Source organism: Centruroides vittatus, unplaced genomic scaffold (assembly GCF_030686945.1).
Source record: "Centruroides vittatus isolate TY-2023 unplaced genomic scaffold, ASM3068694v2 contig_1057, whole genome shotgun sequence".
NCBI classification, from domain to species: Eukaryota; Metazoa; Arthropoda; class Arachnida; order Scorpiones; family Buthidae; genus Centruroides; species Centruroides vittatus.
In genome coordinates this window covers 1387692-1448334 of record NW_027120684.1, presented here as the reverse complement: position 1 = coordinate 1448334, position 60643 = coordinate 1387692, and the positions used below count along the sequence as shown (strand labels likewise).

The 60643-nt window shown below is 31.5% G+C and overlaps 2 protein-coding genes and 1 pseudogene across 3 annotated transcripts; 1 reads left to right on the top strand and 2 right to left on the bottom strand.

Annotated features, from left to right (window-relative positions):
• Positions 1–4401: 4401 nt before the first annotated feature.
• Positions 4402–6201, bottom strand: LOC136972149 (la-related protein 6-like). The gene has a single exon (XM_067266707.1). It carries the CDS (start codon positions 6006–6008, stop codon positions 4605–4607), a length of 1404 nt encoding a protein of 467 aa, XP_067122808.1. The 5' UTR covers positions 6009–6201; the 3' UTR covers positions 4402–4604.
• Positions 6202–12319: 6118 nt separating this feature from the next.
• Las (lipoyl synthase, mitochondrial) lies at positions 12320–43224 on the bottom strand. 2 transcript variants are annotated; one of them, XM_067267019.1, is made up of 11 exons: positions 43164–43224; positions 42333–42526; positions 42030–42123; positions 36485–36565; positions 34638–34794; positions 32668–32725; positions 32311–32439; positions 28495–28640; positions 22730–22800; positions 20877–20988; positions 12320–12522 (listed from the first exon to the last, which is right to left on the bottom strand). In XM_067267019.1, the coding sequence occupies exons 2-11, from the start codon at positions 42512–42514 to the stop codon at positions 12458–12460; spliced, it is 1095 nt and encodes a 364-aa protein (XP_067123120.1). In that variant the 5' UTR covers positions 42515–42526; positions 43164–43224; the 3' UTR covers positions 12320–12457. The 2 variants fall into 2 exon arrangements, with proteins under 2 accessions (XP_067123120.1, XP_067123128.1); XM_067267027.1 differs by lacking the exon at positions 43164–43224 and having other exon boundaries at positions 42030–42133; positions 42333–42483.
• Positions 43225–53487: 10263 nt separating this feature from the next.
• Positions 53488–58783, top strand: LOC136972140 (Kruppel-like factor 3; annotated as a pseudogene).
• The last annotated feature ends 1860 nt before the right edge of the window (positions 58784–60643 follow it).

The following is a 60643-nucleotide window of genomic DNA, read 5'->3' as shown; positions in this document are numbered from 1 at the left end:
TTATAATAATAAAACTGCAATTGCAAAAACAAAGAAATTGCTTGGGCTCGCAGGATAATGATAAAAGATCATTTTCGTCCCATTGCATAACTTCGATGGTCCAAATTTCGCAAAAATATTACTGGTGTTTCAACCTTTAGCTCTAGGTTAAGGGATGTTAGTCCAGCTGGTTCCGAGCAGTTTAAAAGCTCCACCGGCTACGTAACTGCCCGACCTGCCTCAAGAACTGAATCAATGGACTTATACATCGTGTAAGTTGTTCTTGAATATGCAAATTCAGTTCGGCATCGCATTTGTTTTTAGATGCCAATATTGTTCTCTCGTTTATCCATTTGGTAAGTGTTATCAAATTAGTATCCGGATCTTCAGTGAATTTTGCGAAAAGTTATTTAGCAAAATTTTCTGCAGATCTGTCTCCCAATAGATGGACCCACATATTAGTTGAAAGGGAAAACTTAACGTGATTCCACAGTTATATACCTTTTATTATTTTGAGGGTAGGGGAGGGCTTAGCATTTACAATTTTTTTAAAGCCCTCCCCTACCCTCAAAATAATAAAAGGCATATAACTGTGGAATCACATTAAGTTTTCCCTTTCAACTAATATGTGGTCAACTAATTAATTTTAGTATTAATAATTGGCAAGCATTAATACATTGTAGAAAATAAACAAAGATGCATTTTTAAAAATTTTATATTAAGAGCTTCTACTAATTTAATTAAAGACACGAATTCGAAATTGATATCTCAAGGATACCAATTTGTTTGCTAGAATTAATTATAACATAAAAATTCTCCTTGAAATTTCTATTTAAATTTTATTTAGTAAAAGGAATGTTAATGATATTTACAGACTGGATAGAATGATCAGAATGATAGTAATTTACATGATGTATTCGCATTACGTGTTTGTAATATAAGTATCCCATTAAAAGTGCAAATATTTTCCTCCAAAGAAGTCTCTAATGAAGCTATCATACAAAAATTCTGTCAGCGTAAGCTTCACGATCAGTTAGACTCTTATCATTAATTTTCTAAGGACACGATGGAGCAGTTATGTTTAGTATGTTCATTGAGTCCGGTTATCTCGAGTGGCAAGGTATTCGGTTTGCATTTTACTTCCGATTGCCGTTGTTACAGTGCCGAGAGAACAAGATATAGAAAGACTCTCACTAAAATATATTTCACGGCTATGGAGATTTTGATGTGGTTCATATCTCTACAGTTCTTCTATCATCTGTCGAAGCCGAGATACTCGTGTTGGGAATGGATTTTAATTTTCGGGGATAGCGATATGATATTCTTGCAAGTAACTTATTCGTTGATTTTCTTTTATGCTGTTATCCAGTACAGTATTTTACGGAGGAAGCCATTACTGTTATCGGGTTATAGAAAATTCAATTGTGAAGACGAGAACGAAATTCATAGAATGATCGAAATTTTCTCGTTTCTTACGTTGATTATTTATTTTGCCATTATGGTCATCTGTAATACTTATTTTAGTATTATTTTATATCCAGTTTTAAAGTCGAAAGGGTATTCGGATAATTGGTCCGTATTTTGCATAATTCAGATTAAATTTAGTTTTATTCTATGTATAGGGCAAATATTCTGTTTTGGTAATTTTGGTGCTGCCGTTATTTTTATACTTTTTAAAAGATTAAAATATTTATCGGATTTTCTTCAAGAAATTCAACAGAATTTAAACAATTTAAGATCTCGTTTAGATGATTTGATAGCTCAGCACATGGAAATTTTAGATTTTTTTTTACATCTAAATCGACGTTTCGAATATTTATTCGCCGCGACTTACGCTTTTGCTACGTATATATCTTGCTTCTTTATATATTCAGTCGTATTAATTGACACTAACCTTCTTTTTAAAATAAGTTTAGCTTCATTAGGCATATTGTCGATTACTACGTTTATACTCGTTGCATTCGTAGTGTCCCGCTTAACATCAAAGGTAAGTTTTAAAGTTGTTCAGCGGTTAATGCAGATTTTAAAGCAAGATTAGTTTTGTGTTAGTTTAATTTATATTAAGAATTAATTACGTACCCATATGATTAAGCCTATACTTAAATTCTCATCCAAGTCCATTGTCAGCACGGCCGAACTCACGATGCTGGAAAAAGATCCTCTTAGTGCCCACAGGAACAAAAACGCCAAAAGAGCTAAAGAGCATTTCATTGGGGTATCTCGTGCATAGGCATTAGTACGCCTTTTAACAATTAGCCGGTTTAAATCATAAAATTGACTTATATCATTGTCAAATTCAACATGTAACCTACACATTAAATTCCACGAATAAATTGCGATAAATCTCTGGCTGTCTAGGAAACAAATCGTGGAATTTGCAGCAAAATTTCAACGCTCAAATCCTATACATTGATTCAATAGAAACAATCAATAAAATCTGCATTAACTGCAAATATCAGAAGATTCTCTTCTCGCCGATTAGTGAAGCTAGTTTTATTCATCAATTTTATTCTTATCTTACTTTTACAAAGATTTATGGAAACTTTATCGAAGTGGTCCAATATTCCTCAGCAGCCAATCTGTCACTTTCGTATAAACTTAAAGTAAGTTCAAATAGCGATTTATATAGGCCTATATATATAAAACAGAAATTTGTTAACTTGGCACCCTCTGATAATCCGAAATTGTCCGATAATAGTCCGGCATTCTAGTATTCCTTGAATCGAAATTTATTCGAACACGTGATGTACTAACGATCCCAAGTAATAAAGTTTTTGCAGTATAACACAGTATAATCGTACACTATAGCATTTAAGCAGACTGATTTAAGAGCGTGCATAAACAAATTGGAAACAAACGGTATGCAAGTGGTACAAAATGTACAGCAATCTCTGCAACGTTCAAATCCAAAAGATCTAATTTTGCAAAAATAAAAAAAAAAAAAAAAAAAAAAATTCCTGATAATATAGCACCACACTGGTCCAGAAGGTGCTGGGTTAACGACTTCCTTATATTTTAAAACCATATTTGACATTTCACACTTATTAAAAATCATTACAGATTCTAAACTTTATGAAAAGATTCGCAGGAATTCCTTTAGGAATATCGGTCGGAGATTTCTTTTATATCAAGAAGGACTTTATCATACGAGTATTTTTTACTTCAAATTTTTATAATATATATATATATATATATATATATATATGCACACACGTATAATTTATTGTTTGTTTTATTTTAGGCAATAAATGCATTATATTCCATTTTGTCCACGCTGCAAAAATTAAGCACGACGAATCAAGTATCTTGTACGGATAAAATAAATATAGAAAATATAATTTAATGGAAATTCAACAATCGAAAACAGAAAACAGTGAAAAGAACAAGAAAATTATTTAAAGAAGTTGATTATTTTTGCAACTAGATGACGCTACATTCTGTAAAGAGTCTGCTTTATGACGCTTCCTTATCTTTTCGTACATATCTTATCTAACAACTTATTTTACGAGAATAATTTATATTATAGTTCTATAATTGTAAATAGTGCACAAAGGTATTACTGAAGTTTAAAACTTTTTCGTCACTCCCTGGCGGTTTTAACTCCTAATTATACTGCCTCATATCAATATTTTCAAATAAAAATTTTTATTTTAATGCTGCAGCTTTGTTCTTTTAATACTTTGGGGAAACACAAAATGTCTAGAAATGTGTATAGTTTTTGATTATAAACAAACTTATTATATATATATATACGTAGTACTTTTTAAAATTATTTAACCCGTGCTGTTTCCAACTATTTAAAGTCTGAAATAATATCTCCAGTTTTCACACAACAGACAAAGCCAAACTCTCAGTGAATATCGGTAAGTAAACCTCTCTCGCCGTGGGTTAAAAATTCTTATTGCTGTGTTTTTAAAAATAGGAAAAAAGCCACTCTTTTGTGATAAAGTTTTCACCAAATCGCCAGTCGTGCAAACACTCCTCTACGAAATCATTGGGCTCGTTGCCCGATAAAGCCACTTTAACGTGGCTGGATAAGCAACCACGTTGCCGGGTATTAAACGCGCCCATTGTATAATCCGTTGCACAAGATCACGTAATATTCTTATTAGCGTAAAGCAAACCGTATCTTCGTATACGAGAAATTCATCCATGCAGATTACGTGGTTTCAAAGATGACTTATGTATAAAAACCCGTAGTGTATCGCTCCGCAAGGAATTGTTAAATATATAAAATAGTTAGTTACGGTAAATTGTAGTGAAAAATAATAAGGTTTGTAACGAAAATTTTATAACTTTCTTGTTATTAGGAGGAAAAATAAGGTGAAGTTTACGATAAGAGATTTGTGTAATTACCGTTGTGACATCACACACGCAGATAACTAATCTACATATATTTATAAATAAGCAGAGAACAACGGGTAGATTTTTCAAAATAAACGCCAAAAGAAAATAATTGCCGCTATTTGATTAATTTATTGGAAAAGAAAAACAGATCACGAGAACTACGTAACATGAATTTTAGCAAAAAGTATGGGAAGAATCGAACTATTTACACATTTGCCGAAGACCGATTAAAGTAAACGATAGCGACGTATTTACAATTGGATTCGGACCTTCGACAGCTAGTAATTGGCAATGGCGAACTGATGAGTGCGGTTGGAGTTGAATCCTTTGGTTCCGTCGGGTCCTCTCGGAAGACGAATGACGCCTTCGGGAATGAGAAGTCGCGAATTGATGCAGCTGTTATTAAAATGTCCATTGGCGGTTACGGGTCGCTTCTGTATCCAGGAACCCGACGTCGACAGGGAGGCCATCAGATCACCTTCGCAATAACTGTGTGATTTAGGTCTGTACGACGTGTTAGTAAAACACCTGCGAATCACAACCGGGCTGTTTACTGGCGATTTGGTGTTTCCGAAGCTTCCGCGTCGATAGCCGTTGCATTCGTTTCTATATTGAGCTAGATAACAGGATCCGACAGAACCGCTAGAACGTTTCCTGGGTTTGGGCGAATTTTCGGCTTCCGAACAACTGCTGACGAACGGAGATTCGCTTTCTTCCCCCCTGATCTCTTCCAGTCTGTCCGGTTTCTTGCCACGTTTCTTCTTCGTGCCTCCTTCGCCGTTCTTATCCGATTTCGAGAGATTAGGAGATTGAGAACCGACGTGACAACCCTTCTGCGTCGAGTTTTCTTTCTTCGGTACCTTCTGAACTATGGGTAGAACTTGCAGGTCGACGAAATCGGGTATAGGTTTGACGGCCTTGAGCGCCGATTCGTACGTCTCGAACTCTATCAACGCGCAAACGTCCGAACTTATCTCCGGATGTTTGTTACTTAATCTCTTGACTTCCGGAGGGACGGAAGCGCCCGGACGGAGGATGCGGATCAGGGAGATTTCTCCAAATTTGGAAAAGATCTCTCCCACGTTCTCTACCGTAGGCTTTACGAAGGGTAGGTTGTAAGCCACCACCGTACGCGATACGGTGGTCTCGTCGTGTGCGGGAAGTGGTTCCTTGCGTCGGACTTTGGTCTCCTCTTCGTTAACTTCCAGTTTGAGCGACTGCTTCAGGCTGTGGGCCACCACCCTCCAGTCTTTTGTCAAGGATTTCACCTTCCGAAACGATGCGATCAACTTCAAACTCACGTATCCCTCCTTGTTTCTCCTGACGTGTTTTAGGAGAAAAGGATCTTTTAAAATATTTTCGTCGGAAAAGTACTGTTCGATCTGTCCGTTGATCTTGTCGACTAGTTCTTTATCGGGAACCACAAAGGCATTCTGACCTTCCGCAGTCGCGTCTTTGCATCTGTAACTATCGATGTTGTGTTTATGACCCGATAGATCCAGGTTATCGCTGTCGCTACTTTGATTACCGGAGGAATCTTCTTGTTCTTTCCTCCGAACGACTGGAGACGACGAGACTTTATCCATAGAACGGTTAATCGAACAAGTCACACTTACTGTTGGATTTTCTTTCTTATCCGTGCCCGGTACAGACGGGACTCTAACCTCACAGGTGTTATCCATGAGCCAAAGAAATTATCTAACATTAACGAGAACTAGCTGCAACGGTCGAAGGTCGAAATCGTTCTCTCGAACAGAACGCACGAAATAAAAATCAACGATACGCCTCTTTGTGACGTCACAAAAAGCCATTGGTTACGTCGACACGATCTCGTTTTGTTGGATACATCAATAGGAATCCGTTTCGTCAGTCGTTGATTTTCGAATAATTTCTATTTAAAAATTAATAATAATAATAATAACGAAATATAAAATATTCTAATCCGTTAGAATTTTTTTAAAAAATAAATTTGGCTATTAAAAAAAATTCTCTCTCGAGATGGCTAAATTTATATACACAATAATAACATTTTAATTAATTAATTTAGTAGAAAACATATTTAAAATAAGGAAAGTTTTTACAATTTATTTTCCATTTTGTAACATCACGAATATCACTTAAACGACAGTCTTACCCGTTTGCCGGACATTTAGGATGTAAGAACGTCCCTCCTTATCATCTAGTAGCGGGAAAATTAGGAAAATAAGAATGAATAAACGGCAGGCGAAACGTAACAGAGTATTGCACGAGCGTAGTTGTGACGTACAATACCTTTCTAGTGCATCCATCCATCAAAGCCTGTTGCGAGATCATAGCCCCGAGTATCGTCTATCTCACACTTACCTTACTGTTACGAAAGATTTCGCATTTCGTACGGTTAAAAAAATAAAGATAAACACTTTAAACAACTTTTACGGTAATTCTAAAACCATACATTTTTACATTGCTAAGTTTTCTCGACCATCATCAAATTTTCGGCTCGTACTGTTAATATTACATATAATTAGGCTAAACTAGATTTCATCTATTATCGTTTAAAATTAAGTTAAGTTTTTTAATTTATAAATTTCTGTCGATATAAATTAATGATATACGCGTAAAATTTCCTAATAAACTCGCGACAACCTACATCAATGATAAACTATTAATTTGTAAGGCTAGTATCTGGGTTAAGTGCGTAACTTATTAGTAAAATTTGTAATTAAATATAGAAATTACGCTAGCGACGGTAAACGAATTAAACGATAAACAGAAGGAAAATAAGTTAAATAAGGATTAACGATGTGTCCTTTCTACACAAGTACACACGTCGCATCTCTATTTTTGTTTTATCGCATTGAAAAACATTCGACGGTTACAAAACAAAAAACCGGATACGACGTAGCGATATTAAATATTTACGCCAAGAATTTAATCGATTTTAATTTCTACCATTGAATTATTTAATAATATAATTCACAAAAATACCAAGTGAATTTTCCGTTTTCGCAAACGAGTTCTTCTTTCTAAGAAGATTGCGTCAAGAAACCAACAATAAATAATTGGTAAAATGTGCCTTTTTACTTTAATCACCATTAACGTTTCACAAAGACGTATAAACAAGAATTATTTAAAAATTATACTAATTATAATTAAATCGATACGCGGTTTAATTACTAATTTATACAATTAAATGTCTTTTTGCCAATTTGAAACCGTATCGTTGTACCCTTTCATCCTTTTATTTGTTCTTTTAGTTAACAACTAAAAGATCAAATAAAAGGACGAAAGGATCGAAACAATTAAACGTATTGCATTATTAAAACTAGAATTGTGTACTGTGTAAAAAGATAAAAGTTAAAATTCCTTTTAATCGAGTTATCTGTAAATTAAATTTTGTAAGTGTATTCTCCCTTTCTTTTAGGCTTTCTAGTGTAGAAAATTCTGCTTCTGCTTCCGTGATCGAGTTTATATTTGAGTATAAAAGAAGGCCGATTGACCGAAATAAACAAAAAAGATTAAAAAATACGATTCGGCGATCGATGAGAAGAATATGTTAATACTCCTACGCGAGAAAAACACTCGATAGAATTAGTAGATGGACCGGAATGGCGACCTAAAGCAACCTTGACAGAAAGACGAAGCAAACGAAGATGAACGATGTTTGGAAATGTTTAAATTAAGACGTCGTGTCTTCACCGATCATAATTACACACCGTCGAGTCTTATTCGATGTCTTTACGACGATCTTTATCGATTTGCATCTAAACAGTGGCAAGAATACAAAATTCATTCTCGAAATTAAATTAGGATGAACCCAGACTCGAATTTTTAATTAATTCGGAAAAAGCTTATCGTGCAAATCATTATCTTAGTCCGATAACCATTTCATGGTCACATACGACCTTGTTTATCTTAATCGTTTCGTTCCCGTAACACTGCAGAAGGTTATTAATACCGGCTGTCCTTTCCATAGCTGGTCTTTCGAGAGTCTCAAACAGTAAATCAAACGAAAAACAGTAAATCATACGGTAAAAATAAAATTGCATATTAACTGGCGATGAGTCAATGCAATTTCGCAACAACAGGATGTTAACGAGAAGAGAATACGGAGAGCGATTTTTATTATTTTTTCTAATTATTATGTTCAAGTATGAACTATTCGATGCCTCGATTAGTATTAAAACGATGGGTTTTTTTAGCTGTAATAAATTCTATAAAAGATAAAAGAATTAAGAACATTACACGAAAACAAGCTTTGTTTACCGTTACTTCAAACGTTGATGAGTGATGTGTTTTGTTTCGTCTTTTTTTGCACGTTTCTTGACGTCACGCATGCCTGTTTTTTCAATGATGACCCAGTGATTGATAAACGCGTTTGACCCGTGATCCCGCTCCGTGGCTCCTATAATTCGATTATGAAAGAAACGTGCATTATAAATTGCAAAGTTGTAAATGAACTTATTGCAATTTATAAGGTTTTGTATAAGAAATACCATGTTCGATATTTAGATTAATTGTGTGTGCTAACACTGGCGATCTGCTGAGGAGATCCTGTCGGGAGGACTTTCTACGGGAAATTGGCTCCTATTTAAGTGTTTAAAATGTGAAGAAAACCCGGAAAACTCTACGTGACAAGGCGCTAACTCACGACCAATTGACTACTAACAGTCAGTGGCTCATCCAGATGGAGACAAGAGCCCCTGGCACCCCAAAGTAAAAGGAGAACAACACTAGTAAATTCTGGATTCTATGATCTGGATTCCAGTCCAGCGCTTTGCTTCGATCATGCTAATAATGTAAAATAACACTTAGTTAAAGGTTATAAATATGAATTCTTTACGTAATATACGTATTCGGATTTTCTTAACTGCGAACGGATTTGTATTGACACGTACAAACAACATTCGCCATTTTGTAGCCTTTGGCTATACGAGTAAAGCGCGTAACTGCTACAACTTCATTTACTTTCGAACCTATAAAAAATACGAGGTAGTTGTGACAGGGATATTTACTTTCTGACAGCATACAAAACCGGCAAAGGAAGCTTTCCTGTTTAAAATGCAAACTGTGAAGCATGTGTTACCCAAACAGACGAGAAAAAGAAAAAAGAATGATTTTGGAAGGATAGTTGGACTTTATTGATATAAAGAAAAGAATAATTTTGAGGAAAATATCACATTACTTTCCTACCGTGTGTTTTATGCAATAAAACTACATTTTAACAGTGGAATCAAATGGCTGCGCCGGCTCGCCTCTATCTGGACCCGCACGAAATAAATTACACGATGAATAATTACACTTACTGGGAACAAAAGTGGAATGGTTGGATCAATTTAACATTATCCAAGTATATAATCCTCTTTTCTCATTTAAACAATGATTTATTTAACGTACGATCTTAGAAATGCGTGATTGCAAATGACATTTCAACAGGCTAAATGTCATCTGCGACAGTTTCTATCGGATAATCGTTAAGTGTAGGTCTATTATTTATTCTGCAAACGGAACGATGTGATGGACAATCGATTAACTTACAAAGTCATTTTGGATAACTTTTTTACTTCTACAATAAAAATTAAAGAATAATTAAAATACACTTACATTTAATAATAGAATTTTAATATTGAACTATTGTGAAACTCGTGGCCTGTACAGTGTAATAGCCTAATTTTCGAAATTTTCCATTGAAGAGACGCGATATTTCCACATTTGAAAGTTATTATTAATTGATATTAATACTTGTATACAATTTTAGTAGACATTTCTTTTCTGTCTGTGAGACTGACTATTCTATAGAAAAAAATGTGACAGGTAACATTTGTTATATCAGGAAAGTTTGTGTAAATTATTTACAGGAAAATTTCGCACGTCACATGCTACGGAAAAAATTTATAGAGCGAAATAAACAGAATTAACAAGTTATCTATTATAGAAAATTGTTCAATTCTGTTAGAAATTCTGCTATTGAACATTTCTCCTTCAATAATTTCTCTCGATATCGATTTCTTTCTACTGTTCTAAAACCTATTTAATGAGACAATAATTGATAATTACGATAGACAAATAAAATGAATAGAGTTGGCAATTAAGTAAAATAATAATAATAGAAAATACACATAATATAAAACCTCAAATTCTTAATTTTAAATGTTTTAATACTTAAATATATATATTGTTTCTAAGAATCTTCGATGCACTTTCTGACCTTTTTATACTTCAAAGATAAGAAAATTGTGAATAATCTATAGAAATTTTCTTATTTACCACAAAAATAGAAGACGATTCATCATCTATTTTTAAATAATAGAAGGAAATAGTAGGAAACTGTCATTGACAACGTATTCAGACATGTAGATGATCTGTAAACCAGTTCGTATATAGAACGACTCCATATTAAGAATGTTTAGTCTTTGTCCATTAGGCAGAGTCGGATTAATTAACTAAAGTACAGTATATTTGCACAGGTGATCCGCGAAATGGCAATTTCTAAAAAGAAAAATAAAAGAAAAAAAGAGCTGGTCACAATGCCGGGCTGCAATTTTTAATCATATTTTTTAATCTATTTAATTTAAAATATATGCTCTCCACCTTAAATTAGTAGTGGATTGCCCCTGTACATCATACTTTTCCTTTAACAATAGAGTCGTGTCCAATAAATAAAATTCGGTTGTAGAGCGAGTGGAGGGCATACTTTAATAGGGCTATTTTCTCTCTTAATCCGAGTCTACCTCTACCAGAATTGATGAGTTAAGTATCTAATGTATTTTTTTAAATGTCTGCTTAACCAATTTTTTATTTAATACAAAATTAAAAATTTAACATACTTTAAGTAATTAAAAATCTGACAGAGTTGCATAACTTTCCAGGTAAGAGTTAAATTGTATGCGGTGTCATTTGTTATGAGATTTTATTTTAAAGCAAATACTTTTCTACCATGTGATATCATTCGATATCTCAGAAAATATAAACTTTGTAGTGCTCTATAAATAATTTTTCACCGGGCCACGGCACACTTCCTCCATTATTGTGCCTTAGAATACGAAATTATGAGATGTAACAATAGGAACTAACGATAAAAGACGTACACGTAAATTGAGCAGGTTCCCTATAAAATCTACGTTTCTTAACTATCCATTTTACATTCATTTCTCATCCTTTTCCACTTCAATATTCTATATTTTATCATTGTAACGCCAATTAATTATACTTCGAAATGAGTTACGTCACGATCACATCCACAAAAATGAGCACCTAGACCACGAATTTAAATTGTTAAGTTTAGATTGACAATACAACAGTTTTGAGTCTATTAACGTAATGTCATGTTAGTGGACTCAAAACTTGTATTAGGCTATTGGTTAATTAGATCTTTCCCATAAATATTAGGCCACTCGGAACTAATATTTATGGGAATAAAACCATATTTCTAAATGCTCCACTGCCCATCGTAAAGGAAGGAGTTCAGACCCTAGGAGAAAGTCAAAATTTGACGGACAATTAGCAAGAATATTACGGCCATCCTGTCTTCGAATAGTGTGGTCTTTTTATAGATTTTACTCTATAGGCTACACAGAAAAGTTCTATCGTATAATATTTATAATTACAGAAGTACCACGACTTAAAAATACAGTATTCGAAGTCACGATGGGTCATACAGATCCCATAAAGCATTCATAGTAAGTGTATTGGCAAACACAAGGCGTATGTGATTAATATTATAAAACATTTAGTTTAATTATTGGTGTATCAATCAATTTTTGCTTGAATATCTTATCCTGTTGATTCTTCAAATTATTTTGTTGAATTCGTAGTATTTAATATTCATATACTTGAAAATATCATTATATTTTTAAGTAATGATTCAGCCTTTCATATTAAAAAAAAATTTAATTTATTTTAAAATTAATCTAAGATTTTTATTGTGATATATTCTATATAATTTGAATTAAAAAATATATATATACATATATGAAATATTTGGATATTAGAGAAAAATAAATGAACATTTTTTAATTAAAAATATTTGTCTTTATTTTATTATACTTATTTGATCAATATTATTATTAATTATAGTTTACAATTATATATTATTTACATGTCTTTTGTGATTTGTCAATATAAAGAATAAATAGAATGAATATAAATTCCATCAATGATTTTCCTTTTCCTTTTCATCTATTTTACTTTGAATGAGATGCTTCAAGAAGAACTCTCCTGGAAAAAAAATTATTTGTATAATAAATGAAGTTTTGTTTTACTTCTAAATAGTAATATATACTGTAAATATTAGTAATTAAACACTTGTATTGTTAAAATAGTATCAACGATGCAGACAGAAAAAATATTTGAGTATGGATGAAAGTGAAACTCAGTTTAGTCACATACCAAGATGACCAGAGTTGGGCAAAAGGAGAAAAATGGCTTGAGTCCCAAGGAATTGGGAGCCAGTAATAATGTTTTGTTTACTTCCTTTAATATACTTTGCTATAGGATTCCAATATGTATTTTGTCCCAGACCCCTATTATCCTCTTGGCAGCCCTGGTTCACATATATATAAAATGTTCTTAATAGGTTCCAACTTCCTTCTTTAGATGTACATACACTAATCATAAAAATATTTAAACTTACACTGTAAATTAATAAACTTAATTTTAAAAAACTGCTTGTTTTAAGACACAATGAAATAATTTATTTTGAAACATTTTTGGCCTTATTTTGTTATATTAATATTTATGTTTTGAACAATTTTTACGTAGCTATACGAATGGCGGAGTGGTTAAGATGTCGGCCTACTGCTCTAGGAGACCCAGTGACAAATCCAGATAGGTCTAAAATCCCAGGAACTTTTTGGGGTATGGTTAATCCTGGATATGTCACGTCTTGTCCTCGTCACTAGCCACCCCACTATGGACCTGGCAAACCCATTATGAGCTTGATTAAAAGGCCTCTTAGGAGCCACAAGGCAAGATAAAAGTTTAAAAATTTTTGTTGTTTTATTTCTGTCCAAAATTAATTAATATTAAAAAGAGAATTAATTTAACAATTAAATATTTTCAATTTGATTTTCTAATAAATATATATGTTTTCCAACAAGGAATTAAATAAAAATATAAATAATATAATTTGTAGTGTAGTATAATTAAAAATGGCAAATTTCATCATCATTTAAGAGTATTACTAATCAAAATAATTTAAGCATTTAAAAATATTTTCTTCCATTTTCAATAAATTGCTTGATAATCTTAAATTTTAAAATTGAAATAATTCAATGAATTAGCAATGTTATTGTTAAGTACTGTATAATGTCAATGTATGTTTTAACACAAGTGAAATATCAGTCAAGATAGATTTTTAGCTTTATTTTTTCACTTATTGCTTTTAATTTAATATTCTTTTATATTTAAATTAATAAAAACTGTCACTTAAGTGAAAAACTGATATTCAGTTTATCATAAATTTACTCAAATCAAGATAATGTGAAGCTAAAAATACGATTTAGTTATTGACAATGCATAAAACTCTTTTTGAATAATTACAATAAGCAGTTTTTTTTTAATTTACAGGATGAAAAGGAAATAAAGACAGATTAAGCGACACAAATGACAAAGCAAATGTTGAATGATCAACAAATAATGACATTGGCATGGTTGATGAGTCAATTTAAATATAAAAATAAACAATTTTTAAAATAAGCCAGGATGATGTAATACAATAAAGAAAATATATTTCTCTTTGCATATATATTTTTCCTGGCTTATTTTAAAACTTGTGAACTATTTTTTAATTGTGCTGCCACCGCTAGAGGGAAGTATTGGACTATTTTACATTTGAAGGCAGACGAGAAGCCTCAAATAAAAGGTCGACTCCGCCGTGGAATTGTCTTATCCCTCGTCTGCGTGAGAAAGGACGTATTGTTTAAAGACGCATTATGTATGTATTGTCTGCAAAGAGAAATATATTTTTCTTTATTTTATAAAAACAGATTAAAAATAAATAATGAATTATTTTAAAATACCTCACTGTGAATTTTAAGACATTTATTACTTCTCTGTTTTCCTAGCATTACATAAGACGTGACAAAAAGTTGCTTGTCATAAAGAAACCTAATCCTACAGTGAAGCTAATTTAGTTTTTCAATTTACATTATAATTAGTTATTTTTTACCCATTCATTTCTCTATTTAAATATTCATATTATCTATTCCATTTCGCTTACAATCTTTACTGTATTGGAAACTTTCGTACATTCTTCATGTCATTATAGCTTTTCAATCCAAAATACAAACAGCATAATTTAGGAAAATTGAATAAATTATATTTTAGAAATATATTATTTATTTGGGAGACTATTCAATTGACTTAATATTATTATTGATTTTTATCAAATCAATGTAATTCATATATATTTTGATAAGAATTAACTTTATTGGCAAATCATTATGCTTACATTTATATCGATCAGTGGATTCTAGATGTAGCAAACTGAGTTAAATCATTCACTATATCAAGAATCCATTTATATAGTGTGTCTACCGGATTGTGAGAAAAAAATTCGTGACCTGAAACCAATTTTCATGACCCTGATTTGTTCTTATAAAAAATTTCTTTTCTAGACTAGGTTAACAAGACCAGACTAGACTTTTGGTTGACAATTTAAAAAGCATAACCTAGAAATTTTTATGTAATTAATACAACTAAAATTTATTTAAGATTTGGCAATTTATTTCAAGATTTGCTTTTGTTTATATCAAATTTTAAAAATATTCATCTTAAAATAGTAAAGTAAAAAGTAAAATTATATTGGTGTTTCGGATAAGATAATATTGATGAGTTTAAAAAGCAATGTAAAAATATAAATATTTATTTAGTTTTGTTTCTGAAAAGTCACTTGTAACATGCACCAACTTTACTGAAGAAAGCTTACAAAAATGGCAAAGGTAATAGTACAGGAAATTTCAATAATTCTGATTTAAGCCATGAACACACACAAAATAAATGTGGATGAAAACAGAAAATGTAAAAAATTTTCTGAAAATTCCAACAAAACTAAAGAGAAAACCAAGGAGAGCAGAGCAAGTTTTATTTTTAACATTCTGACAAATCTTCTGGTCTTTTTGGTGATAACAGCAAGGTTGAGGCCGAAGTTTTAAACGTGAAAATGTGTATGTCGAACGTTCAGCGCTGTTTTCCTGTAAGCCTAGAAGTTTGATAATGACGTTTGGAAAGTCAATGGAATCGTGCTCGACATTCCAAACGTCATTGTCAAACTTCTAGGCTGACAGAAAAGCGGCGCCAAACGTCCGACATACATGTTTTTGTATTTAAAACTTAGGTCTCAACCTCGCTATTAACTTAACCACATTTTGTATGATATAACCATTGTGCGTATTCTCATTCAAATAATGGCAATGAGTATTGTGCTAGTTTGTGAAGAAAACAAATCATCAGAAACTAAACAATTTGCCAATTTTTTCAACAATATCCACGTTTGTATGACTTAGAAAACAATATTTTTAAAGAATATTCTTTTAAATATAATATGTGGATAGTAATGTGATTTTACACTTATGTATATCTTGGCTCAAATATAAAGTGAAACAGAAATGAAAGCACATTCTCTGTTTCTCTCATTTGATGTTTTTTTAATTTTATGCGTGTTCCTGGTCTTATATGCCACATTGTAATGCAAGATGAACAAGAATACTTCAAAATAGTTGAATATTAAGCAAATTTTAAATTTTTTCATAAAATATTACTTACCATATTTTTAAAAATTCTTGTGGGAATTAAGAAGACCTTTTTTCCATACCATGGAAAAAAGATCCTCTTAATGCCCACAAGAATTTGGGGATAGCTAAGTGGGAAGGAACAAGACTCAGACTATCCATAAAAAATTCCTAGGGAGTTTCTTGCTTGATTTGATTTTAGTTCCAACCCCTTTTGCTCCCCGGATTTGATCCTGGGATCCCAGTGAGGACCAGGATCAAAGCTGACCCCTTAGCCACTTTGGCTATCCAGTCACTCAATCTATCATATTTAGTTTTGTGTGTTTTTTTATTAAATTTATTTAAGACAGCTAATGATAATGTGATAATATTTAAGAACTGTACACGAAAATGTATAGTATCTTAATAGTGAGGTTGAGACCGAAGTTTTAGATGTGAAAACGTGTTCGTCGGACGTTCGCTTTCCTGTAAGCCTAGAAGTTTGACAATGGTGTTTGGAAAGTCAGTGGAATCATGCTCGACATTCAAAATGCCATTGTCAAACTTCTAGGATTACAGGAAAGAGGCGCCGAACGTCCAACATACACGTTTTCGCATTTAAAACTTCGGCCTCAACCTTGCTAATACTTGAATCTTTAATTCTTTAAAAAATTAACATAAACATTTCTGTTACTTTCGTTTTAATATGTTATTCTCATTTAAATTAGACAAATAATTTTTATAAATATACAGTTATTTTCAAAATTATGTATAATGCACTTGTGATATAATTACATATAAAACCAAGCTAAACATAGTAGTAGTCAAACAATACTGCCAGATTTTAATCAGGCTATAATATAGCTAATTAATTATAAAGTTATTATGTTATTTGAATTAAAAGTAGAGGGTTAAGCAGGCATCTTGTATTAAATTTAATAATTAGAATTAATTAATTTGGAATATTCTGGAAGAAAAGATCAATCTGAAGTGGAATTCAATCCTATGCTTATTGTGCTTATTGTGCAGGTCAATTGCCAATTATAACTGTCTGGACCTTTTCTGACTTTGCTTCCAGACCAAATAATTTAGAAGATATAACCATATGGAGTCATGGACCACTTGCTTACAAGTACAGTTATATTCTCTAAATTAATTAGACTAAAACAAGGATCAGATGGAGGTCCACATAGTGTAATGCATAGTAAAATGCTGTGGGTTTGAAAATCAATCTTTTTTTTCAGAATATTATGAATTAATTAATTTATTTATTTCTAATTATTAATTTTAATACAAGATAGCAACTTAACTATGTAATTTAAACTAAATAACATCTTTATAATTAATTAGCCATATTATAGTCTAATTAAAGTCTGGCAATATTTTTTGATTATACAATTGTGATTTATTTGAAGATTGTATTTCTGAAATATGAATGTTAAATGAAGATTAATGCAAATTAATACAAATTAATACAAATTAGCCTATACAAATACATTAAAATTCCACAGGACTTTCAATGTACCATATAAGACAGTGTATAACTTGACTTCAAGATTTTCAGCTTAACATTCCAATTTAATCCTAATAGCTCTATAAACACTGTATTAGTCAGTATCCAGTATACTGATAATCTAGAATTGAAATATGAATAGCATAAATAATAGTGTATGGTAATTGGATATAATAAAGCCACAGCACTTTCATAGACATATAAAACATATCTTTCAACATTTTAATAAGCCTTATAATATACTGTATACAATATATATATACAGTATATTACAAGGCTTATTGAAATTTGCTATGAGATTCTGATAGATAAATTCTGTTACTCACAAGGAATTTACTGAATTTCTCCAAGATAATTTACTGAAACTTTCTAGTGAAGCACAGTAAGTTATTAGAGCAAGAATTCTATTGCACATCAAGTCTACTGGTAAACACTGAAAAATTAGTGCCACCAATAAAATACTAATAGTTTACAAACATAAGATCATGACAATATCAATATATACAGTATATGACAGAACACTGTAAGACACTTTTGTTTAGCACTGTAGTATAGTCATTACACTAGCTTTTGGAAACAGCATATAGGACAGTGCTAATATATACTGAATTTTTATTACTTTAATCTCTGTGTTAAATAAATAAAATAACTTCAAATGCATTTTAGTTGAAAATATTTTTGCCAGTTGTTGGCACCAAGTCTGTTGGAGTTATGCCAAGAGTTGCACAACAATTTTTATGAGCACTATTCATCTTTTTAACCATTCCATGGTAAAGGTTTGCATTTAACATCTGTCATACAAGTCAACCTTTGACTTTGGAGATATTACTTTATGGTTAAAGGAAAATGACTTATACGGCAGCATGTATAATATATGTATTAAAAGGCAACAAAAAGTATCTTTATCCAGTTATCTGACTTCATGAGTGATAAACAGCTTTGTACCCAATACATGGATATGAAATAGATACAAAGACTTATTATATTTGTCAACTTAGACATAAATTATTAATAGGACTGTTAAACTGGTGTAAGTATTATTGCAAAATTGAGCAAAAGTTCTCAAAGAAAACAGACTTTCTTTATTGAGCCTCCTGTACACATATTTTTGTTTACAACTGTGTTTCAAGCTATCATGCCCCTCTTCAGCAGGGTTACAATGGTTATTAGTTTTAACTATAAATAACAAATGTATTATCAGTAAATTTTAAAACCTTAAAATCAATAAAATTACTAAAATTAATTTATACAATGTAAAATGCTTATGTCCAAGTTGACAAATATAATAAGTATTGAAATAAGGACAATAAGGCAATAATAATTAGACACAAAGACATTCATTATTAGTTACTGATATGATGTAAATAATTATTTCTTTTCAGAAACAAAAAAAAATATTCTGGTGAAAAGTTTTTTGTGATATTCATGATAATTTTATGATTTCAAGACTTTTCATGACTAGTATATTTGGTATACCCTGCCTGTACAGCATATTATGGTATTTCTTTATTGATTTTAACCAAAATGTTTTAATATTCATCTATATAAATAAAAATGTAATGTTCGTTTGTTCTAGGGTTTCTCGTTTCCCGGTCTTTTGCTTGTCCCAGGATTCCAAGATAAAAGTGAACTGTTTCCCGGGATCCCAAGATAGAATTAATTATTTTTAAGATATACAAAATAGCTTGAAATCAAATGATATAATTATTTTTCATTTTTTAAAGTAATCTAATACGTTCTACAACCTCCAAAATCACATTAATAATGCTGTGTAAGATATATATTAAAAATTATCTTTGAATTACGTAGAAATGTTCGCCAATAGAAAAAAATTTATTAAAGTTTGCTGGAAACTGCATACAACAACAACAACAACAACAAAAAAAAAAAAAAGACTTTGAATTGAGTTGAAAATTTAAAGAAAAAATGAATTTAGATCAAACTTCTAACTTAGAAGGTAATTTTCGTTTAAGATTTTAAAAAGCAAAGATGGTCAATACTCCGATCACTCAATCTAATTCTTATTTTAGTAATGAAAAGTCTTGCTACCAAGAATGCTCTTTCCGATTCAATTGATGTGATTGGAATCGTGTTTAATGCATTTAAGAGAAAATAGATGTTATGCATTTTTTCACCTGTAGCCTGGAAGATTTCTAGTTCGTTTTCGAGATTGTAGTACTTTTTTTGCTCTCTAGTATTCTTGATTTGTCTACCTTGGCTGCTTTAACGGTATTAAGCTTGTAGCCCGATAATTCGACAGTTCGTTTGTCTTTAATAATCAGGTTTATGAAGAAAAACTTCATACTCGTTTGCATCCTTGCCAATTTGCACAATCTGGCATAATGCAGGTATTGAAGCTACTGGGCATGGTTAAAAATTAAGACAGCATAAGCACAATTATTCCAGATATTACTGGTAAAGAATTTTCAGAGTCCTGCCACAAATAAGCTACGCCTTGATTATTGACCATTTGTAACATGCCATAACGAGGAAAAAACTTAAAAAACTAATAAATAGGTTTAAAATTAATAAATACAAATTTATTCTGACAGTTTATGAGTTAATTATGCTTTCTATTTGCAAAATTTCCTGAATTTTAACACAAAATAAGAAAAAAAGTGAATTTTTAAGAAATTTGCGGGATTTCCCGGAATAAAAAAATTTCCTGGGTTAAAAAAACAACCGGGATTCCGGGATCTCATTTGAGAAACCCTAGTTTGTTCCCAAAAGCTAATCTCCAAAAGTTCTTCACCAATTCCTTTGAAATTTTCACACAATGTTGCATTTGAATACGGGCGTGTTTTTATATAATACAGATGTCGAAATTCCCCCCCGCGGGGGAGAGGGACAGGATTAAGGCTTACCGTGAAGAACTCGGCTTCTATTATACTATTTTAGATGAGGTTTTTTGCATTTTAATAGAGTAACAGAATATACACTAAAGAGGGATTTTTCGATATTCCTCATGGGGAGAGGGACAGGATTAAGGCTTACCGTGAAGAACTTGGCTTCTATTATACTAATAATAGAAGCCAAGCCTTTATTCTATTATACTATTTTAAATGCGGTTTTTGCATTTTTGATTGCATTTTAATAGGGTACGTCAAGAGAATGTACACTAAGAAGAGATTTTTTGAAATTCCCCCCACGGGGGAGTGTTATACATTTATAATAGATACATTTTGAGCCACAGAAACGCACGGCTAGGTCTGCTAGTATTAAATAAGATTCTACTTAAAGTCAGAAATAGTTATGATTAAAAATTATCAACTTACATTAATATAAATTGTATTAATTAAAAATTTTGTCTTAAACTTACTAAATAAAAATGTTTTAAAACATTAACAAACCTGCTTTGTATGATGACCTGACTAATGGTCCACTTGCAGTATAAACAAAACCCATAGCATTTCCCACTTCTTCCCAATATTTAAATTTCTCTGGTGTTATATATTCAACAACCTGAAATAATTTTTGAATTTATTTACAAAATACAAAATCCACAAATTAAAACAAAAGCAATTTAATAAAATTTTCAACAAAATAAGTGATAAATTAATCATATTAAATTGCAAATTCAACACTGTATATATTTTTTATATTGTCAATAATTTGATCATGATTTTAAGGAATTTTTATATTATTTTTTCTTACATTTGAAATACTTTTAACTGCAATCTCTAATATGACAATATTCTAAAAACAATAAGACAAGTTGTTAAAATTATTTTTCTCAAATCTGAAATATTTTGTTTTTCAGAGAGAGTATTCAACTGTCTAAAAATAGTTTATTAGTTTTTGCTTCTTTATTTATAGAAAAGCAAAGTATTATTATCGTTCAAGCGATAAGAAACTAGATGCTTATTGCATTATGTCACGTACTGTTTCATTTTCATATCTTGGTGAATGAATTTTTGGCATTTCTATTAATTCTTACAATTAGTTTTTGAAATTGATAAATAATCCCTGTTATTTTTTAATTTTTTTTTGTTTTATAAAAAAACTTAATAGAATATGCATGATAAGATAATGTTTATTATAAAATAATGCTGTGAGATAGTCTACCAAACAAGTTTTGGATTAAAGAGAAATGAATATACAAGAATAATGTTTATTGTTTTACAATCTGTTGCAAGTTTTATTTTCGGAAATGCATTCTACATGTGTTACCTAATTGTTTAATGCTCTTATTCTAATTTACTTCTGGAATTTATGCTATTTTAATATCAGAAGAATTTTTTCAAGGTTGCTTTCATTATTTAACACTAAAATCTATAGCTATTTTAATTTTGTAAAAATAGGAATAAATGTAAAAAGAAATAGAAAAATAATATTTACTTAATCTTAATATATGTACATAATTTCTTTATTATTTTAATACTATTATAATTTAATGTACAGTACATAAATATATAAGAGAAAAGATTAAATTGTAAGTATTTAAGTATTATATTTTAATGTTAAATAAGAACTAAAATCTGAAAATTGATGTCCATGTATGATGATCACTAAAAGATGTTATAGTCTTAAAAGATAACAGTAACAAAAAAATTATAAAATAGATTATGATTATTATTCATTTGACTAAAATATAGTCTAATATGATAACTTATTAGCTTTTTACTTTTATTGTCAAAATTATTGAGGTTTTAATATAAATATGTAAGTATGTACTGTACATAAGTATGTTAGCTTATTTGATACAAAATTTTATAAAAATTTAAATTTAACTACTAATTCTAAATATTTATTGCAAAAATAATGTAGATTACAATTTAAAAAGTTACTATAATGACTCTCAAGTGTGATAATATGCTTATACTGTTTTATTGTTCTCCAAAGGATCATAAGATTTAGTGTGTATATATATATATAAAACAGTTCATGTCTCTGATTAATTTTGGAATTTTGGAGTTGAAAATCATTGATATAGAACATTAAATTCTATCTACAATTTTATCTATTATTAAAAATAATTCTCATATTAAATATTCCAATAAAATAACAAGCCGAGAATTCATAAATAATTATGGCAATTAATAATTTTTGTGAAAAAATAAAAATAAATGAAAAATTAATTATTTTGAAAAAATAGTTATTTATTCTTTTTATACATTAATAAAAACAAGTTAAATATCTTTGTAGTTAACAAAGATATTTAACTTGTTTTAATTATTTCTAAGAAATGTACATTTTTTCATACCTTCAAATGTCTTTTGGTAGGTTGCATATATTGACCAAGTGTCAGGCAATCGACATCTATTTTCCGAAGATCTAGTGTAAATATTGTAAATATAAAACAAAACTAAATTTCTAAAAATGTCATTAGATAATTAAATTAATAAAATGATTATAAAACATTGATTATAAACGTAATTATGGCTTAGTTTCAAAATTTGATTCATTTAAAATTTTAAATTAAAATATAAAAGACAACATTTATAATCTACTGTTTAAGGTACCAATTCTTTAAACGCTGCCTTAAAATCTTTAGATAATGTATTAGAACATTGATAAATTGAATATATAAACAAATATAATAAAACATAATAAATATAATAAACAAATATAAATAAAATATTTATATATAAATACAGTGATTATGGAACTCCAAGGAACCAAACAACTCTTCTGTAGTAGACAGGTTTCTGCTATATACATGTTACCTACTAAAGGTATACCTTGATTAATGCAATTAATAAATTTCTCGATTTTACTGCATATATATCAAACTCACATTAATCAAATACAGTGGTACCTCAGTACTCGTCCAAACAATCACCACCCGCTAGAACAAATTTTCAATTAACACCAAATATTTTTATTTTAACTTTAATTTTTTCATTCATCCACAGAAAGTTCTCTAAGATAAAAATGAGTTACCAATTTAAAAGTAAGATAAAACCTTACAGCTGCTATCTTTGTCCAACAAAATTATACTCAATTCAGTTTGTTTTATTCATAAGTGAAAAAAAAACAAACTGTGTGCAGAACACAATCATCAGACATTTTACAACCATTTTAAGTGGATGTAATGTTTCAACAATACGTGTCTGTGACACACTAAGATTTGTTGCAAATTCACGAATTGTTATTCATCAATCTTTAACAATTTATTTTCGCAATTTCTCTTCAGTAGCTTTTGGGGGCCCGTACGTTTTGTATCCTTTAGTTCAAAATTCCTGAATGAAACTTTCAAAACCACATTTGACACATTTATAGTTTAGAAGCATCTTCCCCGTACTCAGTAAGAGTATTTTTTACCGTTTGTATAGCGTGATATCCTTTATGAAACTTAAAATGCACATCAGGCATATTATGCATGCTTTTTATCTGCAGATATTTAGACTTGATTCAAACGAAATGTAATGTAAAAAAGTTTACAATAAGCTTTAAAACAAAGAATACAATCTCACATCAGGAATAATGTGTTAAATTTCACAAATAATTGCATCACATATTTATGTTAAGTAAAAACAGCTGTTAATAAAAAATATGCAAAAACTTCTGTTCAAATCCCAATAAAATTACTGTAATACAGTAGTCATATTTTGCTATTCTGTTTTGAATACATGTGTATTTTTTGACTTTATGATTTATACAAACTAGGCTTGTAAACTTCTTGTTAAATTTGTGTTAAATCAAATAAAGATATTGATTTTTGTGTTATATGGTCCGATTTTCCTTTCCATTTCTGCATTGGACAGGTTCTGCTATATACAGATTAACTTACATTACTTTTTGCAAAAACTTTGAGGGATTGAGGGATTAAAGAAATTTTCTGTTAATGACAGGTTTTTGCTATATACAAGTTCTGTTAGAGACAGGTTTGACTATATAAAAAAAATATAATAAATATAATAAAACATAAAAATATATATAGCAAGTAAAACAGCAAAGCCATATTTGGGACGAGACTATGTCTCAGAGACTCATTGCTAAGCGGGATCACTTTGACGCTCATGGCGGGTCTCATTCTCATTCTTCAATCTTCTTTGGTATTGCTGGTTTTGAACGTGATCTTTGAAACTTCGCCAGCCACGGCCACGAAGTCATCCACGATGCATTTTTAGTGAAATTAACCTATCCAATTTTGAAATTTCTCTCCGTTGCATGTCGCTCCAGGTTAGTGTTGCCACCTTTTCAAAATTGGTGACCCAGATGACAGGTCAGGTTTGTTTGAACAAAAATCCCTGACACATGCACAATGTTATTTTATCATGCAAAGAATAACATGCAAACCAGTTCTAAACCAGATAGAGACTTGTGTGTGTAGGAGCAACTTGAAATAACTTAGCTTTAAAGAGCTGAGAAGCAAAGGAAAAAAAAAGATTTACAGGTTGCGATATATGTTGGCATAAGATGATGAATTAACTTTCAGTGAAGTCTTTCGCTGTTAGAATAAAGTAAATTTATTAAAATATTTGCTAGTACTTGTTTCATCATAATTTTACAATTTCTATAAAATCCTGGAAAAAATTAATTGTTATCCCAAACAATGAATTAAAAACCAGACAGGTGGCAACACTACTCCAGGTTGAATTTTTGCCAATGTTAACAAAAATTTCCCATTTTTGAAAAAATAATTGTGGCTATTGTATCGTCCGAAATTATTTTATTATTTGCACAAACAATATATATATATATATATATATATATATAAATAAATGTAAAAAGAAAACAAATTATATTTTGGAAGTTAGTTTTACTATAAAATTATAACAATGCACCATCTAATTTCAAAAACGTTCCGATGATGAAACAAGATAGCTCAGGTCAATTGATCAAGGTTAGCACGCGGCAACCAGAAATACGTGGGAAGTAACATGGGGCAGGTAAATGGGTTTTTTCAAAGATTCATTTGTCAAAATTCAATTTCACAATATTCGTATTTCCAACTTTTCAACGAGCAATGCATGTGCAAATCTCGCATTACTGCCTGTTTGTAGAGAGTGTCACCATTTTGACTCTGTTCTTGGTCCCCTGACTACCTACAAGTTTGTTTTTTTTTATGCATGCATGATTTAGGCACCTAATACTCTGTGCCAAATTGCAACTCTTGACATGTACTCCTTCATACCTCTAAGCTGGTAACACAGCAGGCAGTATGATTTTATAAACAAGATATAGTCTTGTCAATAAATTTTTATGTTTTATTATATTTATATTTGTTTATATATATATATATATTTACATGTATTTATATTATATAAATAACTAAACATTCAATTTATCAATGTTCTAATAACTTTATCTGATGATTTTAAGGAAACATTTAAAGAATTGGTGCCTTAAACAAATTATAAATGTTCTTTTCAAAATATAAAAGAACATTTATAATCTGATTTTGATTTTAAAATTTTAAATAAATCAGATTTTGAAACTAAGTCATAAATAAAAGGTGCCTCAAAACTCCTAAAGAATAAATTTAATAAGTAATGCAATTTTGATATTTACACTTCTCAAAAGTGAAATTGCAATACCATGAAGCTATGTGCACAGCCACATGTAAATTGCAAGATTGATACTGGTGACAAAGATGTGCAAATGATTAAGTTTGAGTATGCATTGGGTCATGAGGTACCCAGTTTTGAGCTATAAAGACCAGCAGCCAGCTCAGGCAAATGCAAATGCTTCAGCAATAGTTTGCATCAGCTGAACTTTTGAAGAAGCATAGAATATGCCTCGGAAACAACAGCAAGCTGAGTACCACCAGTTAACAGGTGGGAAATGAAACCACATCCTGGGAACTGTGTAATCCCAGGGATTTACAAGAATGTGTGTTTGTCGATGCATGCAGTTCACATGCATATTGGGCACGACATGAGTACCATCCAGAGATGTGTGACAGAAGGAATGCAGGAACATCTATAAACACATCAAACATGAAGTGGATAACACTGACACATGACAAAGCACACAGACTGCAGATTTGCCAAATGGCCCATTGGGATCCATTTGCTATGGCATGTGATATCCAAAGCCACCCGTCACTGCCAACAGATGCATCTATGTCCACCCAAACGATTCACAACAGGTTGCATGAAGTTGGGCTGCACCCATAGCAACCAGCAATGGAGGGTGCCATTAAGTGCTCATCAGAGGGCTGCATGGTGTTGTTGTTGTTGTCACAACTGGACCACTGGAGGGAATCAGTATTGTTTATGAATGAATCCCATTTCTGTCTGTGGAGTGGTGGAAGGAAGATCATGGATGGATGTGGCAGTATCCCAGAATATAGTGCCTTCCCAAACCATGATGCCTGGTATGGAACCAACCAACACACTGGCCCTGTACCAAGCATCGTGATTTGGGGAGGCATCATGTTTGATCAGCAGACAGCCCTGATGCACATTTCTAGTATTTTGACAGTGGACCAGTATGTCACACAAATTGTGAGGCCTATGGTTTGGCCACTGGTGCAGGCCACACCTGACAGTGTTCCAGTAAGACAATGCCCAACCACATGTTGCATGTTAAACTCTTACCAGCCCAAACTGAATTCACATCCTTCCATAGTCTTGCTGGATCCAATCAAACACCTGTAGGACTTCATCCAACATGAGGTGCAATGGAGACTACCACCAAATACCATAGAAGACATTTGCACTGCAGTGGACACAGCTTGGCAAGGGATACCTCAGGCAATGATTAATTTCTTTGCCATATAGCCACCTGTATAGCTGCCAGTGGGGATTATTTGCTATGGCATGTGACATCCAAAGCCACCCATCACTGCCAACAGATGAATCTATGTCCACCCAAACCATTTGCAACAGGTTGCATGAAGTTGAGCTGCACCCATAGCAACCAGCAATGGAGGGTGCCATTAATTGCTCATCAGAGGGCCATATTCATTACTAAATGTCTGTTTCATAGCATTGTTTGTTCTTTTAATCATTTGCATATCTCTGTCACCTCTTGCAATGTGCATGTGGCTATGCACATTCCTTCATGGCGTTGCAATTTCACTTTTGAAGAGTGTAAGTAAGTGTGAGAGTTTGAATTCACCGGCGAAATAAAAATGTAAATTAGTCATTATCTTGACATCAATAACCAAATTCCAAACCATAAACTGACCCATCTTAGGGGATTGACCGTACCTATCCCCTACCCCTCGAAACTCGAAACTGAGTCACACTCGGAACTAAAGACAAAATTCGCTTATTGGCAAGAAAATTAAAGAGGGGACGAAATAAAAAGGAGGGGAGCAAGAACCAAGGGGTCGTCGTTCGTAGCTCCCGCCTCTAGCCGGACTCGAAGCCTCTCTGCCGAATTTGTATGTCACTACGAATTTTGTATTGACTCTGTCATCCGACTCCAATACTTGTTGAGGTATGACGACCACTTATTTGTAAACTCTCTCTCGGGTTCGAACTTTCCTATGTTAGTATATAATATCTCTGTCAATGTTATTCGGTGTAACTGTTCTTTATTGTTTCGTAATAAATTCTGTTTGTTGATTTAACTGGTGTCCTTTATTCGAATCTCGCCTTTGTCTTATCAACAATCCCGCTCTTTCCTCCTCCACTCGACCTGACAAGTAATTAGTTCCAGACTGGACTGGACAAGCCATCCTCGACAGTGGGCAGGTCATAACCGACCTGTGAACCGAGAAAAGGAGGTCCGACTCCGTCCGACCTCCCGGTGGTCCCACATAAGGATTTATGTCAATTAGTTGGTTTTCCATTAGAAAATATAATCTAGAATTCATTAAATTACAAATTATGTAAATCATACAAATTAAAATCTTAATTTTTAAACTGCACAAATTATCTTAAAATTTTTATTAAAAAATTCATTCAATATAAAAGACAAAGATAATTTGATATTATAAATTAGCCAATTACATGCTCCTTATCATTCTGATTTATAGAAAAATAATATATTTATTAATTAATAAATAGATTTTAAATCAAAAAATTTTAAATAAATTTCAATTTTCTTCTTTTATTCTTCAAGACTTACCTTCTAAAGTTTGAATAATTTGACTATCAGTTTCGCCAAAACCTAACATAATAGATGTTTTTGTAAGAAGTTCCTTTTTTACATATTTAGCATGCTTGAGAACACTTAATGATTGATCATAATTAGCTCTGGGATCGCGTACAAATCTGAAATAAATAAATTATTTTTTCTGAATACAAGTAAATTAAAGGAATTCAATTTAAAACACAGTTATATTTTGAATCATTTGAACACATAAATTGTGATTTTATTTACCTTCATCTTATATCACATTAAGAAAACAAACATTTGATAAGTATTTCTATTTCAAGAGGAATATTAAAAGAGGAATAGTAAGAGGAATATTAAAAATTTTCTCAAAATATTTAAAGTTTAAACATTGGTGAATTTAATAATTTGCAATGCATAAACTTTAACAATTTCCTAATTTCGCAATTAGAAAATAGAAAATCAATATTATTACAGGATGATCATATTTCTTTTCAACCATTGTCTATGTTTTTGCCATAGATGAAAATGAATATCTAATTATATAAAACATGCTAAATTTGCTGAAATTCTGATTTTGAAATTTGATTTTGATCATGAAATTTATTAACTAAAACTAATAATAAATTTTCAGACAATTTATATTACGAGGCATACAATTTAAAATAAATTTTCTGCATCACTCTCTTCTCCTACATCAATGGCTGTAGATCATTAGATCAATATGCTAACTATATAATAAGAATTTCCTTATTTTTACAACTACACTTGCAAATATTTCACTTCAAATGCTTTAAATATTTCAAATAAAATTTCTTCATTAAATATTAAATATTTGCTACCAATTGTTTTTAATTTACATAATAAAGAAAATTTATAAAATATTATAATTCAGTAATTTCTTACTACAGATTGCTTTCATACATACAATAAAATATAGTTATATTTTTTATTTGCAATATGACATATTAATAATAAATATTTTTGAGATGTTATCATCAGCCAGTCAACTATGAGTAACAACTAAAAGCAGATATTTTTCATAACATACATTATATCGGTGTATAAACAAATGGTTGATATACCATTTTCTTGACAGACTAAAGTCAATTTTCATTTTTCCGATACATTTTAAAGTAATTCTTTTACTGAAAACAAGATGATAAAGTTTTCTTGATTTTTATCTTATTTAAATTATTATAAGAATAAAAAAGTATGACAATTTTTTTGGTATATAAAAAAAAGTTAATATTAAACTGCATTAATTTTTTAAGTTTCTACAGTTTGTTTATATTAAGTCAAGATAAAATAAATAATGTTATTGTTATAAAATTAAATAAAATTTATTTTTTATTAGATTTGATTAATTGATTTTGTAATATGATATTATCACACAAGACTAATATGTTTCAACTTTGTGGTTAAATTGTGGCTAAATTGTAATACAATTTGTCAGTGTTCTTCTTATAAAATAAATACTTCTGTTAGGCATATGTGACAGCAGGGTCGGCACCTCTCTGATGCCTTGTCAGGATAGACATGGAAATTTTGATGGCCGTTACGTTATTTATCACGCGAGTGGTTGCGTTTGCGGGCTTCCGGACCCAGAATGGAGGCAGGTGGAAATGACTGGAGGAAGTACACTCCACAACACTTAACAAAAATACCTGTTTATTGATAGATTATGTTTATTATTTACAAATTCAACGACAACATTTCAGAAGCTTAGCACAATAGCTAAAACTTAATATAGATGCTTAGCACAATTGCAAAAAAATTTAATATAGATGCTTGCTAAGCATCTATATTAAATTTGGTCTGTGAGCTCTCTCTCTCGGTCAGGGTCGCAATAAGTTTATCCCTTTCTTTTTAGCAATTGTGCTCAAAGTAAGTTTGCGAGATGATAAATACCTTAAAATACTCGTAAGTCCTAGATGTATCGATGTGACGTAGGTGTGACAGTTCAGCAACTCAGCTCAGAGAGTAATCACTTTTTGTCTTCTTGGGTAGTGGCAAGCGACAATGGCTGGAACGGCGGGTTGAAACACACACAAACTTTAGGAAAAGGTTGATGATGACTGCCCCAGATTGTCATCACCCCTTCCTTTTATTTGGGGGGCTTCTCCTGGGCTTTTTCCATGACTTGGTTAAGATTTTTAGTATTTTAGAACCAATAGTCAAATGTTCACTCGTTGGTTCCGGGTGACACATTAATAAGCAAGAAACGAGAAAATTAACATCCAGGTGTGAAGTGTTAACGAATATTGCTATAATCACTAAACAGTGTTGCACTAAATCCGTGCAACACGCCCACGCTTGATTTGCCTGTTATGTGGGTTAACTTATATAACAGATTAAAACAACATCTCTAGCTCCACATCTCAGTAATTTATAGCGCATGCACTATGTCACCACGCGTGCACATTTAAATTTCTTCTCGCTCTGTTCCATCGGTGAGTGTGTTCCAAAGTTCTAAAGCGGTTTTTGCATTTCGAAAATTTCTTGATTCGAAAAAGGATTTTATCCGTTTTTATCCACCTGAGGAAGACGAAAATAGTTTCGTCGAAAGCGCTAGTGATTATAGCGATATTCGTTTACACTTAACGCCTGGATGTTAATTTTCTCGTTTCTTGCTTATGAAAGAGATCGGCGTGCAGTCCACCATCGTTATGATTGACACATTAAATGTGTCACTTTCAATAGGGAAGTAAATCTGTGGGAACAGCTTTAATCATCTCTTGGATGATTTTTCTCTCGAAAAATTTGTTTGAATAAATTTTTTGTCAGGCCAGGCTCACACATATATAGTGACTAAAAATAAAGTTTTGTTTTAGGAAAAATGTTTAATGCTACTAATTATTTATTTTTATTACTATTTACATTATAGCACTTACATTATTTTCCACATTTATTGTATGTCTCCATCTGCACTTTCTTCCCTATTTCTTGTTTTGGATTTAGTATTGCTAAATGGTGCCCTTTTAGTAACCATATTTTTTACCTTTTGCTTTCAAAACATTATCATTAGCACTTCTCTGTATCTTTTTTTTTTTTGACAAGAATGTAGTAGAGACATTCAATGAACAGACAATGCTGTTTGTTAAAAGACAGTCTCTAAAAAAAGGGAGTCTCCACCCATTATTTACTTTTTGCCATTTACTTTTTATGTCATCTCCAACTGTCCTACAGCATTTGTTGTGACTGATAGAGTGGATCACTTCATTTCATTTATTTTCATTGTGCCAGTCACCAGACTTTTCACCTGAAAATATAGAATTTTTTTACTGGCTATATATGACTTTTTGTGTTATCTCCTGGCATGATATATTGGCACATTCCAGCTGAAAAATAGTCCTGGAATCAATCACTAATGAGAGATAAGAACTGATATCTTGATCCAGATGATACACGAGAAATTATAAAAATCAAAATCTGAACTTGAATCATCACTACCATAATAGAATCAATTTCATAGCATATAACTTAATGAAACTAACAAAATCATTGTAACCAGTGTAAAAAGATACCATTAGTACTATTTTTATACATAATCTGAAATGATTATTATGTTGTAATAACTGTTGACTAAACAATACAATAGTGTAAGAAAAAATATATATATATATATATTTTGATCCATTCTTTTTCATTAAGAAATTTAATGCTGCATTGATTACAACAATCATATTATATTTATACAATAAGAGCTGCAAAAGTGTTTAATTTTACATTTAATTTTGATCTGAGTGAATCTGTAAAAATGTTGAATTGAGGTAAGTTGCTTCACTATTACTTTCCATATGCTATTTAAATACTGAATATACTTACTTTTGAAATTCTTTCACTGTTTCAACATTATGGGCATAAACGTTGAGACCAGATAAAGCCACTTTTTCTACAGCTGCAAGATCACCTCTAAAATCTGGGGTCAAGCATTCAATTATTATCTTGGAATTTCTAAAAAAAATAAATATAGTAGTAGAAGAGTCATTAAATATATAAACAATCATTCTAAGTTGGTATTAATATAAATAATTAATATTACGCAAAAACTAAACCCATTATAATAGGAACATTTTGAATTATTTAAAATATTTAATATTAATTTAATTTCTATTGTACAATTTTATTTTTCTAAAATAAATTTATAAAATACAAAAACAAATAGAAAATATTTTATAATACCTTGACTTTAATTCTTTAACAGTTTGTGCAATATGTTCAGAACCACCATCAATTAAATCTAACAAAAAAAAATATATATATATATATTATTAAAATGGCAAAACACTTTGTTTTTTTTATTTATTTTTATTTAGACAGTGCATTAAACTGGTTATTAAAAGTGAATTTATTTAAGATAATAATATTTTTAAAATAAGTAACTTTAATAAAAATCATATTTCAAAAATTTATTTTTGTTTTAAATAAGATACATATTTTAATTAATTATTCTTAAAAAAAATTCATAATAAAATAATTAAGATGCTTCTGACTAGTTTAGTTATGAAAATTAACATTGTTATCATTAAACAGAATATTTAGCACATTATGATAAGTATTTGAACATCTGCTTGATAGGAATCTTTGTTAAATCTGACATATTAATAGAAAGTGAATTCACTCTTTATTGTTATCATAGTTTTCATTCTTCTTAGAAGACTCTACTAGACGTTGTAAATTGTTTTCCATTTTTCTATGATAGAATTAGTAGTTATCCACAGAAGTTGGGCAAACTGATCTGGCTCTCAGTACACATTCCATTTCATTCCAAAAAGATTCAGATCGAGAATCTATGAAGATCAGTAAAGTATTTCTATATTCATATCATTAAACAATTTCTTTACAGACCTTGCTTATGGGCAGGAGTATTGTCCTACTAAAATAAAAACAATCCTTAACTGTTGCATCCTAAAAATAATCCTTAATTATTGTCATGCTAAAATAAATGATCCCCTAAACTATTGCCACAAAATTATTCAAAAGCACAGAACTAACCAGAATGCCAGTGCTGTGGTTTACACTAGAACAACAGGTCCGAGGCTATAGGATTACAGTCACAACCCTTAGTAAGATAGAATATCCAAATATTTTTGGTAATATAGGATACATTAATCATTTATTTTAATTAAAATTTGAGTTAAATGATATGGGAAACTAAAGGGCTTTTATCCAGATTTTCAACATTAAGTAAATAGCAATTATTCATTTAAAGATTATTATATATACATAAATACTTTCCACTTACTTAAATTTAAAATGTCTTTTTAAATTTCTTATCAGATTACATGTGATATACATGAATGTTATACATAAATAATCAATATTAAATTCAGTTGTCACTATAAAACTAAAGTCACTTTTGTAAATATATTACAGCTGATTCAAAAGTTTATATTGTCAAATGATCCTCTGAATTATTTATTAGGTTAAAGTAAGACTAATTTAATAATTAGATATAAAGCAATTTGACTACAAGTAGACTATTATGCCACCATCTCATGATAAATTTAATAATTGAAAAAAAATTAATTTTTAGTTAAAATTTAGGAAATTCTGGAAGATCAGTCTGGAGAAGGAGGCTTGAACCCACAACTCCTGCTTACCATGTAGATGTGTTTCCAGTTATACCATTGAAACCTTGCTCAAATAGCCAACGATTGGATCTTTTGCTCCAGAGATATTAATTAATTAATTTAGATATCATACTGATCAGTCATTGCACATGGCTCTCCATGGCTCTGAGTGCAGTAATTGGCCAGTATGGTTACATGGAAATTAATTGTCAAATTGCTTTATATCCAATTATTAAATTAGCATTAATGTAGCCCAATAAATAATCTGGTGGTTCATTTGGTAAAACTAATTAAATCAGATTGTTGTATATGTTATCAGAAGTTTAATCAAATATTCTAATTACACAATAAAAATTTAAATTTAATATTAACCATACAAATTATGTTCCTTTTAAAAAAACCCAGCTAAAAGTAGAATTCATAAAAATAATAGTTTTTATTAACTTTCAATTAGTAAATTTTAAAAGTGATGTTTTCATCGATAAACAATTTGTAATGACTTAATGTATAATTAAAGATATTGATAAATTAAGTAAATAATTTATTGCATAGTTGATATTGTAAACATGAAATATTCACCATCTCTGTCCACAGAAGTTAAAACAACATAATCTAATCCCCAATCACTTATTGCTTTTGCAGTATTTACTGGCTCATCTGGATCAGGCAGTGGTGGTTTCCTGGATGTTTTCACTGAACAAAATCGACACCCTCTGGTACATGTATCACCAAGTAACTACAACAAAATATAAATAATTATAAATCATCATCCAAAATTGTTTATAGAATAATTAATTTTATGTTGTTCAGAAAGAGTGCCTTAAAGATGAAAATAGTTTTACAAAAAAACAGGTAAGTACAATATAGAAATATTTTTTGTAAATATCATTCCTTACAATTATATACATGAAATGCTCTTTCAGACAACAATATATATGTATTCAATCTTCAGAACTGAGAGTGAAACATATTATCATAGACAATGTAAAAAAATTGCACTGTGTACAAAACTTTTCAACCTATATTTACTAGGAATGCAGCTTTTTTTCTAATTTGACTATGAAGATCTGTTTTTTGAAAAGGAAGGATTCAAAATTAAGAAAGCGTATGGAAAGAGTATGAGAAAGTCATATAATTTCAATAATTTGTTTACAAGAATTTAAAATAAATAAATATTTTTATAATATATATAAATGTATAATATATTTTGTTTCAATATTAAAAAAATAAGCAACAAACACAGTAAACTTCTCTAACTCAAAGCTCCAATGGAAGGGAAAATCTTCAAATTACAGACAATACAAGTTATAGAACAATACAGTAAAAAATACCAATTCTAAATATATTTCTATTTTTACCTCTCTTGCTTTATATAAAGAATTTTTGATAGTGTTTTTTGTTTTAAACCACCCATGAAATGTTTTTCAGCAAAATGTTCGATTTAATTGACGGAATCAAACAGTTTTGCAGGTACATCATGTTGAGATAAAGCAAGAAGACCTCTTGCTTTGGACTGGAATGTTGTCTGAAAATTGGTATTGGAGAGTAGATACAACTAACTGTCTGAAAATTTCACAAAAATCCAATAATTAGGATCATTTTCGATAAATATTAAAATTTGAATCAGAAAAGTCAAAATTAACATAAATCAGGGAACTGTGAAAAATTTTGACTCGGAGAAAATCTGAGTTAAGAAATTCAAGTTGGTGACGTTAAATCCCTACACAATTCCATTGAGACCTACCAAGTGTTTCATTTTCTTTGAGTTAAAGAAATATTTGAGTTATAGATGTCTGAGTTAGAGAAGTTTTATAGTATTAACAATTTGCACCCTGGCAAGAAAGGTGCAAATTGTTAATACTATAAAACTGTTAAAGAGCAACTCAAAAATGCAGTATTTGAGAAAAACCTACTTAAAGAATACTATAAAACTTATAGTATAAGCTACTTTTAAATTTCAGGTAAGTATTTATGGTGGTAAATTCTATTATATTCTATAGTATAGTAATTATGGATCTGTAGCTCTGCTCTTGTTGAATGTGAGATGAATATTAAATATATATTCAGTTAAATATATATGAGGTCTTTGAGTTATGTCACTTTTCTTGCTTTTCTAATAACTTTGTTATTTTGTGAGATAGAAATGTGATGCTTGCTGTGAACGTTTGGGCACTTCATACATATTTTTTAATCTCAAAATTGCCATTTTTTGAGTTATGTCACTTTTCTTGCCAGGGTGCAAATTATTTATATATAACGACAGATGACATAATATATGTATATAACCGAATAAAATTCTGCTGTACTAAACAACCGTAATTTTATAACTATAATTTATTTGTTATAAATAATAATAAAATAACTATAAAATTAAAACTAAATAATAATTTAATGAGTCTAAAATATTGATCTGTAAAACATCTTACCATAATTGTAGCAGTTGCTGTACCGTGTTGTCCCCCTCCCCAACATTCTCCAATGTTTGGACATTTTGCTTCTTCGCATACCTAAAAAATTAATTTAAAATATAAAACAGTAAATTGTCGCTTTTATGATCATAAATAAATAAGAAAATTTCTATTAACAGAATTATATAAACATAGCAAAAATATAATACTGAAAACTTTGAGTTAGTTTATGACAAGTTTATAGTGAAAACAGAATTTCACTATTATAATAAGTATTTGATTACCAATATAAATCATTAAGGTAAAATCAATAGATATTCTAACAGAAACTGTATGAAATTTTATAGCATGTTATAACACACAAATTTCAATGTTGAGACTTACAAAATATACCAAATCAGTTAGAAGTAATCAAGTATGTTTTTGTAAATAATTATTTAATTTTCTTTAAAATAAGAAATTTTTTTACCAATGGCCATTTTAATCAAAATTATTTGTTTTTTTTTAATTTCTGGCTTTATTGCCAGATTGTTTTTAAACTGTTTTGCCTCAGAGCTTAGCCTCTAATAAAAGGTTGTTTCTGTAAAGAGTGTTTGTTCCAGGTGATTGCAAGTGACAGAGAAGTGAAAACACAGTTTCTTCAATATGTTTTTAATAAGAATATCTATTTAAATTTATTATAAAAAATGTTTATCAAGTTTATTGCATAAGAATTCTTTAAACGAGAAGTTTAGTTTTAACATTTTTGATATTAAGAGATAATTGAAGTAAAATGCCACAAAAAACTAAATTTACAAAAACTTAATTCCTTATCATCATGAAATATCATGAATATAAACAATAATATACTGGGTGTTTGGAAGATATGAACCATAGAAACACCTGACAAAGTAACAATGCAGCCCAATGAGCATGATATGCATGTTCTGTCGATTGTTATGTGGAATTATGTGTTAATTTCATTTTTCTTTGTTGAAATGAAGGAAGAAAGTTCTCTTGTAACTTTGAAGAAAAATGAAAATATTGACAAGAACATTTTTACCTGTTTTTTTGAGGTGTTTGAAATGGGACTAGACAGTATGCAAGGCAACTCATAAAATCTTTCTCAATGCTCAAGCTGGTCAACCATTAATCTGTGTGAAAGCATTAATTATGTGTTGTCATAAATCTCTGACATTTTAAACTGCTGTTCAATTATGTAGTCCCAATAAAAAAGTAATCTAATGGCACCAAATCAGGAGAGCAGGGAGGCCATGGATATGGACATCCTCGACCAATCCACATTCGTGGAAAAGCAGGATATAACCATTCACTAACTGGAAGATCACAATGGTCAGGGCTCCGTCAAATTGACAGAAAATGACAATATCAAGAGCTACCTTTATGATCAGTGATCCAATATGCTCTACTAAGTTCTACAAATACTGTTGGAAGTTAAGGGTTCTATCAATAAAAAAGCAGCTCGAGAACTTGTCAATTAAGTCATCCAGCAACTAACACTCTGCTGACACTGAGTGTATTTCATTTGCAAACAACATGGATATTCTTGCACCCAGTAGTGCACATTAGTGGAGTTTATCTCACCACAAATGTAAAAGGATGCTTCATCCATGAAGCAAATTTGCCTGGGAATAGTAGGGTCTAAGTTGACAAAATTCATAAACATTTCTGCAAAGTTTATGTTTTCATTGTAGTCTACAGAAAGAAGTGCTTGATGATGTTGGGACTTGTCCAACCAAATGATCACCTAAATGATGACAAAACCACTTGAGAATCATATGCACAGAGGTTGACCCAATTCCTGCCTACAGAGCCACAAGGCAAATAGAAGTAATTGGCTTTACTGCGAATGTGGCTGTGATGACCATCATCAATTATACATATCCTGGGTTTCCCAGGTCTTGCTATATCATCAAGTCATTTGTGCATCAAAGTTTACTTACCATTCTTAAGATTGTATTATATTGGGGATAGGGCCAATTGGAATGAAATCATGCTGCAACAACCCTTGTGCTGCCTTCATATATTTTATTCTGTTATATACTGTTTGCACTCTGCTAAACTGAGTTCCTGTCTGACACGCTGTACTACAGCCATAGACACAGTAATTTGTAATAACTGCCATAACAACAGATGCTTGCAAAGTACATCTTTGTTGCTAGGTATTGAAAATCAATATCAGGAATTACATCGGCAATTTTTGAGTCTTGCAATCATACAATCTTCAAACCTATCACATATGGGAGGTAATGTACAGTACAGTACATGTGACTACCCATCAGGTTAATGTCTTCAGGTACACCACAGGAGCACCTGATGATGTCAAGAATGCCGTCTAGCATTGACATCATAAATGCCTAGCTGGAGGGCATTGTTGCTTCATCAGGTGCTTCTGTGGTGCTATATTTTCTGAACACCTAGTATAAAAAACTACATCACGAATATAATGTACAAGTATACAATACTTAAATTAGTGATAGAAACCATAAAAACCAGTATCTTAAACTTAAATAATCATAAATATATTATTCTAAGTTGTTATAAAATTAACAAAATTGTAAAGAATGTTTACAATAAATTACTATAAATTTATATAAGTGCTTTCTATAACACGTCTTTCTGGAATATTATATTAAAATTAGGTTTACAATAAATTCAAATAAATGCAATATGTAAACAATTTTTTCCAATAACAACCTTATTCAATGTAATAAATACAATGTATTTTTGTCGTCTTACAGAAAATGCATAAATCAATGAAATCATTTTATATACAGTCAAACCTGTTTTTATGCGCTCTTTTTATGTGCGATTTTTATTTGTGCGATTTTTTTAATGCGAATTTTTAATTTGTGCGGTATAGTTGGCGACTAGTCTCGTGCGATTCGTCATGTCTTACGTTGACTTATTATAGCTAAATAAACTTATTATAGCATAAATGCACTTATTATAGTAATATTATTGCATGAATATGCGAAAAATGAAATAATTTACTTTTTAAGTCAACAAAACACCACCTGGACAAAAATATGTAAAACAGACGATAGACCAGACGATGCAGTCAAGTGCTGACATCTGTTGTCAATAAATTCTATTTCGTACGGTTTTGAGTTATTTTCTATGTGAGACTTTTTTTATGCGGTCCCCGTTGACCGCATTAAAAAAATATTTTTTAATTGTGTCGCGAAAACTATTATTTACAGCCATTCGTGAAGTTTCGTGAGATTTTTTTTATGCATTTTTTTTAATGCGGTCCCTATCCCCCGCATAAAAACAGGTTTGACTGTATTTATTTCTTTTCTCATCTTATTAGTCACTCACACTTTAATCTGAGCATGATTCTAATCGTATTAAAAATCATTCTTTATTTTTTGATATAAATAAAAGCCTAAAAATGCTTGAAAAGGTGATTTTTATATAAGTATAACAAACATTGCAAAGCCCAATAATGTATATAGAAACATCACCAAATGATTGCCTAAATAATCAGGCTATCACTCAGCTAATTTTAATAAATAATACTTAGTAATTTGCTACTAGAGGTAAACATTAAGCACAGTCTCTTAACTGTATTATTAAAAATTATTATTATTAATTTAGTTAAGAGATGGCATCTAATGTCTACTTCTAGTAGCAAATTACTTAGTATTAAATTTATGATTAACGAACAGAAACATGCTTAAATTTGAGAAAAACTGAAATTTGAATAAATTTCATTTCACTAGTTACAATACACAGGGAGGTGCAAAAGTTATTTAGTTGTTATTATAGAAAAAAACATACTGGAAGAAAATAGGAAGAAAAAAAATTTTTTTATGTACAAATTAAATCACAAATAAGGAATACAAACTAATAAAAGATAATAAAAATAAACACCAAACATTTATATTTCTCAGATTCTCAACTGTATACCTACTTTTGCATCCCCCCTGTATTTATAAAGTTTTCAGTATTGTTAATTTTACAAAATCAAAAAATGCATTTTTCAAAGACTTTCAACTGACAAATAAATACAATGATAGTCTCAACAATCATTTGAAAATTCAATAAGTTTCATTTTTATCACAAACATGTACATTTATTAGGTGTGACTATTTTGTAAAATGAGATTATCAAATGATGTTTTATCATAGATTACAGTAGAACCAATCCTTGGGTCCTGATTAACCAAGGTTCTGCACTATCCAAGAGGAAGTTGTATGTGAATCCACCTCTTTTCTTGTAGTTCCTAAAAGGTTTGTCATGAATGCACATAGTGCATAAATATTGTAGTACAGTAAGACCCTGCTTAACCTGGGGATGTGTTCCTAGACGACAAAGCACTAAATAAAACAGCATTAAACAAGGTCATTTTAACACAGAGTAAATAGGGAAAGGGGAACATGTGACCAAAAATAAACAGATTTTATTTTAATTTTAAGTTATTTTTATATTAATTTGCATAATAATATATATTAAATAACACATAAACATGCAAACATAAATGTAAATTTCATTTTTTGTGATAAAGGTCATGGCTCTTCTGAAATTCTTGTTTTTTTGTGATAAAATCGTATAGTTTCATTTATTGCTTTTTTTTTCTTTCCTTAAGCAAATGTCAGTAGCAGAAGATCGCATCCAAAACATCTCGTTTTGCTTTTGAACTCCTTTCAAAATCTGATCATTCGCTACAGTTTGATCAAACAATTTCAGTTATTGTTACCAAACTTTTACTAAGGAAATCTGTAGAGAAATTCTTTCGTTTTTCATTTTCAGAACCTCTATTTTCCAGTTTTACATGAATTTGTTGTTCTGCCAGTTCTTGAAGGTTGTCATTGGTAAGGCTCTCACCAGAAACCTGCAGTAACTCCTCAATATCCTGCATGTCTATATCTCCTAGTCCTGCTGTATCGATTAGGTTGACAATTTAGTCAACCTAACGATATAGTGATAGGCTCTTCTTCTCATTGAGAATTCTTGGATACCTCCAGCCGTAATTTCTTCCACACACTGTTCGTGCATTTATCAGTTAATTCTTATCAAGGGAAGTCGATATTTCCTATGGCATCTGTGATGTTATATTTTTTCCAAAATTGCACAAAACAAACATAGATTTAAGGAAAGTACACTGCTACGACAAATTGACACCTTTTGCCGATTGGCTTGTGTATGTAAATAATCATATTATATACAAATCAATGAAATGCTGTGATAATTTAAATCAGTGTAAATTTTGAGGCTTTGTTTTAGGCTTCGAGCAGACTGCATTATATTCAATCAGCATTAAGCGAGGTCTTACTGTACTTTTAACCTGAACTGTTGAATAATTGCTTTTTTTTCTATTTTTATTTTTAAAAGAATGTTTAAAAATTAAATCAATCTAAGTTACTTTAAAGGCTTATTCTAAAAGCATACAAAAGTTTGCTTTAGTAAAGAAAGCATGATGTTCTAAAAATATTCATCATATTAAATTCCTTTTTTGTTTTGTTTTATTTCATACTATTTTGTTTAATATTAAAAATAAAAACTTTTATCAAAATAAAATGTTAGAAATTAAATTATACTTTCATAGAATTTTACATACCGTATGCAAATTAAGATTCCTAAGAGTAGATTTTAAATAGTGAAATTTTTTTCCCATTGGAATATCTCTCTTTAGCCACGGTGGAAGACGAAGCCTGTAAGAAACTAAATATATATACAATATTTATGAAAAAATTTTTAATGATTTTTAAGTTGAATAACTAATGCAAAAGTTAAGAGAGAACATATTTTTTTTAGTTGTAAAATATAAAAAAAATCATGCAGACATTACAAAATATTATTACGATAGAAAACAACTAAAAATAATTAAATGGATCTTTACTAAGATAAATTATTTTTATACCTTTTTGGGTCATCAGAAGTTCTTTTTAGCTTCTCTTTATAATCTTTGCTACTCAAATTCAACGGCACCGCATTTTCTATGAAATCCTGTAAACTCGGACCGTCAGGAAGACGACTGTAATTTCTCATATTTATTAAAGAACATATATATTGAACTTTGCATGACGATGTTTTCTTCAACATCAACGAATGATACTGTTGAAATAAAAATAGTTAATATGAATTAAATTTACATGAAAAATAAATCTTATATTTTCAAAACAGCCAATGCAATTTTTAATTCTTTTATTACTAGATTTTTTTAACAAAAAGGTTAATGTTACCTATGGTTCCAAGATGGCGGCTCGTCTCTGATTCCAGCAAATAGAAGGGAAACAGCAGGGACGTACGTTCTAATCTAACCTAACCTATTCTAATAAATTACTATAATTATTACCAACAAAATTATTAGAATAGGTTAGGTTAGGTTAGAACGTGCGTCCCCACTGTTTCCTTGCTGGAATCAGACGAGCCGCCATCTTGGAACCATAGGTAACATTAACCAAAAAATAATAATAATAATTTAAATTTTTTTTGTTTTATTTTTTGTGGCTAATTCCAAAAGAAGAGCGATGGTACCATAATATTAAAATTGAATTTTATAAAACAATATCATAATCAATTCATGGTGCAGTGTAATCAATATCAAACAATATCATGGCTTCATGGTTCCATATAAGTAGATATCATGCATTATTTAAGCACACGGCAATCAAAACTTAATGACTGCAATTAAATAATTATCATTTGTTGTTTAAATAATAAAATTTAAAAATAGCATTTTAAAACTCACATCTAATTTTCCTACAAACAGAAATAACTTTTTGTGACTAGCAAGCGTGATCTTACACAACGCCGCCATCTTTTTCTAGTAGCGCCCTCTATCGTAATTACATTATTTAATTTTATTTTTTCCTATTAATATATAGAAAAGAGTTTTATTTTTCGATAGTATTTGCGCAATTGAATAGTTTAGAAATAACAACAAAAAAACTTTAGATTAAAAAAAATTGGATTAGGTTGACGACCCTATTTTTGGCTGGGATTAGATTGACGACCCTACTATTAAGCTGTCACCTTAACCACTTGGAAGGCCGAGTGGTTAAGGTGACAGCTTACCGCTCTGGTGGACCCGGGATAGAATCCAGACAGATCGAAAAGAGGCCCTCTTAGTGGGTACAGGGTGGAAATAATTTAAAAAAAAAAAAAAAAAAAAACAATTTTTGGATCTTTCCGCTCTATGGATCTAAAAGGACCTTTAAAATTGTCCGTCGTGGGTTCCGAGAGAGAACTAAACCGCGAGGAACAGGACCCGACATATTCGGGACAGATCTCTCGTGAAAAGTTTCTGGGGTTTCTCGACTGCCCAGATTCTGTCTCGAGTCCTAAAGCGTTAGGCCGATACTTTAATTAACCGCCTCGTTTATCCGGCCATCAAAAGAGTTGGCTTAAATTGGGCAAATACAATTAACTTATCAATTGGCCAACCTGGGTAGTTAAATCGGTGACTTTGGATGGTAAAAATGCAAATAGCAGTACACGTGTTAATTAATCGGTAATACAATCCCAAGCTATAAGAAATAGAGGAAAAGAGTACGAGATTTGGAATTGTAACAAAATGAATTGATTAAAATAAATAAAAATTATATAATTGGTTTGCTCTTAAATTTCTTTTAACATTAAATAAAATATCATTGATTGAAATGTAAAAAAAATAAATTATTAAAATAATAAATTATTGATGATCCTCTTAAAGAAATCTCGATTTGAATCGGATCTGGTCAGAACCTGAAGGGAGTTGCAATGTGTTTTCTGAGGATCGCCGCGGTTATTTTTAGTTGGTAACATTTTTATAGGAAAATTCATTAAGAAACTCTTTTAATTTTGACTCCGCTCTGTGGGCACTGAAAAGGTTTTAATTCCTTTTCCCTTTTTATCAACTCTTTCAGCCCTGTGGGCTCTAAGAGGGCCTCTTTTTGCAAGCCCATTATGGGTTCGGCCAGGCTCACAACGGGGCGGCCGGATGGAGAGGGACGGGGCCCGACATATCTGGAACAGACTACTTATGAGAGTTGCTTGTCTGGATAGATCGATAGAATTATATTCTAAAGAATCTATTTTTAATGTTTCTTTGCCCTATTGAGAATGTCTTTTGTAAACAAATGTTGCGGAGTCGCAGGTCATAAAAAAGGATCACAACTCGAGAAAGGCTGGGAAACACTGGGATAGAGAATAGTATTAATCCAGATGTCTTTTCCCTCCGTTACCTGTGCTATTCGGTCCATTGCGTGCCAACCGTAATGTGAGAAATTATGGTCGGCCCACAGCCTTAATTAATAAGTAGTTCCTAGCGTTTACTAATTAATCACTCTTCTCTTAGAAAAAAAAAATGTAATTAATATCTTACAAACGATAAACATTTCATTCAAATTTAGCTAATTAACTTACTTTTATAATTTTTCTGCTTCTATTATATGATTTATATTTTATTGTATTTATATTAAGATTTATTGTTAAGTAAAAGAAAATGAATATTTAGATATGTAATAGACGTATTAAAGTATTTATACACCAAACGTGGTACAGATATTTTCATAAATTACAAAGTTACAGTATTTTAAACAAATATGAGTTGAACACAGGTATGAAATACTGATGATTAATATTTTGTAAAGCTACCTTTTGCTCTAATTATAGCCGCAATTCTTTTTAATATTGTAGAAATAAGTGTTTTACATAGATCTGGATCAACTTGTGACCATGATTCTTTGGCTAAAACTGAAGCTAAAGCAAAGTCCTATATGGCAATAAAAACATAAGAAAGATGGTTTGAAATGGGCCAAAAGTCATACACTATTAATGACTGGTTCACGGGTGAATCAAAAATATGCACTGGCTACGGTGATAATGGCGGTACATCAGTATATAGAAAATCATATGAAAAATTTCATCCTGGCTGTTTAAATTCGTCAGCAAAACTTCCTAAAAGTGAAATGTATAATCTGTAAAGGAGTTGGCGAGAAGGCAATCCTTAATAGTATATTGTATGCTGATCGTTATTTACAGTTAAAACATCCGAAGATCGTTTTGGCCCTGAGGATTTCACTTACCAGGATGACAATACATCATATGGTTTCAAGAACATAACATACAGTATTTAAGTGACCTGCCAACGGTCCAGATATATCTGCCATTGAAAATGTTTGGAATATTCTGAAGAAAATGCTGTCTAAGAAAGAGCTACAACCATAAAAGAATTAAAGAAAACAGTCAAAGAATTAACATAAATACTCCTTTTAAGCTTTTGTTAGTCTGTACGGTGGGCCTATTTAATTACATGTTGGATTTTTCAAACTACGTAATAATAATTATTAATTCGATCGTAAATTGTTGTTTTGTTTGTGTGAAGTAATATTCGGGAAAATTTCGCACTCCTAACTTAAAGATGCCATCACCGATTTTATTATTTTTCTGCCGTTCATTCTACGTAAGATCTGTTTTAATACTTAAAAATTGTTTCGGTAGTTGACTAGAAATTTCATTAAAATATGAAATTCTACTATGAAAATCAATTCCAAGAAGTTTCTTTCGATATCCATTGTTGTCTATTGCCGTATCCATAAGCAAAACATGCAACAGAGATTCGAAGGTTCTAAGAAAACAATATTTGCTGAACGGGTCTAGAAATGAAAAAAAGTATAAAAATTTAAGTAAATTATCGTTGAAATGGGGTTTTATACAATTAAAATCATTTTTAAAAACTGATCTAACTTAATATAGGATTATAGAACGAGCGTAGCCGTTTAATAACTGGGTTATGCGAGGAGCAAGATGGCTGTGACTCCTATTATTCTTCCCTTCGTGTTTTCAAACCGAAAATAAAAAGATGTCCCGGAGCTTCACACTATACATACTCGTTTGAAGGTGAAGTAACTGTTAAAGGAGTAAAGTAATAAAGATCCTTTACTGTAATTGAGAAACAGTAAGCTAATGCTGTGCTTTACCTACCGAAAAAACTAGTGCTAACGGCGGAACTTTTGATGGTATAGGTCGTGTTACGTTGCTTAGAAGTTATAGCAATATTGTTGTTATAAACTGGCTTAAATAGTACCTGGATATATCCCTTATCACTCAGTCGTCCCCATTGTGGGCCTTGAAAAAGGCCCCCTTAGTAATATATCCTAATATATACAGGGAAGAAAGTGTAAATATAGATACATCAATATATTGGTTGTCAGTTTTTATAATTTATCATCTTTATAGAGTGAAAACTAGGACATTTTTAAATCAAAATAGCGATAAAAATTTAAGCCAATTATAGTATTTTTCATGAAAATCACGTTTGAATCCATAATAAACATTCTGTCAATTGAGTGGATCCATAATGACTTATTGAATAGACAGGTTGTTGACACAGGGGTTCTTTTTTTTTTTTTTTTTTTTTTTTTTGCTTTTAACTACGAGACAAATCTCGTTACGTAAGTTTACGATTTAACTCGAAGACGATAGAAACGGTCGACATCTTTAAAATAAAATAGAAATTAATTAGACTATTAAGTTTCGCTCATTAAATTCTCTTACAAATTTATACCAGACGTTAAACATTGACTCAGTGTATACGAACAAAGATATTTTATCTACATTGACAGATATCTCATTTTTATAAACTATTTATAACGTTTACATTAATTATTTAATTCAAAAGTTAGATCTATCATTTTGAAATTCTGTATAACATGCGTTTTCTTCTGATCGTATGCGGGGATTTATTTTATTCTGTTTTAATACACGCTTACGTAGTTTAAAAACAATAAATTAATAAAATAATACAATAGAGCGTCGAAAAGTGGAGCCAATTGGGGACTGGGGTCCTTCCAGTTAATGATTTGTTCCAGTTTCCGACTTTGTACGAAAAAATACATTAACCTGTCCGATGTTCAAATTTTTTCTCCGTTGCGTATCGCTTCCAGTTGAATTTTTCTCCGTTGCGTGTCGCTTCGTGTTGAATTTTCGTCGATTTTAAGCCTAACGAAAATTTTTATAATAATCATCGAGGCTATCGTATCGTTAAAAATTATTTCTGCATTTTGTACAAACAAAATAAATATATTAAAGAATATAAAAAACATGAAAATTATACTTTAGAAGTAAATTTAGTATCAAAAACATTCGATTCAGCACGACACAGTCCGACTGAAAATCGTTCCACTTTCCGGCCATTCCACTTACCGACGTTTCACTTATCGACGCTCTACTGTACTAATAATATTGAAAGAAGAAACCTTAAATTAATGTAATAAAAGTAACAATAAGGAGAAAAACGTATAAGGATGTAAGGGGAAAAATGTGAAATGACGACTTTTTTAATTTCGAAAGTCGAATTTTGAAACATTTTATTGGAAAATACAGCTTTTGTTATGATTTTTATTTACTTTTATTCAGAATTATTACTAATTATATCAATAAAATACAGTTGAACCTCCGACAAAAGGATACCTCTAAACAGGGACCATTTTTCCATAACTTTCTTTTAATGAAAATGCACATAAAATAACCTTTAAACAAAAAAAAAAAAATGGAATAGAGATTGATTAATTATTAAAAAAGAAAGAGAAAAAGAAGAAATTGTGTGAGAAAATACAAATATGATTAAATATTTAGTGACGAAAACAGAGCTATCAAGAGAGATGTAGATCCATAGCGCTCAGCAATCTTAATTTTAACATACTGAACCTTGTATATAATAATATGAGAGAAACATAGTTTAAAAAGGAGTCGTTGCCAGTCTTTTAGCTAATCATTAATAAAAGAAATCAAAGAAATAAAGAGAGAAACTGGAAAATTATTATGGTAAAAAGTGTTTTGTATATTTAAAATTTTATAAGTTTTATATGTTTATATTAAACCGATAAGCGTTACGGTAAATTGATTTTTAAATAAATTAGAAGTAAGTTATTGATTTATGCAATGTTTTTCTATATTTTCCGACAGCGTAATTGCATTTAGTGGGATTAGAAAACTTGATTGCTGCAAGATTCCAAAAAGAAAAACAGTCCGATGACTCGCTTCTTCAGTCTTTTGTGTGCTTTATTTATGTAATTTTTTCGGCTCTATAAATAAATATGTAATTTATGAATTTAAATTTACATTTTAGAAGCGATTTATTTACTAACATATCAATCAATAAGCCTATATAACTCGCTTTAAAAATGAATATTTTGATTCTAGCATTTACGACTTTAAACGTTGTAGATACCGAAATTTTAAGTGTCTATTTTACATAACTGGATGGAAGAAATGTTCTTGTTTTGTAAGCAGGTGTGTGCTATAATTGTTTACGTATTCAAATTAAGTATTTATCGTCATTTTGGATTAATTAAGGTTTCTACCATGGCGGTCGGTCGTAACGGACAATGACTCACGACCGAAGGAAAATAAACTAAATGAGTTCGAGTAATTACTGTCTGGGTATTAATTTCTTGTTTTTTGAATGTTTCTTTGCTGCATAAATATATTTTCTTCCTGGAACCAATTAATTTGCTCGAGTCAAATTGAAGAGTGCTTACTAATAACTCTGGGAATGGTCCCTATTATTGCTCGGAAGTCCAAATTACACCTCGATTGGATGATACGCCCATCCACAATCGATTATTATCGTAAACCTGTAATATTATCTATTTTATGAACTAAAATTTATCATTTACGTGTTCTCTTTTATTGTAAACTGTTTTAGAATAAATTATTTTTATAATAATTAGCTATTGTCTTTGTTTAACTGGCGTAGTACAGTAACTTGTATGAACTTTCTGTCGATGGGATCGGGTCTGGATTTAGATTTGTGGCCCTAAGCTATAACATATAACAGGCCCTTTCTCTCCATTAAATAATAAGATATAAATATATAAGACCCTAAGCTATTATGTGAAAGTTCAGCACTGGATAGGATATTAATCTGTTTATTTATAAACTGTTCTTCTCGAAAAAACACAAAAATATTGACGTAAAGAATATTTTACTGCCAACTTTCAAAGCTTCGTTACTATAAAAGTTTTCTTTCTTTCGGCGCACGAATGCCTAATTTATAACGATTAAGAATAGAATGAATGAAGATATTAATCCAGATTTCGGGGATAATTCCATGAATAATGATTTTATGAGAATTATTCGTTACTTAAATAATTTTATTCGTGAAATCATTACTTATGGAATTATCTTTCTTTACTGAGAAGGGTGAGATCGTTCGTGTTTTACCTTTCTTGATAAGCGAAATCATTTTTTAACTCTCCAATTCTTCTAATAAAATTGATCATTTATTCTTGATTTTTTCCCCGCATCTTTCACACGTATTGAAAACGTGTACAGTCACCTTTCAGGACCCTCTATACCTTCTGTTATGAGGCTCTCGATGAATTTACTTTCTATGATAGATTTCGTAATTCAAATTTAATTTTATACATTCAGGCTTTGATCCAGGCTTCTAGAAAAACTGTATCCCTAGGAACACAGCTCAGGCTTTATAGCAGCCTATATAAAACCTATCAATATGTTACATAAATTCATTTTTAAACACTTTCGTGTTTAAGGCCCTCATCTCGAATATAATAAGTAGGCATTGAGAATCACGATATTTTCATCCGATTCTTAAAAATAGTAAATAAATTACTGTGTCATTCATTCACTAATACTTTGAATCATCGAACAATGAACACGTAATTGTATTACAAAATAAATTCTAAGGAAAATATCGGTTTTATAGTAATTGTAAAACCGCAATCGTTACGATGATACATTTGTTTGAGTTTTAAAGCACGGTTTTTGGCGCAAGAAACTAGAAAATCCCTTACGCCATTAACATTTCAAAACATATTGTAATTTACTTAAAATTATATTAAATAATTTTTCTGGTATTTTAAAATTTTGATCCCAATTTTGCCCCCCACTCACACCATCCGGTGTTGGCCTGGTAACTCATTACAAATGAGCAATGGTAAAGGCTCTCTTAGTGCCCACGGGATGGGAAAAAGTCGAAAAAAAATATATACATTTATAATTTATTATGTTTTTAATAGTTAAAATAGTATGTAAATAAATGAAGAAACAAAGTAGAGCATATAAAAATGATTTATCAATGGTCTCCAGTAACGAAATTCGATTAATAAATGCTTTGTGAAACGAATAAAAACCAAAGTTTACACAACTTCGGCTCATCTGTTAAGTATTCGAATAGTTAATACGCGCGTAAAAAGCACATTTTCTTAAATAATTCTATTCGAAAAAACACGAGAGAATGACACAAGAATTGCTGCATTTTCTCTTTAAATTATAGAAGCGAAGAAGAATAATGGCTGCGCAATAAATAGTAACAAACAAGGAATTGTTTATAGAGACGAATGGAATTGGATACTGTCGTAAAAAAGAAATGATTCTGAAACGTTTCTAGGAATCGTTTCTCTAAAGAAAATCTCGGAAATGTCTACAAAGCGGCGCAATAAAAGTTCGTTTCGGTTACACGACGTGATTAAGATTAGATAGTTACTATAGGGATTTTTCCATCCTACGTCTATTCTTTCCTCGTTACATATACCTGTATATATAAATAACGATTGTTATGCAACGGTTATGCAATTTGCTTATTTTATTTAAATAAATGAAAAAAAATTCACGGTATTTGTTTAGCAATACAAAAATTTCCACGGTCTGTTTAGAAGTTTCGATTAAAAATTGTATCTTCTCGTATATATGCATGGTTATTGCACCATCCAATGCAAATTTATTATAATTATACAGGAAAATGTAATTTATTTTATTCGCTACTTGAATAATGTTTATTATAATTTGTTTTCGTTCAAGAAATTTCCAGTTTTTAACACAAAAATTGCCGTAGATCTCCATTTAGATTAAGCATTTTCTTAGTTTTTATTCTACGTTACAAATATTAAATGTAACACCATTTTAACGTTATCAAACAGTTAAGTATAATTATTATTTGTTTAGGTATATAAGTTTACGAATTTCATTAATCTTTTATTATAATTTTATCCTTGAAGACTAGGACAACTTCTTGGGTGAAACCTTGAAGACTTGTGATAAGAATATATTGGTTTTATTTATAATTTTTTATATAAATAACAATAATGTGAACACCGAGAAAATGAATATTTATACATTGTTTCTATTACTCAATTATAACCTACATTTATAACCTCAAACGAACTGATTCTAATATAATTTAAGGGGGAAGAATTTGATAAATTAATCGGAATAAAGTCTATATCGTACTGGGAGTTCCCTCTCGGTGCGGTGAATAATTATCCTTTCACGTATACAAGCAATTACTCAGCTTATAGTAAAAAAAATAGGGTCGGTTACCGAAGAAATGAGAACTAAAATAGACTGGAAGATGGAAGATAAAGCAGTCCAATGTAATTCCAGTAATATACTGGAATTATATTGTGTAGATGTCATTTTTTTTGGTGTTCAATCCATTCCGCGAGACGAAATAATACATATATTTTAAATCCATTGTAATATTTACAAATCCATATATGAGAGCGGAGTAGGACATTGATAAGATTCGATAAGACGTAATTAGTTATACGTATATCATTGAAAAACAGTAAAGGAGGAAAGAGAACCGGATTGTAAATAGCTAGTTTTATGTGCGAAAAACACATTCGGCCATCAAAAGTTTCCTTCCGAAAGAAAGAAAAACAAATAATATTTTGTGTTCACAGTTTCAAAAAGACCGACGGTAATGTTTTCAAAGACTGTTTTATTGTCCCGTAGTGTATCTGTCTCCATTAAAATACTTGGTCAGAAAGTACGACATCACGATTCCATACTGACTAGGTCAACACATTATTTTCTCCGTGCAGAATACATATGGAAAAACTAACATAAAATACGTCTAACAATGTTAAATACCGAAGTATGTTTTATAATAAATATATTATGCGAGACACGAATATAAATAGTAATTAAATAGAAGAAATAAATAGAAAACGAAATCTTTCACGAGTCACTCTCATAAGGAAAATGTAGAGGAAACGTTCTTCTTAGACACGTATAATTACAGGAATATATAGGCTTATCTAATACAGGAAGATCGTAAAATGGTTAAAAATTAGAAAAGAATACCGTGTTAAATAATGTTGCAAATTACAATTATCTGTTAATGAAATATCACGGGATATTTTCCACACTTGGAAGATAAGAAAATGCATTTAGTTTGCTCTAACAAAGAAGGTTATCTCGGATTAGAGAGGATGTAACGAAATGTCAGATAGTTATCTAGGCACAGCGGAGTGCCCTAGGTATGCGCCATGTCCCTTCTACGTTTTATATCCGGAAGGAAACTGTTAAGGCCATTTCTAATTCTAGTGTAGAAAGTTCTATACTGCAAATCCGTATCTTTACGACACACATAACTATGATTAAAATCAACAAAAATCACTGGAGAGAATGTCAGTACGAGTGCAGTAGAGGTGTTCTGTTTCATTTCCTCGACCAATTCGTGCCTTAAACCTGTTTACCTGGTATAAAGTAACGTGTCTCGTGCCTCAGAAATGACTCGTTTTAAAGATTTATATATAAAGTAAGAAAATATTATAAGGATCTTCTATCGTCGCTTTACATTTGCAAATTTAATAATGAAATATCCGGACGTTCATTTACTCTTTAATCACGGATATTATCTTAGTCGAGGTCGGAAATAACAGATCAAAGGCAGATTTTTCTATCCATATGGTCGACATATGGAACTTCTCGGAAAGTTTCATCTCGATCAACCTGACTCCCCGACATCAACAATGAGCTTGCACTCCCACAATGACCCTATTTGGGAATTCACCCAACACGTTATATGCTTTATTCTTAGAAATTTGCAGCAAACTCTGTTTACGAATTATTTTTCTATCGAGATTGGATTAAATCGGATTAATAAAATTTCAACTATTTTGCCCCTTTGCAAACCCATTAATCTTTTACGTAACACTATGATTTAGGGTCTCTAGTTGTAGTCCTCGTGTTACTACTTCGATTTATCCAATGGGAAGCGTTTTCAGCTACTACGTCACTTCAAATCGACGTTCTTTCCGTCTAGTGTAACGTGTTGTGACTTCAGACACGTTTCGATCCCGCGCCTTGTAGCACGTGGATCGAACTGATCCATAGTTTATTCATCATTATTTGAGTGAGGATTTACTCGAACTCGCTTCCATGTGAGGACGTCAACAATAGGAATAGAGCGGAACATGGAAAAGAGTTTCGACCTTACGGGAGACCACGAGAATGTTTTCGAAGGAGATCAAATAGTTCCAGATTCTTACGTTGTTTCCAAACAATTACCTTCCGTTCTGTTTCAGCACACTAAAACACAGGTTAGCATTTTTTTTTTGTTTTAAATATATTTATTTTCCTTAAGAGAGATTTTTAAAGAAAAGAAAAAACTAATTTTAGCTACGTTATTTTTGTTTTGACACGTGAAAAGACTGTTGATGTGTTCGACTGTCAAAAAAGTTTGACAGTTAAACATGTCGACAGCCGTAGGTTTTGACAGTTGAAAACTAGAAACATGCAGGAGAGTATCAAAAGGTTGAAACAGGATTAGGAACTGACTAATGCCCCGATTTCTTTTTTTGAATTAAGTGTTTCGTCATTATTTTCGATAATATATATTTTTAAATTTTTTATGTAAAGGTCGAGTCTCGTCACATACCAAATTAATTAAATCTGTAGAAAAACCTGTTTTTAATCTCGGCTCTTCTTTTATATGCATTAAATTCCCGACTTTTATCACCTTGTCACTCGAAAACTCGATAAGTTCCCTGTTTATTTATTTATTTATTTATTTTATGGCATTCTTTTAATCGATTTTATTAATTACTTTATCCAAAGTGGTTCTCTCTCTCTCTCTCTGTCTCTTATAATCTTAGTAGTGGTAGGGATTGAACTTTTTTCGAAGTTGCCAACGGATGCGGGTTTATTACGCAATGAGAATCCCGCGTAGCTACATCATTAAGAGAGAGACTTTCTAAGGATAACGATCAGGATTGTTATCTGGGGACTGACATGCGAGATGGACAGTCGTTGGCTTATCCTTGGACGTATAAAATGCATATTATTTTTCTAACTGGTTTCGATTACTGTTAGTGAGAAATTCGATTTATCAAGTTATTATTATTATTTGTGACATTTAATGGACCGTTCTACCGCGTTTTTGTTTTGTTTTCTCCCCCCCTTCTAAGATAGAAATTTGCTATAGATTTTTATGGCCGCTTTGGATGTTAAAATATTCTAAATGCGTTGTATTTTTTCTTGTAGATCTTCCTCTTACGACCGGATTCCGTTCTGTGAATGTAAACAAAGCTGCTTTTTTTATGTTGATTACACACACACATACACGGTGAGTTTTGTCGTCCTGTTTCGATTTAATCTCGTCTAGAATCGTTATTCGAATTTATAACTCCGTTATTCGTTGGGAAAGCTTTTTTTTTTTTTTGAAGAAGTGAATAGAGAGAGTCGCAAGTAAATCAAATAGATTTTGAAAAGTTGGCAAGCTGTGATCTCCCGCAAACAGATCGTTAGTGTGCCCGTAGGCAAAGTGAAAGGAGAAATACTTATTCCCGATGTTAGGGAATAAAGCAATGAATCTCAAGGTCGGCCACCGGTTGTGGCACCTGCCATTTGTATAGTTAAATAAATGGAGCACAATACAATCTGTCATTGTGAACCGTGCTCCTTCCTTAATACCCAAATGGTCTCCATCCCTCCGAGCTAAGACATTTTTCAAAGGTTGTTATGTTAATCCTCGTTGATGGGATGGCTTAAAAAGAGGAAGGAACAAAATCTTTTCACTGGGAATAATTGGTCCTAAATGTAATTTAATCGTATAGATAAAAAATTAAAAAAAGAAAAAGATTTAAAGTCCAAATATTTGGCCACTTAAGAAGATTTCGCGTTAAAGTTCTTAAGTGGCCAAACATTTGGACTCTCTTATTTTCTGATTTTATCTTCTCTTTAATTTTATTTTCTATGGATATATTTCTATACCAGACCACATTATAAAGCATATTAATTAATTTACTTAATGAAATTTTTCTAGACTTAGATCATTTAGCAAACGAATGTGGTCTTTATTTATATTTTATAAGTATTTAATGGAGAATAATTCAATTATGCGGATACATACGAGTTCAATTTGTTTAGCAGCTACATAAACAAAGCTTTATAAAGATGCTCGGCTTTTGATTGCAACAAACACTATATCACTGCCACTAAACACAGGAAGTTTTGTGAACGATGTTTGTTTTAAGCACGGTATGATTGATTTCGTTTAAGGGTTAATCTTTACATTTCTACCATTAATTCATCACTCGACGGGAGGTCCCGTCTGCAATCTCTCCTGTTCCCACGACTTCTCCAGATCTGTTGGGGACTTCATTCTTCTCTGACGAGTTAATTTCGCCGTGTAAGGCGCCGAATAAGATGTCAAAATGTGAGAAACACGTATTCGTAGCTCGGTTGTTGGATCGAATTTATCTTTCCTCTACTAATTAACAGAAGTAACGAAGGGGTTTTATCAATTTTCCGTTTGCCTTTCCCACAAGGGAGTCTTCAATTCGACCTTGATGTCACACGTTTTTGGTAGAGACAGGAAGTTCGCGTGGACAAGGTCGGCAACGACAGAAGGGAACAATGATGCAAGATGTTCACCATGTGTCTCGCAGAAGAATTGGCGACGTTCCTTACACTAAAACACATGACAGATGAAAGTGAATTGTATGCCTTTCAGCTTTCTCTACAGTAACTAACACTTAACACTAGTTCACTGATCTTAATGGAGTTTCATACAAACAAAGATTATAAAAGATATACACGATATAACTTTAAACACTCCGGTTACGAATAATTTCGAAGATTATTTTAATTAATTTTAGCCATAATTTTTGTACCATCCTTTTCCTTTACTTAAATAATTAAAGAAAGAAATTTTGATTTCAGTTTATCGCAGAAGAAAACGAACTAGATGCATATTTAGGTAAGAACGATTTTTGCAATCTTAGTGTACCCGAAGGCTTACAGAAGGCCAGAAGAGAAAGCGCATCTCAAGTCGACGAATACTTCGAAGAACAGACAGACTTCGGAACAGACTGTAAATCGGTTAATAAATCTTCCCACGTGAAAAGAATGCAGACCGAACCAACGAGTACTTATCCAATACTCGACGTCAATCAAGCACCCGTCCATTTAAATTGTATAAAGAAAGAAATGGACGACACGAGCTGTGCCGTATACGATAAAACTACCGAAACAAAACTGAACAGTGATTACGAAATTACCAAAACTGCCAGTTGTTCGTATAAATATACCAGCATGGGACCGCAGTTTGCCATAGCTCATATATTGTACATGCCACCGACTCCTCCAAATTCCGAACCCGGTAGTCCGGCTACGGACACTGCGCTCCATCCCAATACTCCACCTCCTCTCTACTCCTCCCAATCCAACGTCGTCAACCAAATGTTTCTACGGGGGCCAACCAACGGAGAAACAATCCCGAATTGGAAAAAAGAAGAATTCATAGATGCAGTTTCCCCGGTGAGTTTTTATTTTATGGATTTCTCTCTCGAGAATATTTCTCGGAATTAGCATTTATATGGTTCATTAAAGAGAAAACCGTACAATCCCCGTTAAAGAAAATACCGGATTTAATCCATACTGCTACATCAGCCTTTTTAATTAGTAAAAAAGTCTCCCGAGTAACACGGCCGCTATACTTTCGGGTCGTATCTTCTTTCGTTTTTAGCATTTTAAAACTGATTTTTATGTAAAGTATAGAGGTAGATCAGTTAAGAGTCAAAAACAATTACGAGATAAAGCAACGATGACGAGATGATAAAAAACTCGTAAAATAAATCATGTCAAACGCTTAGACGGAAATGAAAGGGCAACACGTCTATCTCGAGGAAAATCCTCTTTATTTTTACCCGAATGAATATACTTTTTTCCAGTTTATACTAGAGATAATAGAATGAAAATAGAATTTAGACTACGATAAGAATAAATTTATGTATTATTACCAAAATAGAATTAAATTCATCTAAGTGAGCGACCGTAAATAGAAATGATTTGCCTCGTCGGAAAATTTTCATTTGAATTAACTAATTAGCATTAGGGGAATTGTTTAAAAATTCGATCGTTATTGATTTTCAGGTTGTCCCAAAGTGTATACGAAGAGTTCTCATTTGAAGGCACATCAAAGGATCCACACAGGTGAGACGTCAGAAAATTTTCGTTAAAATTACGTAACCAGCGCTATTTTTTATATTTATATATACGGTGTCGTTCCCGAAGTAAAAAACTTCCGCCGAGTATTCTAACAGCAGATGTTTGAAAAGAGCAGGGTGCAATAAAATTCGATACTGTACCTAGAAAGTTTTATGATAGTTAAGGTTATCCCCCAGTAGTCGTAAATCTCTTTCTTTAGATGTCCAACCAGCTGCACTTAAGAGATGAACACAGGAAGCCAACCAGCAAATTTTCTTTAGCTTTCGACCCGCTTGGAATCTGGCCATTCGTTTCTCCCTATTCTCCTTCACATAATTCTCACTTTCGTTGGATTTTTAAAGAAATTTTAGGAAATGGGAAAGTTCGATAACATTGCAATAGAAACATTGATGGCCGGTGATAATCCCTTAACGTCATACCGAGAATACTCGACCGATACGCGGTGATAGCTACACTTTATCGTATCGAAAATCAAAGTTCTTTATATAAAATCGATAAGGATTACGGAAATTGAAGTGCAATTAAGAGATTTTAAGCGCCAACCTGGTAGTAAAATTCTCTAATTCGTTATCTGTTTCCAGCTACTTGAATAGAAATAATAGTTTCGAGAATCGATACGGACCAATTAATTTTAAATTAGCGATAATCCTCGTAATACGGTATAATCGAGAATAATTGCGAATGAAAGTTACAGGTATTTTCCCGCTGAAAATGTATGTAAATTTCTGTTGCAGGTGAAAAACCGTATCACTGTCCGTGGCCCGAGTGCACCTGGAAATTCGCCAGATCGGACGAACTGACCCGTCATTATCGCAAGCACACGGGAGCTAAACCCTTCAAGTGCAAAATGTGCGATCGATCTTTCGCTCGATCCGATCACTTGGCTCTTCATAACAAGCGCCATTTACAGAAAGTGAAATGAAAGGCTCGGGCATCGTCGTTTATTTTGTACACATTCCTTTTTTCCTCGTATATCGCATGGGTGAAAACGAAAAGAAAATTTATATATTTTGTTATAAGTGCCACGAAACTAACTCTTTTTTCTTTTGTAAACAGCAAAAGGCCAATTTTTTAAGATATCGAATAACTTTGTTATACAATTACATTAAAGGATTTTTTAATTAAGTATTGTAGTTTTTATTGATTCCAATGCTTATTTCGTAGGAAAACTTCTATATTTATCTCGTGAGAACTTTTTTCTGATACTATCTTATTCTACATCTTTGCTAATTAACCTATTCTACTCCACAATTAATTCTTCGTCTTTCCTTCCTTTACTTAAAAGACCCTGAACTCGTTTTACCAATCAAAATCAAAATGAATTCTTTTTTAAAGTAGAATTTTGATACGAAATGGAGTAGCTTCGAGTACCGTCACACGGTTAATTGATTCGTCAACGTTTTTCTCATTATAAATCGATTCCTTTCGTGACTACTTTCTCGTGAATACTTTTGTTTTTCGCCTGTTTACGAGTTTCTCCTTTCCTATATTCATTTATTGAAAAATTATCAAAAATGTCGTCGTTACCTTATCCTTTGCACTGTTTTATTTAAAAATTTCACAGTAATTTAAAAACGTGGCTCATTAGTAAATGTTCCGGTGCATTCAAAAAGTACAAATCGATTATTCTTACTATATTTTTTTTGAGGCATAACAATACCCCGAATAATAATAATGGAGCAGCTATTCTTTGTCCACGTCAGTGTCACGCTAATATTAGATTTGACAAGATTTGTTCATCATCAAATATAGCTTTTAAAAGTTATTTTATGAGCAAAACTAGTTTTGGCCAGATAGAATGTTGCAACTACACATTTTTTTTTTTTTTTTTAAATACGGGGCAGCATAATTCTCGGAATGACGTTAATTACATAGTTGTAATGTTTCTCTGCCTAGGCGTTGATGGCGAAATTGCTCCGAGGTATCGGCTTTCTGCTTTTCATTTTGAGTTAAAAAGGACCACCCAAGGACATTCTTTATTAAGTTATTATTCGCAATAAGCTGTCGAAGATATCTAGAAAATCGAAGTGATGTTACAATGTAAGAAGAATATAACCGCAGCATTGACAAATTGAGCAGTTGACCGAGCTCGTTTCTTGAACGTTAATCTTTCTTCTTTTTTTTCCTTTAACCGACGGAACGCACAGAATGCCTAAGCGGAGAGTACACCGCTGAACGTGATGAGCTGGTACAGGCGATCAGCCCCGCCGGGGAACAGTAGCGACCCGTCCGAACGCATATTATACAGCCCGAGGCCTTAGATGTGTTAGCGGGTGGACACTGGAGCAAAGGTATGCGGTACCCGACACATACATCCCATCCCCCCGACAAGATAGGTGCGCGGGGACAGAGCCTGAATCAGCGCACAGTAAAGCCGTAAGTTCACTCCTACCCGGACACCTCGATCTGACCACACCCCGACAGTGGAGGGCGCGATTCGACACAGCCAGACCATGCCACCCAGCCTCCACCACCGAGACCAGAAGATCCGCCTATCGCCACGAGACTCCTTACGCGCTAGAACTCGCGAAGTGAGATGACCATACCTACGCCCCCCGAGTCAGCTCCCGAAGGCGAGTCCAGAACACGTAGGTCGGACTCACACGCCTTAGTCCTCACCGGCAGCCCGTAACCGACGGGACGCACCGCTACCAACACGAATGGCTACCGAGGCACATCTCGGAGGATGATGAACGTACGACCGGATCAGTGCTAGAACGCGAACCCAGACGGCGTACTCCCTGACAAAGGGCTACCGACGAATTAATAATAGCCCGATTAGTGTCAAACGGCCCAGGAGAGCAACAGAGCGCAGGAACGACCGACGGGATAGCCAAGGTGGCGGACACATTCGCATGACACCCAAACCGAGAGATATCTCCCGTCAGCGCCACAACGGCGGGAGTGTGGGCCGCAGTATGGAGCAGATCGTAGATAACACCGGACCCGAAAATGCACGCACACGCGTAATAACTCAGCCCGAGC

What these genes read in the sequence shown, in the direction of transcription:
- Las (XM_067267019.1), bottom strand. Translation starts at nt 42,514, where the DNA reads ATGTTGAAGAAAACATCGTCATGCAAAGTTCAATATATATGTTCTTTA. An exon ending in GGAATCTTAATTTGCATACG is followed by an intron (nt 36,566 to 42,029) that starts GTATGTAAAATT and finishes TTAATTTTTTAG; the next exon opens with GTATGCGAAGAAGCAAAATG. An exon ending in ACAGTGAAAGAATTTCAAAA is followed by an intron (nt 28,641 to 32,310) that starts GTAAGTATATTC and finishes TATTTATTTCAG; the next exon opens with ATTTGTACGCGATCCCAGAG.
- LOC136972149 (XM_067266707.1), bottom strand. Translation starts at nt 6,008, where the DNA reads ATGGATAACACCTGTGAGGTTAGAGTCCCGTCTGTACCGGGCACGGAT.